The sequence below is a fragment of the Eleutherodactylus coqui genome, chromosome 4 (genome assembly GCF_035609145.1).
Source record: "Eleutherodactylus coqui strain aEleCoq1 chromosome 4, aEleCoq1.hap1, whole genome shotgun sequence".
Lineage (NCBI taxonomy): Eukaryota > Metazoa > Chordata > Amphibia > Anura > Eleutherodactylidae > Eleutherodactylus > Eleutherodactylus coqui.
This window is the reverse complement of record NC_089840.1, coordinates 174,911,477-174,983,565: the sequence shown is the minus strand read 5'-3', so window position 1 is coordinate 174,983,565 and position 72,089 is coordinate 174,911,477. Positions and strand designations below refer to the sequence as shown.

The window sequence follows — 72,089 nt, the reverse complement described above, 5'->3', positions numbered from 1 at the left end:
CGCAGTCTTAGTTCCATTTCAGTAATAGTAGCACTCAAGACAGGCCCCAGTAACAATTCCGAAGCAGCAGTATAGGAGGAGCGCAGTCTTAGTTCCATTTCAGTAATAGTAGCACTCAAGACAAGCCCCAGTAACAATTCCGAAGCAGCAGTTTAGGGAGATAACAGTCTCTTTCACATTTCAGTAGCTGCAGTATAGACAATGCCCCAGTTACATTTATGTAGCAAAAGTGTAGGCCAACCCCACACACCTTTCTGCACCATGAGTGCAGGCGAAGAACATAGAAATTACAATGATTACACTGTAGGTGAGGGCCCCAAAAAATTGGTGTAGCAACAGTACTAATGTACCTCATAAAAAATTGGCCATGCCCAACCAAGATGGCAGGTGAAACCCATTAATCGCTTTGGTTAATGTGGCTTAAGTGGTAACTAGGCCTGGAGGCAGCCCAGTTTAACGAAAAATTGGTTCAAGTTAAAGTTTCATCGCTTGTAAGAGCATTGAAACGTATAAAAAATTTTTGGAAAAATTATATGAGTGAGCCTTGTGGCCCAAAGAAAAATTGCCCGTTCGGCGTGATTACGTGAGGTTTCAGGAGGAGGAGCAGGAGGAGGAGGAGGAGGAATATTATACACAGATTGCTGAAGCAGAAATGTCACCGTTTGGATGGTGATACAGAACGATGCTTCCATCCGCGGGTGCAGCCTACGTATTGCTTAAGTATCGCTGCTGTCCGCTGGTGGAGAAGAGAAGTCTGGGGAAATCCAGGCTTTGTTCATCTTGATGAGTGTAAGCCTGTCGGCACTGTCAGTTGACAGGCGGGTACGCTTATCCGTGATGATTCCCCCAGCTGCACTAAACACCCTCTCTGACAAGACGCTAGCCGCAGGACAAGCAAGCACCTCCAGGGCATACAGCGCGAGTTCAGGCCACATGTCCAGCTTCGACACCCAGTAGTTGTAGGGGGCAGAGGCGTCACGGAGGACGGTCGTGCGATCGGCTATGTACTCCCTCACCATCCTTTTACAGTGCTCCCGCCGACTCAGCCTTGACTGGGGAGCGGTGACACAGTCTTGGTGGGGAGCCATAAAGCTGTCCAGGGCCTTAAAGAGTGTTGCACTGCCTGTGCTGAACATGCTGCTCGATCTCCGCACCTCCCCTGCTACCTGGCCCTCGGAACTGCGCCTTCTGCCACTAGCGCTGTCGGAGGGGAATTTTACCATCAGCTTGTCCGCCAGGGTCCTGTGGTATAGCAACACTCTCGAACCCCTTTCCTCTTCGGGTATGAGAGTCGAAAGGTTCTCCTTATACCGTGGGTCGAGCAGTGTGTACACCCAGTAATCCGTAGTGGCCAGAATGCGTGCAACACGAGGGTCACGAGAAAGGCATCCTAACATGAAGTCAGCCAAGTATGCCAGGGTACCTGTTCGCAACACATGGCTGTCTTCACTAGGAAGATCACTTTCAGGATCCTCCTCCTCCTCCGCCTCCTCCTCCTCAGGCCATACACGCTGAAACGATGACAGACAAGCAGCATGGGTACCGTCAGCAGTGGGCCAAGCTGTCTCTTCCCCCTCCTCCTCATCCTCCTCATGCTCCTCCTCCTCAACGCGCTGAGATATAGACAGGAGGGTGCTCTGACTATCCAGCGACATACTGTCTTCCCCCGCCTCCGTTTCCGAGCGCAAAGCATTTGCCTTTATGCTTTGCAGGGAACTTCTCAAGAGGCATAGCAGAGGAATGGTGACGCTAATGATTGCAGCATCCCCGCTCACCACCTGGGTAGACTCCTCAAACTTTCCAAGGACCTGGCAGATGTCTGCCAACCAGGCCCACTCTTCTGAAAATAATTGAGGAGGCTGACTCCCACTGCGCCGCCCATGTTGGAGTTGGTATTCCACTATAGCTCTACGCTGCTCATAGAGCCTGGACAACATGTGGAGCGTAGAGTTCCACCGTGTGGGCACGTCGCACAGCAGTCGGTGCACTGGCAGATTAAACCGATGTTGCAGGGTGCGCAGGGTGGCAGCGTCCGTGTGGGACTTGCGGAAATGTGCGCAGAGCCGGCGCACCTTTACGAGCAGGTCTGACAAGCGTGGGTAGCTTTTCAGAAAGCGCTGAACCACCAAATTAAAGACGTGGGCCAGGCATGGCACGTGCGTGAGGCTGCCGAGCTGCAGAGCCGCCACCAGGTTACGGCCGTTGTCACACACGACCATGCCCGGTTGGAGGCTCAGCGGCGCAAGCCAACGGTCGGTCTGCTCTGTTAGACCCCGCAGCAGTTCGTGGGCCATGTGCCTCTTCTCTCCTAAGCTGAGTAGTTTCAGCACGGCCTGCTGACGCTTGCCCACCGCTGTGCTACCACGCCGCGCGACACTGACTGCTGGCGACGTCCTGCTGCTGCTGACACATCTAGATTGCGAGACAGAGGTTGAGGAGGAGGAGGAGGAGGGTGCTTTAGTGGAGGAAGCATACACCGCCGAACATACCACCACCGAGCTGGGGCCCGCAATTCTGGGGGTGGGTAGGACGTGAGCGGTCCCAGGCTCTGACTCTGTCCCAGCCTCCACTAAATTCACCCAATGTGCCGTCAGGGAGATGTAGTGGCCCTGCCCGCCTGTGCTTGTCCACGTGTCCGTTGTTAAGTGGACCTTGCCACTAACCGCATTGGTGAGGGCGCGTACAATGTTGCAGGAGACGTGGTCGTGCAGGGCTGGGATGGCACATCGGGAAAAGTAGTGGCGACTGGGAACTGAGTAGCGCGGGGCCGCCGCCGCCATCATACTTTTGAAGGACTCCGTTTCCACAACCCTATACGGCAGCATCTCAAGGCTGATAAATTTCGCTATGTGGACGGTTAACGCTTGAGCGTGCGGGTGCGTGGCGGCGTACTTGCGCTTCCGCTCAAAGACTTACGCTAGCGACGGCTGGACGGTGCGGTGCGAGACATTGCTGGATGGGGCCGAGGACACCGGAGGTGAGGGTGTGGGTGCAGGCCAGGAGACGGTAGTGCCTGTGTCCTCAGAGGGGGGTTGGATCTCAGTGGCAGGTTGGGGCACAGGGGGAGAGGCAGCGGTGCAAACCGGAGGTGGTGAATGGCCTTCGTCCCACCTTGTGGGGTGCTTGGCCATCATATGTCTGCGCATGCTGGTGGTGGTGAGGCTGCTGGTGGTGGCTCCCCGGCTGATCTTGGCGCAACAAAGGTTGCACACCACTGTTCGTCGGTCGTCAGGCGTCTCTGTGAAAAACTGCCAGACCTTAGAGCACCTCAGCCTCTACAGGGTGGCATGGCGCGAGGGTGCGCTTTGGGAAACAGTTGGTGGATTATTCGGTCTGGCCCTGCCTCTACCCCTGGACACCGCACTGCCTCTTGCAACCTGCCCTGCTGCTGCCCTTGCCTCCCCCTCTGAAGACCTGTCCTCAGTAGGCGTTGCACACCAGGTGGGGTCAGTCACCTCATCGTCCTCCTGTTGCTCTTTCTCCGAATCCTCTGTGCGCTCCTCCATCGCACTTACTGCCCTTACTACTACCTCACTGCAAGACAACTGTGTCTCATCGTCATCGTCCTCCTCACCCACTGAAAGGTCTTGAGACAGTTGCTGGAAGTCCCCAGCCTCATCCCCCGGGCCCCGGGAACTTTCCAATGGTTGGGCATCAGTGACGATAAACTCCTCTGGTGGGTGAGGAACCACTGCTGCCCAATCTGAGCAGGGGCCCGAGAACAGTTCCTGGGAGTCTTCCCGCTCCTGAGCATGTGTCATTGTAGTGGAATGAGGAGGCTGGGAGGAAGGAGGAGCAGCAGCCAGAGGATTCGGATTTGCAGCACTGGACGGTGCAGAACTGTGGGTGGATGATAGCTTGCTCGAAGCACTTTCTGCTATCCACGACAGCACCTGCTCACACTGCTCATTTTCTAATAAAGGTCTCCCGCGTGGACCCATTAATTGGGCGATGAATGTGGGGACGCCAGAAACGTGCCTCTCTCCTAATCGCGCAGCAGTCGGCTGCGATACACCTGGATCAGGAGCTCGGCCTGTGCCCACACCCTCACTTGGGCCTACGCGTCCTCGGCCGCGTCCACGTCCTCTAGGCCTACCCCTACCCCTCAGCATGCTGTATTACCAGTGATTTCCCAGGCAGGAAATAAATTGGCGCAAGCCTGCAGGCCAAATAGAATTTTTCCCTTTTTTTTAAAAGGAAAGGCCCACTGACTATATTCAATCAAATAACAAATGTGTTCTGTGGCCCTGCTGTGTGTCACAGAACTGCAGTGTTATATGAAGTGCAGCAGAGCGGTGATTTTTCCCAGGCAGGAAATAAATTGGCGCAAGCCTGCAGGACAAATAGAATTTTTCCCTTTTTTTTTAAAGGGAAGGCCCACTGACTATATTCAATCAGATAAGAAATGTGTTCCACAGAAATGCAGTGTTATATGAAGTGCAGCAGAGCGGTGATTTTTCCCAGGCAGGAAATAAATTGGCGCAAGCCTGCAGGACAAATAGAATTTTTCCCTTTTTTTTTAAAGGGAAGCCCCACTGACTATATTCAATCAGATAAGAAATGTGTTCCACAGAACTGCAGTGTTATATGAAGTGCAGCAGAGCGGTGATTTTTCCCAGGCAGGAAATAAATTGGCGCAAGCCTGCAGGACAAATAGAATTTTTCCCTTTTTTTTTAAAGGGAAGGCCCACTGACTATATTCAATCAGATAAGAAATGTGTTCCACAGAACTGCAGTGTTATATGAAGTGCAGCAGAGCGGTGATTTTTCCCAGGCAGGAAATAAATTGGCGCAAGCCTGCTGTTAAACGTAGCTGGCTGCGTATGATTTCTTTACGTTCTCCACCCACCACGCACGTACCCAGAACGCTGAGGACTGTCAGAGGCAGGCCAAATAGAATTTTTCCCTTTTTTTTTTTAAAGGGAAGGCCCACTGACTATATTCAATCAATAATATATGTCTTCTGGCCCTGCCTACACAATTCTGTCCCTGTAGTATTACTGCAGGGCGCAATGCTCTGCACAGCCGATTTTGAAAAAAAAAAAAATGCAACACTGCTAACAGCAGCCTCCACAGTACAGCACACGGATAGATGTGGCCCTGAGAAGGACCGTTGGGGTTCTTGAAGCCTACACTCACTCCTAACACTCTCCCTACAGCAGCTCCAACGCAACAGCACTTTCCCTCAGCTAACTCACAAGGCATCTGAGGCGAGCCGCGGGAGGGGCCGATTTTTATACTCAGGTGACATCTGATCTCGCCAGCCACTCACAGCAGGGGGGTGGTATAGGGCTTGAACATCACAGGGGGAAGTTGTAATGCCTTCCCTGTCTTTCAATTGGCCAGAAAAGCGCGCTAACGTCTCAGAGAGGAAAGTGAAAGTAACCCGAACACCGCGTGGTGCTCGTTAAGAGTAACGAGCATCCCGAACACCCAAATATTCGCCCGAGCATCAAGCTCGGACGAGTACGTTCGCTCATCTCTAATAATTAAACATACAGGATGAAAACAACCGTCTGCAGCTTCGACTCGACTACCCCTTTCTTTGAGTGGCCCCTCAATGTTGTGGAAATGGGTGGAGGACATTGTCTTCATTAGAAAGGGTCCCCCTGGGATGCTGAGGCAGTTTAGTGTGCACTCCTTGACTTCCACTCCTTTAGACGGAGTGACGGCGCTTTCCCTTACCCGGAGTGCCACTGTGCATTAGCACCTCATGGGCGAACTGTGTTTAGTTAAGTTTTACCTGAGCGAACCATGCCTCAAAAATGGTAGTCGGGTAACTTAGATGTTTTAGCGATATTGATAATTTAATGTAGGAGGGTAGTAAAAGAGCTTGTACCAGGATCAAAAGTTATCTCAAATCCACAGGATAGGGGTTCGGTTGCTGATCGGTAGGGTCTTACCATTGACTTTCCCAGTGCTAGTGGTCTGGCTTGACTGCCGCTTTCCTGTGAAGCAGGAAGGTGGTATGTTGTGCATCTGTTGTTTTGTGGAGCTACGTTTTTAGAGATCGATTGACCGTATTTGCATGCCGTATTGTGAAATTTTCTGGACCTTCAGGTGTTTTAAGAATTTTTACCCAGATGCTGGGTATTACTGGTGTGAGAACCACACTAATTTTGGAGATGGAATGGCCGGCTGCAGGGGTTGGAGGTAGGCCGGATTCATTTTTTTTTAACACAATGTGTGCGCATCCACTGGAGGACGGCATACTTGTTAAATTTATTTTCTTCATCCTGAGGATCCAGAATATTTACACGCCTGGCTCCCTTAGCTTTGGCCCCCCTGAGATGCTGATACTGTTTGGACTCCACTCCTTGAAGGCTTACAGTGTTGGGTGTTTTCCTTGGAACATAGTGGAGTTTGTGCATTAGCACCCCAGGGGCAAAGTATATTTATGTTCTTAAGTCTAAGGATAGAAAGACATACCAGAAAAATCGTTAACAGGTTTCCTAAATGTTCCAGCAAGATAGGTACGTTTCTATTAGAGGCTAATTACTTTGTTAGGCGACATTGTAATGAAAGGAAAATTCTCTAAGGAATAATTAAACGTACAGGATGAAGACAACCGTCTGCAGCTTCGACTCGACTACCCCTTTCTTTGAGTGGCCCCTCAATGTTGTGGAAATGGGTGGAGGACATTGTCTTCATTAGAAAGTGCCCCCCTGGAGTGCTGAGGCAGTTTAGTGTGCACTCCTTGACTTCCACTCCTTTAGACGGAGTGACGATGCTTTCCCTGACCCAGAGTGCCTCTGTGCATTAGCACCTCATGGGCGAACTGTGTTTAGTTAAGTTTTACCTGAGCGAACCATGCCTCAAAAATGGTAGTCGGGTAACTTACATGTTTTAGCGATATTGATAATTTAATGTAGGAGGGTAGTAAAAGAGCTTGTACCAGGATCAAAAGTTATCTCAAATCCACAGGATAGGGGTTCGGTTGCTGATCGGTAGGGTCTTACCATTGACTTTCCCAGTGCTAGTGGTCTGGCTTGACTGCCGATTTCCTGTGAAGCAGGAAGGTGGTATGTTGTGCACCTGTTGTTTGGTGGAGCTACGTTTCTAGAGATCGATTGACCATATTTGCATGCCGTATTGTGAAATTTTCTGGACCTTCAGGTGTTTTGAGAATTTTTACCCAGATGCTGGGTATTACTGGTGTGAGAACCACACTAATTTTGGAGATGGAATGGCCGGCTGCAGGGGTTGGAGGTAGGCCGGATTCATTTTTTTTAACACAATTTGTGCGCATCCACTGGAGGACGGCATACTTGTTAAATTTATTTTCTTCATCCTGAGGATCCAGAATTTTTACACGCCTGGCTCCCTTAGCTTTGGCCCCCCTGAGATGCTGATACCGTTTGGACTCCACTCCTTGAAGGCTTACAGTGTTGGGTGTTTTCCTTAGAACATAGTGGAGTTTGTGCATTAGCACCCCAGGGGCAAAGTATATTTATGTTCTTAAGTCTAAGGATAGAAAGACATACCAGAAAAATCGTTAACAGGTTTTCTAAATGTTCCAGCAAGATAGGTACGTTTCTATTAGAGGGTAATTACTTTGTTAGGCGACATTGTAATGAAAGGAAAATTCTCTAAGGAATAATTAAACGTACAGGATGAAGACAACCGTCTGCAGCTTCGACTCGACTACCCCTTTCTTTGAGTGGCCCCTCAATGTTGTGGAAATGGGTGGAGGACATTGTCTTCATTAGAAAGGGTCCCCCTGGGATGCTGAGGCAGTTAAGTGTGCACTCCTTGACTTCCACTCCTTTAGACGGAGTGACGACGCTTTCCCTGACCCGGAGTGCCTCTGTGCATTAGCACCTCATGGGCGAACTGTGTTTAGTTAAGTTTTACCTGAGCGAACCATGCCTCAAAAATGGTAGTCGGGTAACTTAGATGTTTTAGCGATATTGATAATTTAATGTAGGAGGGTAGTAAAAGAGCTTGTACCAGGATCAAAAGTTATCTCAAATCCACAGGATAGGGGTTCGGTTGCTGATCGGTCGAGTCTTACCATTGACTTTCTCAGTGCTAGTGGTCTGGCTTGACTGCCGCTTTCCTGTGAAGCAGGAAGGTGGTATGTTGTGCACCTGTTGTTTTGTGTGGCTACGTTTTTAGAGATCGATTGACCGTATTTGCATGCCGTATTGTGAAATTTTCTGGACCTTCAGGTGTTTTGAGAATTTTTACCCAGATGCTGGGTATTACTGGTGTGAGAACCACACTAATTTTGGAGATGGAATGGCCGGCTGCAGGGGTTGGAGGTAGGCCGGATTCATTTTTTTTAACACAATGCGTGCGCATCCACTGGAGGACGGCATACTTGTTAAATTTATTTTCCTTATCCTGAGGATTCAGAATATTTACACGCCTGGCTCTCTTAGTTTTGGCCCCCCCTGAGATGCTGATACCGTTTGGACTCCACTCCTTGAAGGCTTACAGTGTTGGGTGTTTTCCTTAGAACATAGTGGAGTTTGTGCATTAGCACCCCAGGGGCAAAGTATATTTATGTTCTTAAGTCTAAGGATAGAAAGACATACCAGAAAAATCGTTAGAAGTTTTATTAAATGTTCCAGCAAGATAGGTACGTTTCTATTAGAGGCTAATTACTTTGTTAGGCGACATTGTAATGAAAGGAAAATTCTCTAAGAAATAATTAAACGTACAGGATGAAGACAACCGTCTGCAGCTTCGACTCGACTACCCCTTTCTTTGAGTGGCCCCTCAATGTTTTGATAATGGGTGGAGGACATTGTTTTTATTAGAAAGGGTCCCCCTGGGATCCTAAGGCAGTTTAGTGTGCACTCCTTGACTTCCACTCTTTTAGACGGAGTGACGAAGCTTTCCCTGACCCGGAGTGCCTCAGTGCATTAGCACCTCATGGGGGAACTGTGTTTAGTTAAGTTTTACCTGAGCGAACCATGCCTCAAAAATGGTAGTCGGGTAACTTAGATGTTTTAGCGATATTGATAATTTAATGTAGGAGGGTAGTAAAAGAGCTTGTACCAGGATCAAAAGTTATCTCAAATCCACAGGATAGGGGTTCGGTTGCTGATCGGTAGGGTCTTACCATTGACTTTTCCAGTGCTAGTGGTCTGGCTTGACTGCCGCTTTCCTGTGAAGCAGGAAGGTGGTATGTTGTGCATCTGTTGTTTTGTGGAGCTACGTTTTTAGAAATCGATTGACCGTATTTGCATGCCGTATTGTGAAATTTTCTGGACCTTCAGGTGTTTTGAGAATTTTTACCCAGATGCTGGGTATTACTGGTCTGAGAACCACACTAATTTTGGAGATGGAATGGCCGGCTGCAGGGGTTGGAGGTAGGCCGGATAAAAAATTTTAACACAATATGTGCGCATCCACTGGAGGACGGCATACTTGTTAAATTTATTTTCTTCATCCTGAGGATCCAAAATATTTACACGCCTGGCTCCCTTAGCTTTGGCCCCCCTGAGATGCTGATACCGTTTGGACTCCACTCCTTGAAGGCTTACAGTGTTGGGTGTTTTCCTTAGAACATAGTGGAGTTTGTGCATTAGCACCCCAGGGGCAAAGTATATTTATGTTCTTATTATTATCTGAAATAGTTGTGCATTCATCTGTCTCATTTGGTCACAATCGTGTGGGTCCCGTTCTTAGTTTGCCCACACGATCGTAACACTCCTTGCTCTACGTTTCTGCAATACCAGAATCACATAGAATATAAAAAAAAAACTAATAGCCCAATGTGGCGCAGAGCACGAGAGCAGCAAAAATGCAGTCCTAAGCTCTCACTCACAACCTAAAGTTTGCAAGTTCAATCCCCGCATGGTTTCAGTAGCCGACTCAAGGTTGACCCAGCCTTCCATCCCTCCCCGAGGCGGGTAAAATGAGTACCCAGCTTGCTGGAGTAAAAAAAATTACTTGAAAGTGCTGTGGAACAAGTTGGAGCTATGCAAATAATGAAATTTCTTTTTATTTTATTTATTTATTTAATACTAACCTAATTTCCTATGAACACAGCCTCTTATTCTCTATGCACGGAGCCGGCCAGGTGCAGCAGGCACCATGTAGTGATGTATTTGCACCTTCTACAGCGGGTCAGTCACAATTCAAGAAAGAAACAAAATGCTTTTGCGATTGGGGATTATGTTTTGTTTTTTTTCCCTCTGGGACACTTAGTGAGGCATTATTACTAGAGATGAGCGAACGTACTCGTCCGAGCTTGATATTCGTGCGAATATTAGGGTGTTCGGGATGCTCGTTACTCGTAACGAGTACCACGCGGTGTTCCGGTTACTTTCAGTTTCCTCTCTGAGACGTTAGCGCGCTTTTCTGGCCAATTGAAAGACAGGGAAGGCATTACAACTTCCCCCTGTGACGTTCAAGCCCTATACCACCCCCCTGCTGTGAGTGGCTGGAAAGATCAGATGTCACCCGAGTATAAAAATCGGCCCCTCCCGCGGCTCGCCACACATGCCTTGTGACTTAGCTGAGGGAAAGTACTATCGTGCTGGAGCTGCTGTAGGGAGAGCGTTAGGAGTTAGTATAGGCTTCAAGAACCACAACGGCCCTTCTTAGGGCTACATCTACTAGTGTGCAGTACTGTGTTAGCACAGTATTTTTTATTTTTTTTTCCAAAATTGGATCTGCAGAGCATTGCGCCCTGCAATAGGGACAGAAGTGGGGGTTAGGCAGGGAGAGTGTTAGGAGTTAGTGTAGGCTTCAAGAACCCCAACGGTCCTTTCTAGGGCCACTTCTATCCGTGTGCAGTACTGTCCAGGCTGCTGTTAGCAGTGATGCATATTTTTTTTTCTTTCTCAAAACCGGCTGTGCAGACCATTGCACCCGGCATTAATACTACAGGGATAGAATTGTGTAGGCAGGGCCAGAAGACATACATTATTCATTGAATAGACGCAGTGTGGGTGTTCCTTGTAAAAAGCAGGGAAAAAATTCTATTTGGCCTGCCTCTGACAGTTCTCAGGGCTCTGTGTACGTGTGTGCTGTGCGCTGAACGTTCAGAAAAAATCAGACGCAACCAGCTACGGTTGAGTGCAGCCTTGCGCCAATTTCTTTCCTGCCTGGGAAATACCTGCTCTGCCACAGTTAGTAACTCTGCAACAGTAAAGTTCTGTGACACTTTTGCAGGGCCGCAGCACAGTTATTAAAATTATTATTCAGTGAATAGACACAGTGGGCCTATCCTTTTAAACAAAAGGGAAGAAAGTATATTTGCCCTGCCTGTGTCAGTCCTAAGGGCTCTGGGTACGTGTGTGCTGCGTGGAGAACATAAAAAAATCAGACGCAACCAGCTACGGTTGAGTGCAGCCTTGCGCCAATTTCTTTCCTGCCTGGGAAATACCTGCTCTGCCACAGTTAGTAACTCTGCAACAGTAAAGTTCTGTGACACTTTTGCAGGGCCGCAGCACAGTTATTAAAATTATTATTCAGTGAATAGACACAGTGGGCCTATCCTTTTAAACAAAAGGGAAGAAAGTATATTTGCCCTGCCTGTGTCAGTCCTAAGGGCTCTGGGTACGTGTGTGCTGCGTGGAGAACATAAAAAAATCAGACGCAACCAGCTACGGTTGAGTGCAGCCTTGCGCCAATTTCTTTCCTGCCTGGGAAATACCTGCTCTGCCACAGTTAATAACTCTGCAACAGTAAAGTTCTGTGACACTTTTGCAGGGCCGCAACACAGTGTCAGTTATTAAACTTATTATTCAGTGAATAGACGCAGTGGGTCTATCCTTTTAAACAAAAGGGAAGAAAGTATATTTGCCCTGCCTGTGTCAGTCCTAAGGGCTCTGGGTACGTGTGTGCTGCGTGGACAACGTAAAAAAATCAGACGCAACCAGCTACGGTTGAGTGCAGCCTTGCGCCAATTTCTTTCCTGCCTGGGAAATCAAATCACTGGTAATACAGCATGCTGAGGGGTAGGGGTAGGCCTAGAGGATGTGGACGCGGCCGAGGCCGCGGAGGGCCAAGTGAGGGTGTGGGCACAGGCCGAGCCAGTGCGGTGTCCAGGGGTAGAGGCAGGGCCAGACCGAATAATCCACCAACTGTTTCCCAAAGCGCCCCCTCGCGCCATGCCACCCTGCACAGGTCAAGGTGCTCTACGGTGTGGCAGTTTTTCACAGAGACGCCTGACGACCGACGAACAGTGGTGTGCAACCTTTGTCGCGCCAAGATCAGCTGGGGAGGCACCACCAACAGCATGCGCAGGCATATGATGGCCAAGCACCCCACAAGGTGGGACGATGCCCGTTCACCGCCTCCGGTTTGCACCACTGCCTCTCCCCCTGTGCCCCAACCTGCCACTGAGATCCAACCCCCCTCTGAGGACACAGGCACTACCGTCTCCTGGCCTGCACCCACACCCTCACCTCCGCTGTCCTCGGCCCCATCCAGCAATGTCTCTCAGCGCAGCGTCCAGCCGTCGCTAGCGCAAGTGCTGGAGCGCAAGTACGCCGCCACGCACCCGCACGCTCAAGCGTTAAACGTGCACATAGCCAAATTTATCAGCCTGGAGATGCTGCCGTATAGGGTTGTGGAAACGGAGGCTTTCAAAAGTATGATGGCGGCGCGCTACTCAGTTCCCAGTCGCCACTACTTTTCCCGATGTGCCGTCCCAGCCCTGCACAACCACGTCTCCCGCAACATTGTACGCGCCCTCACCAACGCGGTTACTGTCAAGGTCCACTTAACAACGGACACGTGGACAAGCACAGGCGAGCAGGGCCACTATATCTCCCTGACGGCACATTGGGTGAATTTAGTGGAGGCTGGGACAGAGTCAGAGCCTGGGACCACTCACGTCCTACCCACCCCCAGAATTGCGGGCCACAGCTCGGTGGTGGTATCTGCGGCGGTGTATGCTTCCTCCACTAAACCACACTCCTCCTCCTCCTCCTCCAACGCAACCTCTGTCTCGCAATCAAGATGTGTCAGCAGCACGTCGCCAGCAGTCGGTGTCACGCGGCGTGGCAGCACAGCGGTGGGCAAGCGTCAGCAGGCCGTGCTGAAACTACTCAGCTTAGGAGAGAAGAGGCACACGGCCCACGAACTGCTGCAGGGTCTGACAGAGCAGACCGACCACTGGCTTGCGCCGCTGAGCCTCCAACCGGGCATGGTCGTGTGTGACAACGGCCGTAAGCTGGTGGCGGCTCTGCAGCTCGGCAGCCTCACGCACGTGCCATGCCTGGCCCATGTCTTTAATTTGGTGGTTCAGCGCTTTCTGAAAAGCTACCCCCACTTGTCATACCTGCTCGGAAAGATGCGCCAGCTCTGCGCACATTTCCGCAAATCCCACACACACGCTGCCACCCTGCGGACACTGCAACATAGGTTTAATCTGCCAGTGCACCGACTGCTGTGCGACGTGCCCACACAGTGGAACTCTACGCTCCACATGTTGGCCAGACTCTATGAGCAGCGTAGAGCTATAGTGGAATACCAACTCCAACTTGCGCAGCGCAGTGGGAGTCAGCCTCCTCAATTCTTTACAGAAGAGTGTGCCTGGTTGGCAGCCATCTGCCAGTTCCTTGGAAAATTTGAGGAGTCTACCCAGGTGGTGAGCGGCGATGCTGCAATCATTAGCGTCACCATTCCTCTGCTATGCATCTTGAGAAGTTCCCTGCAAAGCATAAAGGCAGACGCTTTGCGCTCGGAAACAGAGCCGGGGGAAGACAGTATGTCGCTGGATAGTCAGAGCACCCTCCTGTCTATATCTCAGCGCGTTGAGGAGGAGGAGGAGGAGCATGAGGAGGATGAGGAGGAGGGGGAAGAGACAGCTTGGCCCACTGGTGAGGGTACACATGCTGCTGGGCTGTCATCCTTTCAGCGTGTATGGCCTGAGGAGGAGGAAGAGGAGGAGGAGGAGGATCCTGAAAGTGATCTTCCTAGTGAAGACAGCCATGTGTTGCGTACAGGTACCCTGGCACACATGGCTGACTTCATGTTAGGATGCCTTTCTCGTGACCCTCGCGTTACACGCATTCTGGCCACTACGGATTACTGGGTGTACACACTGCTCGATCCACGGTATAAGGAGAGCCTTTGCACTCTCATTCCCGAAGAGGAAAGGGGTTCGAGAATGATGCTATACCACAGGGCGCTGGTGGACAAACTGATGGTAAACTTCCCATCCGACAGCGCTAGTGGCAGAAGGCGCAGTTCCGAGGGCCAGGTAGCAGGGGAGGCGCAGAGATCAGGCAGCATGTACAGCGCAGACAGGGGAACACTCTCTAATGCCTTTGACAGCTTTATGGCTCCCCAGCAAGACTGTGTCACCGCTCCCCAGTCAAGGCTGAGTCGGCGGGAGCACTGTAAAAGGATGGTGAGGGAGTACGTAGCCGATCGCACGACCGTCCTCCGTGACGCCTCTGCCCCCTACAACTACTGGGTGTCGAAGCTGGACACGTGGCCTGAACTCGCGCTGTATGCCCTGGAGGTGCTTGATGTCCTGCGGCTAGCGTCTTGTCAGAGAGTGTGTTTAGTGTGGCTGGGGGAATCATCACGGATAAGCGTACCCACCTGTCAACCGACAGTGCCGACAGGCTTACACTCATCAAGATGAACAAAGCCTGGATTTCCCCAGACTTCTCTTCTCCACCAGCGGACAGCAGCGATACGTAAGCAATACGTAGGCTGCACCCGCGGATGGAAGCTACGTTCTCTCTCACCATCCAAAACGGGGACATTTCTGCTTCATCAATCTGTGTCTAATATTCCTCCTCCTCCTCCTGCTCCTCCTCCTGAAACCTCACGTAATCACGCTGAACGGGCAATTTTTCTTAGGGCCACAAGGCTCACTCATATAATTTTTCTAAACAATTTTTATATGTTTCAATGCTCTTAAAAGCGTTGAAACTTTAACTTGAACCAATTTTTCGTTAAACTGGGCTGCCTCCAGGCCTAGTTACCACTTAAGCCACATTAACCAAAGCGATTAATGGGTTTCACCTGCCCTCTTGGTTGGCCATGGCCAATTTTTTGGATGTACATTAGTACTGTTGATACAGCAATTTTTGTGGGCCCTCGCCTACAGTGTAATCAAATGAATTTTTAGCCCACCTGCATTACAGCTGACGTTACATCCGCTGTGTTGGGCAATGCAATGGGATATTTTTGTGTATCGCCGGTGGGTTCCAGGGAGCCACCCATGCTGTAGGTGCACACGGAGTTTAACCTACATCTGTCCACTTGTAAAGAACCCCAGTCTGACTGGGGCATGCAGTGTGGGCTGAAGCCCACCTGTATTAAGCACGACATTACTACCTCAGCTGTGTTGAGCAATGCAATGGCATATATTTATGTACCGCCGGTGGCTTCCTGGCACCCACCCATGCTGTGGGTCCACAGCGACTTGTTACTACATCTGTCCACTTGTAAAGAACCCCAGTCTGACTGGGGCATGCAGTGTGGGCCGAAGCCCACCTGTATTAAGCACAACATTACTACCTCAGCTGTGTTGGGCAATGCAATGGGACATTTCTATGTACCGCCGGTGGCTTCCTGGCACCCACCCATGCTGTCGGTCCACAGGGAATTATAAATGCATCTGTTTCCATTTCTAAAGAACCCCAGTCAGACTGGGGCATGCAGTGTGGGCCGAAGCCCACCTGCATTAAGCACGACATTACTACCTCAGCTGTGTTGGGCAATGCAATGGGATATTTTTATGTACCGCCGGTGGCTTCCTGGCACCCACCCATGCTGTGGGTCCACAGGGAGTTGTAACTACATGTGTCCACTTCTAAAGAACCCCAGTCTGACTGGGGCATGCAGTGTGGGCCGAAGCCCACCTGCATTAACCATGACATTACTACCTCAGCTGTGTTGGGCAATGCAATGGGATATTTTTATGTACCGCCGGTGGGTTCCAGGGAGCCACCCATGCTGTCGGTCCACAGGGACTTCACAATAGGTAGTTGTACCTGCCTGTGTCTATGAATTAAAAAGCCCGGTCTGACTGAGGCATGCAGACACCTTGACAGAATGAATAGTGTGTGGCACATAGGTTCCCCATTGCTGTGCCCACGTGTGCAGCTCCTGATGGCGGTGGCACAGGATTATATTTCTCATTGCTTCTGTACAGCATTGTGGGCTATCGCCCCGCCCCTTTTAAAGAGGGTCGCTGCCTAGCCGTGCCAACCCTCTGCAGTGTGTGCCTGCGGTTCCTCCTCATGGCAGACGCACTTATAAATAGACATGAGTGTGGCGTGGCATGAGGGCAGCTGAAGGCTGCGCAGGGACAATTTGGTGTGCGCTGTGGACACTGGGTCGTGCGGGGGGGTTGGGCCGCATGTAACCCAGGAGAAGTGGCAGCGGAGTGTCATGCAGGCAGTGATTGTGCTTTGTTGGAGGTAGTGTGGTGCTTAGCTAAGGTATGCATTGCTAATGAGGGCTTTTCAGAAGTAAAAGTTGTTGGGAGGGGGGGGGGCACTCTTGCCGGTATTGTGGCTTAATAGTGGGACCTGTGAACTTGAGATGCAGCCCAACATGTAGCCCCTCGCCTGCCCTATCCGTTGCTGTGTCGTTCCCATCACTTTCTTGAATTGCCCAGATTTTCACACATGAAAACCTCAGCGAGCATCGGCGAAATACAAAAATGCTCGGGTCGCCCATTGACTTCAATGGGGTTCGTTACTCGAAACGAACCCTCGAGCATCGCGATAATTTCGTCCCGAGTAACGAGCACCCGAGCATTTTGGTGCTCGCTCATCTCTATTTACTACTTTTGCACAATAAAACCCCTTTTTTTTCAAAGAAACTATTTCAGAAAGCGCTGAACCACCAAATTAAAGACGTGGGCCAGGCATGGCACGTGCGTGAGGCTGCCGAGCTGCAGAGCCGCCACCAGGTACGGCCATTGTCACACACGACCATGCCCGGTTGGAGGCTCAGCGGCGCAAGCCAGCGGTCGGTCTGCTCTGTCAGACCCTGCAGCAGTTCGTGGGCCGTGTGCCTCCTATCTCCTAAGCTGAGTAGTTTCAGCACGGCCTGCTGACGATTGCCCACCGCTGTGCTGCCACGACGCGTGACACCGACTGCTGCCGACGTGCTGCTGCTGCTGACACATCTTGATTGCAAGACAGAGGTTGCGTTGGAGGAGGAGGAGGAGGAGTGTGGTTTAGTGGAGGAAGCATACACCGCCGCAGATACCACCACCGAGCTGTGGCCCGCAATTCTGGGGGTGGGTAGGACGTGAGTGGTCCCAGGCTCTGACTCTGTCCCAGCCTCCACTAAATTCACCCAATGTGCCGTCAGGGAGATATAGTGGCCCTGCTCGCCTGTGCTTGTCCACGTGTCCGTTGTTAAGTGGACCTTGACAGTAACCGCGTTGGTGAGGGCGCGTACAATGTTGCGGGAGACGTGGTTGTGCAGGGCTGGGACGGCACATCGGGAAAAGTAGTGGCGACTGGGAACTGAGTAGCGCGCCGCCATCATACTTTTGAAAGCCTCCGTTTCCACAACCCTATACGGCAGCATCTCCAGGCCGATAAATTTGGCTATGTGCACGTTTAACGCTTGAGCGTGCGGGTGCGTGGCGGCGTACTTGCGCTCCAACACTTGCGCTAGCGACGGCTGGACGGTGCGCTGACAGACATTGGTGGATGGGGCCGAGGACAGCGGAGGTGAGGGTGTGGGTGCAGGCCAGGAGACGGTAGTGCCTGTGTCCTCAGAGGGGGGTTGGATCTCAGTGGCAGGTTGGGGCACAGGGGGAGAGGCAGCGGTGCAAACCGGAGGCGGTGAACGGCCTTCTTCCCACCTTGTGGGGTGCTTGGCCATCATATGCCTGCGCATGCTGGTGGTGGTGAGGCTGCTGGTGGTGGCTCCCCGGCTGATCTTGGCGCGACAAAGGTTGCACACCACTGTTCGTCGGTCGTCTGCACTCTCAGTGAAAAACTGCCAGACCTTTGAGCACCTCGGCCTCTGCAGGGTGGCATGGCGCGAGGGGGCGCTTTGGGAAACAGTTGGTGGATTATTCGGTCTGGCCCTGCCTCTACCCCTGGCCACCGCACTGCCTCTTGCAACTTGCCCTGCTGCTGCCCTTGCCTCCCCCTCTGAAGACCTGTCCTCAGTAGGCGTAGCAAACCAGGTGGGGTCAGTCACCTCATCGTCCTCCTGCTGCTCTTCCTCAGAATCCTCGGTGCGCTCCTCCCTCGGACTTAATGCCCTTACTACTACTTCACTGATAGACAACTGTGTCTCATCGTCATCGGCCTCCTCACCCACTGAAAGGTCTTGGGACAGTTGCCGGAAGTCCCCATCCTCATCCCCCGGACCCCGGGAACTTTCCAATGGTTGGGCATCAGTGACGATGACCTCTGGTGGGAGAGGAACCACTGCTGCCCAATCTGAGCAGGGGCCTGAGAACAGTTCCTGGGAGTCTGCCCGCTCCTCAGAATGTCTCATTTTCATGGAGTGAGGAGGCTGGTAGGAAGGAGGAGCAGCAGCCAGAGGATTCTGAGTTGCAGCAGTGGACAGCGCAGAACTCTGGGTGGACGATAGGTTGCTGGAAGCACTTTCTGCCATCCACGACAGGACCTGCTCACACTGCTCATTTTCTAATAAAGGTCTCCCGCGTGGACCCATTAAATGTGCTATGAATGTGGGGACGCCAGAAACGTGCCTCTCTCCTAATCCCGCAGCAGTCGGCTGCGATACACCTGCATCAGAAGCTCGGCCTGTGCCCACACCCGGACTAGGGCCTCCGCGTCCTCGGCCGCGCCCACGTCTTCTAGGCCTACCCCTACCCCTACCCCTCAGCATGCTGTATTACCAGGAATGCAGAAACACAACACTGTAATTAAATGTGCCGCTTATTGGCCTGTGGTGTGAGGCTGAGTTCGCTTACGGAACGCCAGGAAATAATTTGGCGCAAGCCTGCTGTAACACTTAGCAGGCATGCGTATTTATTTGGAGCAATTTTACCCCCAGCAGACACGGACCCACAACACTGAGCAGAGTGACAGGCAGGCCAAATAGATTTTTTTCAAATCTTTTTTTGCAAAAGGAAGGACCACTGCGTATATTCAATCTATAAGATGTCTTCTGGCCCTGCCTACACAATTCTGTCCCTGATGTGTGTGACGGAACTGCAGTGTTGCACTGTTATTAAGTGCAACAGAGCGGTGATTTCAGAGCCAGGAAATAATTTGGCGCAAGCCTGCTGTAACACTTAGCTGGCTGCGTATTTATTTGGAGCAATTTTACCCCCAGCAGACACGGACCCACAACACTGAGCAGAGTGACAGGCAGGCCAAATAGATTTTTTTCAAATCTTTTTTTGCAAAAGAAAGGACCACTGCGTATATTCAATCTATAAGATGTCTTCTGGCCCTGCCTACACAATTCTGTCCCTGTAGTATTACTGCAGGGCGCAATGCTCTACACGGCCGATATACCAAAAAAAAAAAAAAGTGCAACACTGCTAACAGCAGCCTCCACAGTACTGCACACGGTTAGATGTGGCCCTAAGAAGGACCGTTGGGGTTCTTGAAGCCTACACTAACTCCTAACACTCTCCCTGCCTAACCACCACTTCTGTCCCTGTAGTATTACTGCAGGGCGCAATGCTCTGCACGGCCGATATACCAAAAAAAAAAAAATATGCAACACTGCTAACAGCAGCCTCCACACTACTGAACACTGTTAGATGTGGCCCTAAGAAGGACCGTTGGGGTTCTTGAAGCCTACACTAACTCCTAACACTTTCCCTACAGCAGCTCCAGCACGATAGCACTTTCCCTCAGCTAAGTCACAACCCATCTGAGGCGAGCCGCGGGAGGGGCCGATTTTTATACTCGGGTGACACCTGATCTCCCCAGCCACTCACTGCAGGGGGGTGGTATAGGGCTTAAACGTCGCAGGGGGAAGTTGTAATGCCTTCCCTGTCTTTCAATTGGCCAGAAAAGCGCGCTAACGTCTCAGAGAGGAAAGTGAAAGTAACTCGAACATCGCGTGGTACTCGTTACGAGTAATGAGCATCTCGAACACGCTAATACTCGAACGAGTATCAAGCTCGGACGAGTATGTTCGCTCATCTCTAGTAGTAGAACATTTTTAAAAATTGCATACATTTGGTGTTGCCCTAATCATATCGACTCTATAATAAATGTATCACATTATTTATACCACATGGTGAGTGCCGTAAAAAAGGATAAAACATCAAAGGCCAAATTGTATTTTTTTCTATCCTTTCCAAAAAATAATAAAAGTTATGCAGTATATCCTATGTACCTCAAGATAATGCGCTTACAAAATACAGCAGGACTCGCAAACAACAAGCCGCCAAACAGCTAGGTGATGAGAAAATAAAAAAGTTATGGCTCTTGGACTGCGACAATGAAAAAAATGAAAAAAAAAAGATTAATGTCCAAAATAGGTAAGATACAGTTAGGGCCAGAAATATTTGGACAGTGACACAAGTTTTGTTATTTTAGCTGTTTACAAAAACATGTTCAGAAATACAATTTTATATATAATATGGGCTGAAAGTGCACACTCCCAGCTGCAATATGAGAGTTTCCACATCCAAATCGGAGAAAGGGTTTAGGAATCATACCTCTGTAATGCATAGCCTCCTCTTTTTCAAGGGACCAAAAGTAATTGGACAATGGAATCTAAGGGCTGCAATTAACTCAGAAGGCGTCTCCCTCGTTAACCTGTAATCAATTAAGTAGTTAAAAGGTCTGGGGTTGATTCCAGGTGTGTGGGTTTGCATTTGGAAGCTGTTGCTGTGACCAGACAACATGCGGTCAAAGGAACTCTCAATTGAGGTGAAGCAGAACATCCTGAGGCTGAAAAAAAAGAAAAAATCCATCAGAGAGATAGCAGACATGCTTGGAGTAGCAAAATCAACAGTCGGGTACATTCTGAGAAAAAAGGAATTCACTGGTGAGCTTGGGAACTCAAAAACGCCTGGGCGTCCACGGAAGACAACGGTGGTGGATGATCGCCGCATACTTTCTTTGGTGAAGAAGAACCCGTTCACAACATCAACTGAAGTCCAGAACACTCTCAGGGAAGTAGGTGTATCTGTCTCTAAGTCAACAGTAAAGAGAAGACTCCATGAAAGTAAATACAAAGGGTTCACATCTAGATGCAAACCATTCATCAATTCCAAAAATAGACAGGCCAGAGTTAAATTTGCCGAACAACACCTCAAGAAGCCAGCCCAGTTCTGGAAAAGTATTCTATGGACAGATGAGACAAAGATCAACCTGTACCAGAATGATGGGAAGAAAAAAGTTTGGAGAAGAAAGGGAACGGCACATGATCCAAGGCACACCACATCCTCTGTAAAACATGGTGGAGGCAACGTGATGGCATGGGCATGCATGGCTTTCAATGGCACTGGGTCACTTGTGTTTATTGATGACATAACAGCAGACAAGAGTAGCCGGATGAATTCTGAAGTGTACCGGGATATACTTTCAGCCCAGATTCAGCCAAATGCTGCAAAGTTGATCGGACGGCGCTTCACAGTACAGATGGACAATGACCCCAAGCATACAGCCAAAGCTACCCAGGAGTTCATGAGTGCAAAAAAGTGGAACATTCTGCAATGGCCAAGTCAATCACCAGATCTTAACCCAATTGAGCATGCATTTCACTTGCTCAAATCCAGACTTCAGACGGAAAGACCCACAAACAAGCAAGACCTGAAGGCTGCGGCTGTAAAGGCCTGGCAAAGCATTAAGAAGGAGGAAACCCAGCGTTTGGTGATGTCCATGGGTTCCAGACTTAAGGCAGTGATTGCCTCCAAAGGATTCGCAACAAAATATTGAACCAAAAAATATTTTGTTTGGGTTATGTTTATTTGTCCAATTACTTTTGAGCTCCTTAAATGTGGAGTGTTTGTAAAGAAATGTGTACAATTCCTACATTTTCTATCAAATATTTTTGCTCAACCCTTTAAATTAAACGTTACAATCTGCACTTGAATTCTGTTGTAGAGGTTTCATTTCAAATCCAATGCGGTGGCATGCAGAGCCCAACTCGTGAAAATTGTGTTACTGTCCAAATATTTCTGGCCCTAACTATATTAAGGTGTTAAAAATGCCTATTTATGGCAGCTACCAGAGAGGATTGGTCTTCCTGCTTAACCTCCATGTCACATGTTTAAAACAGAACAAAAAAAAAGTACACAAAACAAGCCAGAGATTGTATTGCAGATTTACGGTTTGGGTAAGCAGTGATGGTTCCCGGGTCAAGCCATCCTTTGTAGGCCTGAGTTCCCAGCCCTTCATAAGGATCATCTAACACTTGCCAGGAACCTTCGCAACATATTATTAACTTTGCAAGGGAAAAGATATACATTTTACGTCAGTATCTAGAAGGCGATGTATAAGGTGGTAACCATACAAACCAAGATCTGTGCACAGGCATTACTTGCCCTTTCTGCTCATTCAAGTTTCACAGAGAATGTTGAAGAGGATTTAAAGGAGCTGTCCGCTCCCCTAAAAAGTTATTTCAAAGTCTCCAATGCAGGATTACAGCCCATCATCCATATGAAATAGATTTAAATGTAGGTAGGAATGCTAATCTGACCATGATCACATGACCAGTAACATCCAACACAGCTGCAACGGCATGATGCTCCAACCAATCACACAGCCTACTCTCCAAGTAGCCTTATTTCCCTTAGGCAGAACAAATTGGCCAAAGGTTTCAGTCTAAGTCTATTCCTCACTTATGTGAGCTTGTTCCATCTAAAGAGGCAAGTCGCCCATTGATGAAGCAAGGCACTGATATTGAATGAGATGATGCGGCTTGCAATCAGTATTTCAATTAATTCCAAAGGTGTTCAATGAGTTTGTGGACCGTTGTTTAAGCCACTGGAGATCCTCAACACCAAACCACGTCTTTATAGAGCTCACTTTGTACACAGGGGTACAGTCATACTAGAACAAGAAAAGACCTTCCCGAAATGAAGGAGAAAGCATATTATAGTCTAAAATGTCTTTGTATGCTGCAGCACTAACATGACGTTTTACTGAAAGTAAGGGGCCCAGGCTAAAACTGGACCCATATTAATATCCCTCTTCCACATTTTACAGTGGGCACTACACATTTCAGTGCGTTGCATTTCCTGGGCATCTGCCATGCCCAGATTCATCCATCAGTCAGTGAAATGTGATTCATCGCTTTAGTCAACATTCCCAAAGCTCCTCTCTCAGTGTGCTTTACATAACGTTCCAGGTGATGGCTGGCATTGTGCATGCCTATTTCAGGCTTGTATGCAGCTGCTTAAAGGGGTTGTCCCGCGATAGCAAGTGGGGTTATACACTTCTGTATGGCCATATTAATGCACTTTGTAATATACATCGTGCATTAAATATTGGCCATACAGAAGTTATTCACTTACCTGCTCCGTTGCTGGCGTCCCCGTTGCCATGGTGCCATCTAACTTCAGCGTCTAATCGCCCGATTAGACGCACTTGCGCAGATGGGTCTTTTCCCTTCGGCTTGGCTCGGCAGCAGGTGCGTTCTGGCCCCGCCCCTTGTACGCGTCATCGTGTAGCTCCGCCCCCGTCACATGTGCCGATTCCAGCCAATCAGGAGGCTGGAATTGGCACGTGTGACGGGGGCGGAGCTACGCGATGACGCGTACAAGGGGGCGGAGCCAGAACGCACCTGCTGCCGAGCCAAGCCGAAGGGAAAAGACCCATCTGCGCAAGCGCGTCTAGTCGGGCGATTAGACGCTGAAGTTAGACGGCACCATGGCAACGGGGACGCCAGCAACGGAGCAGGTAAGTGAATAACTTCTGTATGGCTCATATTTAATGCACAATGTATATTACAAAGTGCATTAATATGGCCATACAGAAGTGTATAACCCCACTTGCTATCGCGGGACAACCCCTTTAACTATGGAAATGCAGCGCCCGAGAACCATGCCTTCACTCGGGGAGACAGCGGGGTTCAAGATGGTAGAGGTTCACGGTGGCTCTGTGGCTCTACCGTCTCCTTTCCCAAAGGCTGAAGTATAACCCAGCTCAGTCACTAGGAAGGGAGATCAGATTTTAGCAGACTTGATTACCACTGATCAGTCGTAGATTATTGTCATGACGCCAGTGTCACTAGACAAGCAACAAGTCACTGGGGATGAATAAATCAATCCACAAACACAATGCTTTTGAAAACCAGGGACTCACGGTTTCCTTTTACTCACGATCCAACTTTGATGAAGGGACCCTAACTCTCGGTCACTACAGAAACCTACTTTAGGAAACTTTCTATGCACAGTTCTTCTGCTGATGTCACTTCTAGAGGTAGCTTGGGACCATCTAGTGAGTGATGCAACAGAGGTTAGGTGAATTTTAGGTGACACACACTTCAGCATTTAGCAGTCATGTTCTAGAAGTCTATATACCATGTTTCCTCGTAAATAAAAACCTGTCTTATATTAATTTTTGCTCCAAAATAGGCACAGAGTCGTATTTTCGAGTGATGTCTTATAATACTTACCTAGCAGGCACCATTCAGATCCCTCCTGCTGGTCTCTGCAGTTCCGGCAGGCTTCCTTGCAATTCTCAGCACCGAGAGAAAATCGCTTGCTGGTAACAGGGTTTGTAAACCCCGCCTCCAGTAAGCCATTGCTCTAATTGGTTCTCGAGTGCAGCGGCTCAGCCAATCACTGCGGCGCTCAATGAACCAATCACAGCCATTCAATGACTTTTTTTCATGAGTGAAAACATCACAAATGGTAATGAAACCATTGAAAATCATTGGTTTTATAACCCTGTGTTTTCAGTCACTCACACATCGCATGAAAAGGGTGAAGGCCCCAAGGGTAGTTTCACATGGGAGATTGCGATATTGCCACCAGAAAATTGCAGCAAAATTGCGTCTTTGTTTATAAGATTTTTGAGCATCACTGCTGTTTTTTTTCTCGCAAAAACATCACTGCTGCTTACACATGACACAAAAATTACAAGTTTGTGCGTTGCAATGCGATAAAATGAAGGCTCCATAGGGAGACATGGGTGATAAAAAAGACGAAAACACAGAAAGATAGGACATGCCACAATTTTTTTTCACGCAACACCGCAGGAGTCAAAAATCGCAAATGTGAAGGAAAGCATTGAAAAGAAAGGGTTTCATAATTCTGCGTTTTCACACACTCTCGCACTGCACGATTTTATCATCCGTGTGAAACCTACCTGAGAGTACATTCACATGGAGCAGTTAGGGTGAGGTAAAAACTGCACCAAAAACCGCAGTGGAAAACGTGTTTTTGCAGTAAAAAAAAAAATTGCATATGCGGCAAAATACACACAATTTTTCCAGTACAGCTATTATTGTAGCCAAACCACCTTGTGTGAATACTCCCTAAAACTGCCCGCATCCCAAAGAGCTCAAAAGGAAGCCACAGACACTTTGCAGTTCCTGATGCCCCTGCTGTATTTTTATCCTTCCTGCTGTTAATTTGTCTAATTATTTTTTAAGGGTTTATTCCATCTTAAGAAGTTCTAAAATACAGGATTATTCAAAAAGGACCAGATTTGGGGAGTTAATTACAAGCGAACTACAAAAGACAGGTCTACAATCCACGCATTACTGAAAGGAGGAAGGTTCAAAATGTTTTATGACATACCAGTAAGTTCCATTTTCTGGCACACCATGGCACTGTTTATTGTTCTTTACAGTTTATAGGAAATAGATGACACCACAGGAGAAATTGTTCTATATACTTTAGTTTGCTAAGGGCTCTTTCACACAGGCGTTGAGATTTTCGGCCGTCTGCATCGCAACCGAAAATCGCATGAATGAGAGAAAGCCGCAGGTAAATCTCCTATTTTCTTGCCCATTCAGACGGCCGAGCTGTGGAATTCCCTCAGCCGTGGGGAGAGACTTTAGTGCTGCTAAAATCTCTCCCCCTCACTTTCCCGGCTGATCGTGGCAATAAGAGCCTATGGGAGCTGCCGGCAAAGGGAGGAGGAGGGACTTTAGCAGCGCTTACCATGCTAATTTCCCTCTCTCCCTAGCCTATGGGAGCTGCCGGCATGGAAAGGGGGAGGGACTTTAGCAACATGAGCCACTTCTAAACTTCCTCCCCCTTCCCCTATCTGATAGCTCTCATATGCGTCTATGGGAACCGGCTACATATTCTGGCAAAAAGATAGAACAAGACCTATTTCTTCCAGATGCGTGTAAAAGCCAGAAAATCGCCCATCTGCATGGATGCATTGGAATCTAATGCTTCAGATGGTTGTGATTTTCACCCGCAGTTTTATCGTGGCAAAGTAGCCACAATAAAATGCTTGTGTGAAAGAGGCCGCAGTGTGAATCCATTGTTCAAGTGCAACGTGAATTCCAGCCTTGATTCCAAAAACAGCCGCCTCATCACAAGCAAATTTAAGAGTGGCCCAGAAGATTTGTTGAACTAGGTTGAACAAGACACCCAGTACTGTGATATAGTAGAACATGGAATTTTCTTTATGTCATAAAGAACTTTGATGGTTCTCCTTTTCAGTGATGTGTAGATTGTGTAACTGTCTTTTTTTGAAATTTTTCTGTAAATAAGCCCCCAATTCTGCTCCTTCTTTTTGAATAACCTGGTACTTTTAGGTTGTGCCATCACTTCATGATCGGAGAATTTCTGAGCTCTGGGACCCCAACCAATCCCAAGGCTTTTTGCACATGGACGATTTTAAAGTTGTGCCCGATATTCTCAGGCCAAGCTCGCATCAGATAGGACAGACATCACGTAGGCTGTCCAATGTATGGGACCCCACACATTTATCTGTGTTATTTTCATCCAAGAATCAGGCGAAAATAGGACATGCTGCAATTTTTTTTCAGACTTTATATCTGAGTAAATAAGAGCCCATGTGCATACAGCCATTAGCCCCTTAGTGACCAAGCCTGTTTGCGCCTTAATGACCAGACCAAATTTTGGAAATCTGACGTGTCACTTTGACATAGCATAACTCCGTAAAGGTTTTCCTTATCCAAGTGATTGTGACATTTTTTTTTCACCACATGTTGTACTTCATTTAGGTGGTGAAAATAGTCTGATAGAATTTGTGTATATTTATTAAATGCACCAAAATTGGGAAAATGTTGAAAAAATTTTCATTTTTTCACATTTTCAACTGCGATATCTCAAATATGTGCAAACAAACTGTACAAACTCTTGATAAGATATACATTTCCATCTGTTTACTTTATTCTGGGTGCACATTAGAAAAAGTTCCGTTTTTTTTAACCATTTAAGAGACGTGCAAATTTAACATTGATTTTCAGCATTTTGAGGAACACTTTATTTTCTGGCACCAAGCCAAGATTACAAAGGCTCATAGGTGTCAGAATGACCCCATTTTAAAAACTACACCCCTTAATGTATTCACTGAGGGGGGTCGTGAGTATTTTTACCCCACAGACTTTTTTCAGGAATTAATGCAATTTAGAGGAGAAAAAATAAAATTTAATGTTTTTGCAAATATGCTATTTAAAAGATGGGATTTTTTTTCTATAATGCACATGAAAATGCGTATTTGCACCCAAAATGGATACCCCCGTTTGTCCTGTGTTCAGAAACATACCCATTGTTGCCCTAATCTGGTGTCCGTATGCACAACAGGGTCCAAACCGAAAAGACCAGGACGGTGACTTTCAGAACAGCCATTTTGCTTGAAGGCGATTTCAGCCCCATTGCCCACTTGTAGAGCCCTTGATGGACCAAAACGATATAGAACCCCCACAAATGACCCCATTTTGAAAACTAGATCTCTCAATGAATTTATCTAGGGGTGTGCTGCGCATTTTAACCCCACGGTTTTTGAATGAATCTAAGCAAAGCAGAAGGAAAAAATTACGATTTTCATTTTTTTGGCAATCATGTCACCTTTAAACTCGTTTTTTTTGTACAGCACACATATGAATGAAGACTTGTACCACAAAACAGATACCCCTGTTTGTCCCGTGTTCAGAAACATACCCATTGTGGCCCTAAAATTATGTCCGTATTCACAACGGGGCCCAAAACGAAAGGAGCAGCCGGTGGCTTTTAGAACAGACATTTTGCGTGAAGGCGTTTTAGGCCCCATTGCCCACTTGTAGAACCCTTGAGCGGCCAAAACGACAGAGGACTCCCACAAATGACCCCATTTTGAAAACTAGACCACTTAACGCATACACCTAGGGGTGTACTGTATATTTTAACCCCACAGTTTTTGAATGATTCTGAGCAAAGCAGATGGAAAAAAATTACGATTTAAATTTTTTTGGCAATTGTGTAATTTTAAAAACATTTTTTTTGTATAGCGTACATAAGAATGAAAAAGTTCACCCCAAAATGGATACCCCCGTTTGTTTCGTTTTCAGAGATATACCCATTGTGGCCTTAATATTATGTCTGTATGCACAACGGGACTCAAAAGGAAAGGTGCATCAAATTTCAACTGTGTCTTAAATTTTACGTAATCGCCATTATCTATTGGATAACGGCGATCACGTGACCGGAAACCACTCACTGCGGCCCTCGGTCACTGCTCCAGGCTCTTGGCTACATTTAGTAGCCAGGAGCAAGGAGACTTTGAATTTCCAGGGCCCTCAACAGCTTTTGCACTTGTGTCCGCCATTTTGCTAATGGGCACATGCGCCAAAGTTGGGGAAAGGTCCGTGGATAAAGATCCCATCGGGGGACATCGCCGGAGGCCTTAGGTAAGTAATTTCACCTCCCCTCACGAATCTGATCTGTGATTGGAGGTGAAATTTTCACATCTTTTACTTTTACGTGATCGCCGTTTTCAATTGGAAAACGGCGATCACGTGACCAGGAACCGCGTTTTGCGGGCACTGGTGAAATCTCCAGGCTCTTGGCTACGTTTGGTAGCCAGGAGCAGGGAGATTTTAAATTACCCTGGCAATCTGTGCCTTTTGCACATGTGTCCGCCATCTTGGCCGCGAGCGCGTGCGCAGAAGCCATGGGGAAGTCCACGGATAAATGCGGTGCCTTAGGTACGTTATTTCATCTCCCCTCACGGATATGATCTGTGAGGGGAGATGAAACTTAAAACTTTTTTTTCTTTTTTTTTTACTTTTTAAAAGCGTTTACTTTACATGATCGCTGCTATCCAATGGATACATACAGCGGCTCCCGGTGACATCCCTCTGCTCTCGGCTACACATGGGAGCTGGGAGCAGAAGAATTTTTAAATTTCCCGGGCCGCGCGCGCCCGACGCATGACGTCTGTCACGCATGCGCAGAAGGCGCCGACACGACCTGGAGGCTGGGACACCGCCGGTCATCGCGGCGAAGGTGGGTGAGTACTTTCAGCTGCCTTGATGGATCCGATCCACCGGGGCAGCTGAATCTTTCACTTTTTTTTTACTTTTTATTAACTTTTATATGATCGCCGGCATTCAGTAAATGCCGGCGATCATGTGACCGGGGGAGGGGACCCGCGGCCCGGAATGGCAGCTCCAGGTTGCCGGCTACCTCCCGGAGCCGGCAGCATGGAGCTGCCACGTACTCAGCTTGCAGCGCCTTAATCCCTGCAGGAAACATATTTCTACGTCCCCAGGGAATAAGGCCCAGCAAGTGAGGACGTAAAAAGTCTATGGGCTGGTCGTTAAGGGGTTAAAGTGAATGGGTGCTATTTCTGTCCAATTTTCGTCTATGTACAAGTAGCCTAAGAATGAAGGGAAAGAAGCCCCTTTAGTAGTTCTTCTGCACCATGCAGGTCCCAGCCCAGCAATGTGCCATCACATTATGATGAGAAACCATTTCCAGCAACTTCCTAATGTCTTCTGTAAGGTCCCTCCGGAGGCGGGGGTGTACATATATAAGTGTTAACAGATGCTGAGCATGTCATTATTTGTGTAGCTAATAAGCCTTTCTTTTTATAGCACATTCTAATTTCAGATCCATTTCATCTGGATCCCCTCAGCCAAGGTTTTATTTACATTATGTGGGTCATTCTTCTTATTGTTCCTTTGAATGTCAATACATATATAAAAATTATCTGTAAACTGGAAAATGACTTTCTGTGCCAGCAAAAAGACAAGTCTGGAACCTTGAGAAGAGTAATTAATTGTAGCGAACTATTCTTTACATCTGCCTCAGGTTACTTTATTTCTTTCCAAGACTATATGATCACAAAAGGAAAAAGATGAACCGTACCGGTTACGCCAAGATAAATATTCAAGCGAAGATCTGATGAAACGGTTTGTCGCCTGGGCATGTCGGGTCTACTCAGCATAGCAAACAGCCCAAAGCACAGTGTGGAACAGAAATTTTCCAATTAAGTCTGTAAGTAGTATCGGTGGAGTTTTTCTATTAAATGGAAGTTACACAAACATATAACAAATGGGTTACGTCTGTATTTTTTCCCTTTAGGCCGGTTTCACACATCACGTAGTACTTGTGGAATTTTTCCACACCAAAATTCCACAACTATGTACAGAACTATGTTAGTGAATGAGGTTTTAACAAACTCTATTTACTAACAGAGGAAAAATTCTACTGCAGATTTGAGTCATGTTGCAGATTTTCATATCTGCAGCGTTCTCTATTTGTTGCAGGAAATTCAATGCGGATTTCATTAATCTAAGCCATGAAACCCCACAGCTATATATACACCAAGATCATGTGCACTTTTCATAGTGGATTTGGTGCAGAAATACAGTGGATTTTTCCCACTTTCTTTAAAAGTAGCCTAAGGGTATGTTTACATGTAGCAGAAATGCTGCGGATTCTTCGCAGCAGAAAATTCTGCAGCAAAATCCACAGCGTTTCAGCAAAAGACTTGGAACACATTTTGACCCAAAATCAGCTGTGCTTCCTCAGCTGATTTCAAAGGACATTGTACTCCTTCTCACCTGCAAAGTCTTTACACTCTTAGCGTTTCCTTCAATGGGCTACCCGCAGCCTCAAGTGAGCATAGTACCACTGGTCTGGTGATGAGGAATTGGCCAGCAGCACTGCGCACGCTAGAGGCCGCCGGGTGCCTAGTGAAGGAGGCGTCGAGAGTGCAAAGACTTCGGAGGCGAGTGTGGTATCTTTTGAAATCAGTTGATTTCGAGTCAAAATCTGCACCGATCATCTCTTTTGCGGTAATGCTGCAGATTTTGCCACAGAAAATCCGCAGCATTTCTGCTACATGTAAATATACCCTTAAAGAGGGAAGTTGTCTTCTTTGAACAACTGCTATTTATATACTTTTATGGAGTATATTATTATAAAAATTAGGGCTTCTCACTCGTAAAAGGGAACCTGTCATCACCTTTGAGCCTTATAAACTGTTATATACTACTTGTGCCATGTATGCAGTCCTTTGCAAGCCTGTAGAGGGTGCATACTGCTGTACGAGATGTGAGCACGTTGTGCATTTGGAAGCTGAGAGCTTGGATCTAAATGTGCAGCTTACAACACTGAAATCCATTAATAATATGGAAAGGAGTTTGCTGCTCACTGAGCAGGCACTGGCTGGAGTAGATGTGGTGGTGAATGGTAGTTTGGAAGTGCAGGATGATGAGGAAGCTAGTTGGGTGACAGTTAAAAGGAGCAGAGGGAAAGATCCAGGGAGGCTAGTTCTCAACTGGCACACCCCAACAAGTTTGCAAAGTTGGCGGATAAGGGGGATGCCATTACAGGGTTAGCATTGCTGCAGTACAACATGGCCTGTAACCGCCAGGGGGAAGTCTGCTCCAGTAAGAAGGTGAATAGGAGCACAGGACAGGCTAGGCAGGTCCTGGTAGAGGGGGACTCAATTATTAGGGTGACAGGCAGGGCAATCTGCCATGAAGATCTGGATCATCGAATGGTGTGTTGTCTTCCTGGTGCTCAAGTTTGATACATCGCGGATCGGTTTGACAGATTACTGGGAGGGGCTGGTGAGGATCCAGCAGTCATGGTGCACATTGGCACCAATAACAAAGTCAGAGGTCGATGTAGGAGCCTTAAAAGTATTTCAGGGACCTAGGATTTAAACTAAGGGCAAGGTCCTCTAAGGTAATTTTATCGGAAATACTACCTGTACTACGAGCCACACCAGAAAGGCAGCAGGAGATTACGGAGGTAAACAAGTGGCCCCAGAATTGGTGCAGGAAGGAGGGGTTTGGGTTCCTGTAGAACTGGGTTGGCTTTGCTGTTGGCTAAAGGCTCTAACTTAGGGATGGGCTGCATCTCAATGGGGAGGGTGCAGCTGTGCGGGGAAGAAGATGGCTAGAAGGTTGGAGGAGTGTTTAAACTAGGGACTGGGGGGAGGGTAACAAGAGAAATAGGGGGGAAGACAGTGTAGACAGAGTTCTGGGATTAAGGAACGGAAATGGGGGTCCAGCGGAGGGAGTGGGGTTCATACAGTTAGAAATGACAGAGCAGCTAATAGGACCATATGTAGCATAATGAATACAAATAATAACAACCACGACTATATAGACTGTATGGTAACGAATGCAAGAAGTCTGATCACTAAAGTGGGTGATCTTGAAGCGAGTGTTACATTCTTCACACTCACAAACTGGCGAACTCCGGTGCAACTTGGAAACAGTGGGCGGAACTCAGAAACAGACATGAATCAAGATAGACAAATACCCACAGATAGGACATGCTGTGATTTTTCCACTGCTGAGATAAGGGGGAAAAAACAAACAGGTCATGTGTACGATGCCATTCCAAAGAATGGGGTACTTATTCGCGCAAGATTTGTGCATCTCACAACACACAAATCTCACGTGATTTTCTTGGCTGTGTGAAAACAGCCTAAGATCTGTGCCAAGTGTGTGCATTAGGCTAGAGCTACACAGTAGCTTGATTTTCGCTGTATAGCACTGCAAACCTGCACTGCCATTAAACTCAATAGAGACACAGTACGACTTGCAGTGACATTGTGATAGCAAAAAAAACCCTCCAAAATATCAAAGGTAGAACTTTTTGCAACCACGATGTCATGGTCATGGTGACCTGCAACTTCTTTGAGTTCAATGGCAGTGCTCCACAGCAATCTTTTGTTGTGCAGCCAAAGTCACTGTGTAGCCTCAGCCTTATATAGAAGGCTTCTTGCATGGTAAATGATTAGTAAATGCTACCATATGCAATATCAGCTAATTGCTGTGTCTCACCAGCAGAATGCTTTATCACCAGCTAGTCATAGCGATGGCCACTGAACAGTATTGTCAAAGGCAATCCTATAAATCCTGTAATTTGAGAAGGGGAACCTTGTTTCCTAAAATGCATTGCTTTCATTAACTATGCACATTGTGTATTAAATTGTTTCACTTTCATACAAAGCCTGTGCCCAGTGCTAGGTTTTTTTTACATTTTGACTTACGCTAATCTTTAGTGTGGAGGCTGCATATATACTAACAAGAGTCATGTAAACAAGAGCGGTCGTCCCCACAAATGTAAAGCCACCTCACTGATCTAAGATTACTAGCCCTGAATTCAAGACCTGAGGAAGAGTGCTTTTACAGCAAAGAACCCACGCCATGTACTGTGCCAGGTGCGGGACTCTACATATTACATGCCCCATTAGCTTATGATACTTGAACGAATATAGGGTTTGCTGAGATTTTTTTCAATCTCAGAGCGTGGATCAGAGTGAAGAAAAAAACTAAACAAAAAAACACTCATTTATATGAGCACCTTCAAATTAATTGAGTTTATTTTCTATCCGCGTTCTGTCCATGTCGGGCAGGACATAACTTGCACGAGTTTAACAGATGTGTAAATATTTTTTTTTTTATTTAAAAAAATTTTTGCGCAAGCATTTATGACTTTTTGGATTGTCCACCCTGTTCTAACAAGCTGATAAGTGTTCTTCAAACCAGATAAGTAACTACAAAAACCTATCTTAAAATAATCTGCTTTCAGGCTTCTAACTATTGCATCACAAGTCTCAGGAATTATGGCACTGAAGGAAGGACCTGATATGGCAGCTGAGAACTTCAGATCTTCCAGGGTCTGCTGGTAGCCGAGAAGCATAAAGTCACCACCAACCGCTGCTTTGCTGAGAGAGCTTTACGTATAACTGTGGTTTGCATCTCAACAAATGGTTTTCACATATGCCAACAAAGCAGAAAAGGTCTCCACAGACATGCGCAAGTAATTCCTGAATCTTCTGGGTTGTTCTCCCATATTGCTGTCTATAGCCCCATGTGTGACAAGCTGTCTCGTTGCTGCAGCCACTGTTTAGACAGAACTCTCCACTGACATTTGCAGGGGCGTTCTTTCTCTTTCTCCACAATGTGCGCCATGATTTCTGCTGCCAGATGGCATTTGACCCAGTTGATCATCGTAGCTCTGAAAGTAGCGGTCATCCTCCTGTCCAACAGCTGTAAAACAAACAGAGCAGGTACATTAGATGAGAATCGAGTACACAGAGAGAGCGCCATAATACTACAAACCTACAAGCCCGCCTTTGCAATGAAAGCATTGGCTCTAGCGAATATTTCCTCAAGAAAACAGAACTTCTAAGCAACTGAGTGAAGTATTTACATGTCCAAGTATCCATCGAAGTAGCGAACAAGATGTCTTACAGCCTTGATAGAGCCAAGGAGCGTTCCTTCTTGTGAGACATTTTGATCACTATTCCAAGGGGTGCTACAACATAAGATAACAGTGTACAGGACACTACTGGAGGCTACATGGGGATCGAGTAACAGAACATGCAAGTGAGCAAACTCACCTTTATGGTTAGAAGTTTTTACTCCTGCGAATATGCTCTCAAAGAAGTGGCTGGTACTTGCAGGTGACCGAATCAAGTAATGCTTGTTGCAACATGGCACTCTACAGGAGAAGGATCCCCCAGAGGGTTTTATGTAGTTCCTGTAGCTTACGTCATGATTTACTTCAGATCATTCAATGCTTTAACAGCCAATAGTAGAACACTTTGTGGGCGTGTTAAAACCCTGCCTTTGTTCTACCGGCAGCCCATCACTGAGCATTTTGTGGCGCACAAAACTACGCCCTGACAATCACACCCAACTCTGCATAGAACTGGACGATGGCTGTTTAGACTGAGTGAAATTCACACAATGAATGATAATTTTTATACCTGCAGAAAACGAAAGCCGAACAATGAACGAGTGAAGGATTGTTCATCGCTTGGTCATTAGCCATGTTTATACTGAGCAATTATCATTTGTTTTCGCTAATTTTAACGATTTTTCTGAAAGATAATTGTTCAGTGTAAAAGGGCCTCGGGGTGTATTCACGAGTGCGATATCGGTCAGAGAAACTCGGACAGATAACGCGCTTGTAAATTTGCGAGCACTATACAGTTTTGCTTACATCCATGTACGTGAGTGAAAACATCGCAAGTGCTTTCCACAGATTTCAGTGGTAAATCTTATGTCATGTGATTTTTTTAAAGAAATTCGATAGGAAATATTGGTCAATTCTTTACAAGGAAATTATCCAAAAATAGCACATGCAACTTGACTTGCACTGTGTTGAGGAAAGAGAAGTTGCCTCCACGCCAGGAAATACCCAGCCCGAGTTTTCTTTACTTTTAGTAAACCATAGTGAAATCAAAACTCGAGTCCAAGAATGGGGCTGGAGTGAAGGGACTGTGGAGCCCCTTTAACCCCTTAATGACACTGCCCCTTTTTCTTTTTCCATTTTCGTTTTTTCCTCCCCCCTTCAAAAAAATCGTAACTCCTTTATTTATCCATCTACATCGCTGTATGAGGGCTTGTTTTTTGCGGGACAAGTTGTATTTTTTAATGGTGCTATTTAAAGTCCCATATAATGTACTGAAAAACTTTTTAAAAATTCTAAGTGGAGTAAAATGAAAAAAAAAACGACATTTCGCCATCTTTTAGTGCGTCTTGTTTCTACGGCGCACAAACAGCAACGAAAGCAACATGATAACTTTATTCTATGGGTCAGTACGATTACTACGATACCAAACTTGTATAGTTTTTTTTTTTTTACTATACTATTTTTTTTTTCAAAGACATTTCATTTTTGTTATGATTTTCTGCGGTCATTTTGTGCGCGCAATAACTTTTTTATTTTTCTGTCGACGTAGTTGAGCAAGGGCTCATTTTTTGCGGGATGTTCTGTAGTTTTTGATAGTACCAATTTGGAAAACATGCGACTTTTCGATCACTTTTTATTGCGTTTTTTCTGGGAGACAGGGTAACTAAAAAAGTGCATTTCTGGCGTTCTTTATTTTATTTTCCGGACGACGTTCACCGTGCGGGAAAAAAATTGTGCTACTTTGATAGTTCGGACTTTTACGGATGCGGCGATACCAAATACATATTTTTATTGTATGATTTAGATTTTTTAATAATAGATATGGCAAAAGGGGGGTGATTTAAACTTAAAAAACTTTATTGATTTTTTTTTACATTACTTTGAAGTCCCCCTGGGGGATTTTAACATGCGATGCTTTGATCGCTCCTGCAGTAGGACGGGGATGGCTTGATAGGCAGTCTGGTAAGGCAGCCCTGGGGCCTTTCATTAGGCCCCCGGCTGCCATGACACCTGCACGGCTCCCCCAATCTCACCGCAGGGGATGCCGTGCGGGACCCCCGAACATTGTTCGGGCGATTTAAATGCCGCTGTCAGAATTGACAGTGGCATTTAAATGGTTAATAGCTGCGATCGATGCCCGCGGGTGTCAGCTGCCACTCAACCTCTCTTCATACATACCCCGCCGCTCCATGACGTACCGGTACGTCATGGAGCAGGAAGGGGTTAAGAGGAGACCTGCATGATGAGGGGGGCTGGGGTAGCTGGGAGTAGTAAGTAAAGGGAGTCGGTTACCTAGGATAGTTCTGGAAGGTGGGAGTGGGAGAGCTGGGATTGGTAGAAAAAAGAAGTAGGCGGAGGGGATATAAAAGGAGAGGGGGAAGGAGTTTGGGCAATCCTGAGGGAAGAAGTGAGAGTGTGAAGAGTGTAGGGAGTATCACTACTGTAATTACATTATGGATGTGGAGCAGCTTCTACGAGACCTTCAGGCAGCAGCCAGCGTGAGAGACGCTGCCTGGCTCCAGGATCAGGTGGCTGGAGTATTGGAAGCTGCGGCAGGAACATCTGGAGGTGCAGGTCAGCGTGTGCTGGGGCCGGAGGCGGCGCCGGGCCAGGCCACCAACGTGGCTTATTGCGGAAGAGGCGGCACTTGCATCCCGCCAGCGGCTCCCGAGTCCCTCTGGGGACCTTCGGGGCAGCGTCCCCCTCTCTCAGTGTCAGGACGGGGGAGGGCGAGGCCTCGGAGTAATCTGATACAGCATCTGGCGGAGACTGCACGCAGGTCAGCCCGTTGCGGTCAGGGGGGCGGAGCCTGCAGTGTCGGTCGTCAGGGAACAAAGGGGAATTAAGGAGGTCTTCCCTGGTGATGCACCGGCTGGTGGAGCCTCTTTGATGCGGCAGACTAGAGAAAGAATGGCCGATTGGGCTAGCGGCGGCAGAGAGCAAAATGGGAGAGGTGACATGGTGGCCCATTTTGGGTGGTCAGGCGTGGTTGCGCTACGACGAGCAATTTCATCAGCGCAAAGCAGTGAGGCCCTGGTATTTGCTGTGATCGCAAAGATATTGGGCTCTGGTTGAAGGTAATGGCGCCATTGCGGTACATGCAGTCCTTTCCAGGGTGTGCCAGATCTTCCGGGACCAGCGGTGGGAGTAGTTCTGGTAGAGGCGGCAGGGCGGCAGTGGTCAGAAAGGCAGGGCATTGCTGGCAGTTCCATGGAGGCCAGTGTAAATTTGGAGGAAGTTGTCGATTTAAACACAATTGCTCTATCTGTAGTGGAGAGGGCCACGGGGAGTCCAAGTGTTTCAGAAGAGGAAAGGGGGCGGGTTCTGGCGGAAAAGGGACGATGCCAGTGAGGGTCCACGAGATGTAACCTTTCTAAATAGGCACCCTGATAGGGAGAAAGCGCATTTGTTATTTTTGGGTTTTTTGAAGGGTTTTTATATCCCGTCACCGGCGCATAAGGTTCCGTTTTCTGTTAGAAATTTGCGGTTGGCTCTGCTTCACCCTAAGGTGGTGCAAGAAAAGTTGAGAAAGGAGGGTTTGCTGGGACATATGGTGGACCCTTGGGTGTGGTTGCCAAGAAGGAGCCAGGAAAGTTTTGTTTGATACACTAGCTGTCCTATCCGAAAGGAGTGTCAGTAAAGGATGGTATTGCGCCCGAACTGTGTTCGGCAGTGTACACGTCATTTGGGATAGTTCATTGTGTGCAGCGGTGTGGCAGAGGGGCATTGCTGGCAAAAACAGTCATTGAGTCTGCTTTTCACGTGTTGCTGGTCCACTCGGATAGTGTTTATTTGTTGGGGTGTATTTGGGAAGAGAAATATTTCGTTGATAGGTGTTTGCCAATGGGATGTTCTATTTCGTGTGCTTACTTTGAGGCATTAAGTTCTTTTTTGGAATGGGTGGTTTGGGAGGAGTCTGGAGTGCAGTTGGTTTTGTACTACCTGGACGATTTTTTGTGTGTCGCCCATCAGGTTCCAAAGTTTGCGCAGCACTGTTAGCCACGGTGCAATGGGTTGCCAAAACATTTGGTGTCCCGTTGGCCCCAGAAAAACGGAGGGTCTTGTAACGTCTTCATTTTTTGGTATCACGCTTTCTACCAAAAAAAATTGGTATAAGAGGATAAGTTGGAGGCTCTGCGTTTTGATTGGCGGAGGGCGCTGGGGTTCAGGAAGATTACCTTGTGTGACTTGCAGTCATTACAGGATAAGCTAAACTTCGCGTGCTGGATTATGCCAATGGGGCGTGTGTTTTGTAGGAGTTTGGAGGGGACGACAGCAGGGGTTAGGGCGGCTCATCACTTTTTCAGAGTGTCGGCGGACATCAGGGCGGATTTAGTAGTGTGGTCCAGTTTTCTGGACAAGTATAATGGCCGTTCGTTGTTTATCGAGCTGGCTGTTGACAACTTTGACTCTGAATTGTTTACTGATGCAACGGGGGCAATTCACTTTGGAGCGTTTTTTAGAGGTCAATGGTGCACTGGTTCTTAGCCTGAGGAATGGAGGTCGTCGGGTGCAGTGAAGAATTTGGCGTTGTTAGAACTGTTTCCGATAGTTGTATCGGTATCACTACGGTGGGTGGGGTGGGGAGTGGTTCAGAAACAAAAAAGTTCAGTTTCATTGTGATAATTTGGGGGTGGTTCAAGCGATTAATGGTCTGATAGCTTGCTTGCCCCCCAGTGGTAGATTTGTTTTGATATTTGGTGTGTTTATCATTAAATGCTTGGGAGGTTGCGGTGCATGTTCCAGGTGTGGACAATGGTATAGCTCTTTCTTGTTTCCAGTCGGATCGTTTACACCAGGGGTCCCCAACCGCCGGGCCGCGGACCGGGGCCGGGCCGTTGGGTGTTTAGCGCCGGTCCGCGGCACCGCCGGGAACTTTTGCTCTAAACACAAGGCCCGTGGGCCGAATCCGGCCCGCTGTCTTGTGTTTTGTGGCCCACGGCGTGCGGACGCCGCTCACCACTGAAGCGATTACCAGCGGGGGCGCCGCAGCTCCCCGCTGGTAATCGCGCTGATCCCGTTGCACACACTGACATCTGTGCAGCCAGGATTCTCCTCCTCGAGTCCCCTCTTCATTAGTTCCGCAGGAGAGGACTCGGGGAGGAAGCGTTCCGGGCTGACGTCAGGGCAAGCAGACAGAGAGCGACAGCAGGGAGGAGGTAAGCATATGGCTTGGGGGGGGCTGCCTATTATGGAGGGGGGGGGGAGTGGGCTACCTATTACTGGGGGGGTCTGGTTATTACATTGGGGGGGAGTGGGCTACCTATTACAGGGGAAGGGGCTGCCTATTACTGGGGGGGCTGGTTATTACTGGGGGGGGGCTACCTATTACTGGGGGAGGACCTGCTTATTACTGGGGGGGTGGGGGCTACTTATTACAGGGTAAGGGGCTGCTTATTACTGGGGGGGCTGGTTATTACTGGGGGGGGGCTACTTATTACAGGGGAAGGGGCTGCCTATTACTGGGGGGGGGCTGCCTATTACTGGGAGGCGGGTTATTACTGGGGGAGGGGTGGGAGCTACTTATTACAGGGGAAGGGGCTGCCTATTACTGGGGGGGTGGGGGCTACTTACTACTAGGGGGGCTGCCTATTACTGGAGGGGGGGACTTATTACTGGGGGGGACCTGCTTATTGCTGGGGGGGTTGCTTACTGTGGGGGCTACTTATTACAGGGGAAGGGGCTGCTTATTACTGGGGGGGCTCTGCTTATTGCTGGGGGGGTTGCTTACTGTGGGGGCTGCTTATTGCAGGGGAAGGGGCTGCTTATTACTGGGGGGACCTGCTTATTACGGGGGAGGGGGGAATGGTTATTACTGGGGGGGAACTACTTATTACAGGGGGAGGGGCTGCTAATTACTGAGGAGTGGGGGGAGATAAATTATATGCTGCCCTATGTGTGTGCTGGGGGGGGGGGGGGGGGGATAGACTATATACTGCCCTATGTGTGTACTGCCAGGACATTCTAAATGTCATAATTAAATAAGAATGGACTAAACTCCAACCCCCTTCATAACCCCGCCCTATATAACCAAAGCCCCGCCCATGTCCCGCCCAACCCTGCCAGGCCTTGTAAAAATGGTCTTGCTGGAAGCCGGTCCCTGGTGCCAAAAAGGTTGGGGACCACTGGTTTACACACTCTGGTGCCGGAGGCGGAGAAATATGGCCTTGCCTGTCTGACGGAACTATGGACTGTGGTCAACATGCGGCGAAACAGTTGATTGAGGCTTCGCTGGCACAGAGTACGCGGGTGGCATGGAGTCAGTGTTTGAGGGAAACAGACGGGGAGCTGTCTGATGGTGACAAGGTAGTGGCCTTGCTTGGTTTTTTGGGAACGGCTGCATTGCAGGGCGGGTCAGTGGCGAAGGTTAACCAAGTTGTGGCAGGACTGGCTTTCGGTGTGTGTGTGTTCGGGGGGGGGGGGGGGGGGACAAGCTTTAAGGGGTTTTCGGAGGGACAGGGTGGTAAAAGATAGGAGGCGACCCATCACATTTGCGGTATTGGAAGAGATGGGTCCAGCTTTGAGGTTGGTATGTAGAAATCGGTTTGAAGAATGCATGTTTTGCTGTTTTTTCTTTGGCCTTTTTGGGGGCATTTAGATTGGGGGAGATGATTTCTCCCAGTAGGAGTGTATGTGGGGGTTTAGAGATGGAGGACGTGGTGATTGGTGTGGAGAGATTTGTAATTTGGTTGAGACGGTCTAAAGGGTGGACACCCACTTGCAATTTTTTTTTCTCTGCGATGCGACAGCGATGAATATGAAACCAATGATTTTCAATGGTTTCATACTCATTTGCAATGTTTCAGCAGAGCTGCGCATTGCAGAGAAGAAATCTGCAATATCGCTCAGTGTTTTCAATGGGGCCAGTGGCAGCAGCACTAGCCCCATTGAAAACATAGGGTGAATGTCAAGGACTTCTGCCGCAGCTGTCACAGCTGTGGCAGGAGTTTCCTTCATCCCCCGGGGGGACCGTGGGGATAAATGAAACCTGTGAGAGCTGGGGAAGAAGTCTACCATGCTGTCCCATTGCCTTCAATGGATTCGGCGCTGCTGCCGGCCCCATTGAAAGCAGTGATTTGTGGCAACCCTGCAGTATGATTTTCAGGACAGGGCTTGAAATATAAGCCCTTCCCTGAAAATCATCATGAACTCGTTAAAAAAAATATTACTCACCTCTCCGCCGCGTCCTCCGGCTGGCTCCCCAGCACTGCTGTCCAGCACTTTCAGCAGGCGGGAATTTGGCCTCGGATACAGTGTAAAAAAAAAAAGGCAGGTGGGAGTTGAGACTGTATTTGTTGTATGTACATCCAGGGTAGTAGGGTTTCAAGCCTAACACCTGCGATTGGCTTAGCGGGTTAGTAGGGGGTTAAACCCATGGTTTAGTCTGTATTGTAAGTCTTTATATTAATAATATAAAATGATTATGTTCAATGGTTAAATGAGGTTTTTTTTTTTGGGGGGGGGGGGGCAGAATGTAAGTCCTGCTTGTTTTTTCCTGTCCCTTACATGTATATGTGATATTTTCATGATGTTCAACGTTAGTCTATTTTAATAAATTGGCCGCTGTGGCCACTTTTAGCCAAGAAGTTGTATGTGTCATTGGGTTGAAAGTGGTTACAGCGGATGGTACTCCGCCTTCCCGCATCATGTAACAAACCCTTTTGATCATCAGTGATGCGCTCTACCCCTACTTGTAGGTGGAAGTAGTTAGGCCTGTTTACACAAGCAACAATTATTCATAGGGACGTCGTTCCAGAATGTCCTCAACAATTAGTTAACAAAACTAGAAAATACTTGTTTGTTGGTGATTTTTTTTTTTTATTATGCGAGCATAAAACTCGTGGCACTAGCAGATCCCATGATTGAAAATTGTATATGGGGAATCCCATTAATAATCATTTATCCCAATAAGGTTTGTGTACAACAATCATTGTGAGCGCAGAAACACAAGTTTAAATCAATGCTGATTGGCATGATATACCGTTAAGGGCAGATTTGCCCGTGTAAGCGGGCCCTTAACGTCTTACTATACATGGAGGTATAAAGTATTCAGCACCAATTTTCAGCCATAATACCCACACGTCATATAAACTTTCAGTGTATTTATGCAGCATGAGCCGACCACTTTATCTTCTCTGCAAGCCTCGAAACACTGAAAAACAGCCAACTATTTATTCCAACGAGCAAGAGTGATCAATAATCGTTTAGTCTAAACCGTGAGCCAACGACAAATGAGAATAGTCACTTTAGCCATTCATTTTATGTAGCCTAAAAACCAACATTGGCTCACGCGCATAAGGCCCATTTACCCCAACAGGAGCTTTAAAGTATTTCTGCGGCTGGACGAACTGTAGGGCTCCCAAGGAGTCTCATGCACGGTCCTTTTATAAGCAACAGGGCCCATTAACAAGACTGTATAGCCATTGAATAATTGCCTCAATCATACCGCGCAGTGTGCCCTCTGTTCAGGAGGGAAAGTAAGTTATAGGAACACTTTAAAACACAGGAAAGCACTTTAGTGTCTATTCAAGAACAAAATTATGCTAGTAAGGCATGTCATCAAGGCAGAAGATGCGTAGGGACTGGCCCAGGCAGCTAAAGGAATAGCAGACATCATGGGGATTTCTCATGAACGTGTTTGTGTCATTATCCATGAACATTTGAACATGAAGAAGCTATCTGCAAGGTGGGTCCCCATATGTTTGACAACAGATCAGAAAAGCATGCGAGTGAAAACTTCCCGGTCCATTTGTCAGCGTTTCCGGACTAATAAGAACTTCCTGGATCGACTGGTCACTATAGATGAGGCCTGGGATTTATTTGTATGACCCTGAAACCAAGCAGTCAAAAGAATGGAGGCACAGTGGTTCTCCTCGCCCAAAAGGTGCAAAAAAAAATCAGCCACCAAAGGTGATGGCGTCTGTGTTCTGGGATGAGGAGGGCGTGCTGCTAGTGGACTACCTTCAAAAATGGTTCCACCATCAATGCAAGGTATTACATTGAACTTTTGGACCAATTGAAGGCAGCTCTGAAGGCCAAAAGGCACGGCAAGCTGTCCAAAGGAATCTTGTTCCTGCAAGACAACGCCTCCGCTCACACTACACAACTGGCAAAACTGGTGGAGCTAGGCTTCCAGCTGGTTGACCACCCACCTTATTCACCAGATCTAGCTTCCTCCGACTATCATCTGTTTCCAAACCTAAAGAAACACCCCAAGGGTACCAAATTTCACACCATTTCTGATGCCATGGCTGCTATGGATGACTATTTTGGGGCACAACCAAAATCCGTCTTTTTGCAAAGCTTATAGAACTTGGAATACCGATGTAAGAAGTGTGTTGACATCCGTGAAGAGTATGTGGAATAAATGTAAAGTTTCATCTTCCTATCTCGTTTCTTTCTGGGTAAAGCCAAGGACTTATCAGCACCCCCTCGTATATTACAGTACAGTCAGTGAAGAGGATTACCTAACCAAGTAGTAGAGGCACTATACTGCAATACACAACACTGCAATAGCTAAAGAGGTCAAGAAACTGTTAGGGCCCTTTTAACAAGAAAACTTGGCAGACACAGATGCCCAACAGGTCGTCCCAGTGCTGATCATGCCTCTGCTTTTACACAGGAACGATAATCGCTCAAAGAATGGAGGCGGAGCCGGCCGAGGATCACAATGATCAAGAAGCAAATTAATTCTCATCCATTGTTCAGTTGGGGCAGGATTTACACTGAGCGATATTAAAATTCCCGCTGGATAATTTACCAGTCCGTGTAAAAAGGGCCTTTAGGCCATAGTCCGAGATCCCATTTTGCTGGCTGCCATTAAAGATAATTATATGTTGAAAAGAAAAAAAACATTGTCTCAGATTATGCAGCATCTTGGGATCCGTGAGGTATGCAACTACGCCACGTTAATGGATAGTGTCAAGTTTCTCCCACCTGGCCCATCTAACAAACCTCTGTAGTTACTTTCACTAATCTACAAGATTACTTGGTTCTCAGTGAGCAAAACGGTCACATTTTTCACATGATCCATACTGTGTATTAAGTGCTCTTCAGTCTATATAGAGGGTCACATGACTCGAACTGCTGCGCCTGGTCAATCACAGTTTCTCTGCACTTAGTGTGGGACTTTAATATGTCAGAATGGAAGGAGCTACATTCACTGAAAAGAGAAAATGTATCTTTATTGTAGGTGAACTGATGGAGACATAATTGCATAGAAATGTCAATCAAATTGTTCAAAATTATGTAGAAAATAAAACGAACAAAACAAACCAGATAGTGTTTAAAACAGAGACTGCGATGGTTGTGGCAAGGAAAAGGAGAATAGAAGCATTTTGACACACAAGGTATTTTGGGAGATTTATTACAACTGGTACAAGGGAGAAGTGGGGCGGTTGCTGACAACCAGCAAATCAAATTCCAACTTCAGGGGTTTGGTTGTAAATAAAAGAGCCAATCACTTTGGTTGTTATAGGCAACTCCTCTACTTTTCCTTTGCTCTAGTTCTGATAGATCTCCGTCAACACATCTTATGTACATTAATGACAAAAGCAACAACAATGCTCCCATAACCAGTATAATAAATTATGTGTTTAACAGCTACAAATTAACATCCTTGGTAGATCCTCGGGTTATTTGAAGTTTGATGTCAGACTGTGTAAACTATTCACAAGTTTAATGGACTTCAGTCTTCCTGTTTATCTTCTTAGCAGCTTCAAGGACAGACGTCAAGTTTGCTTTATCTCCAAATTCCTTCTCACGATGTTCAAGGAGAATTCCCTAGAAATTGTAAAATGCAAGAAGTTATGAAACCAAGGCTGTGGCATTTGCACTTGTTCTGAATAGCCTTAGGCCGTTTTCACATGGCAGTATTTCTCAATACTTTTCATCAGCATTTGTAACCTAAAAAGTAGTGAGCTGGAAACACGGAAGTACAGGGCAAGACAAAAATCAGGACACAATCATTTAACTTAGGCTGCCTGTCCACGGGCGTTGCAGTATCCCGCAACGGATCTCCGTCGCGGGAGCCGCCGCCCGGGAGCAGGAGCCGGAAGATGGATCTCCGCCGTCAGCCCATCTGACAGATAAGCTGACCGCGGAGAATCGCAGCATGCTGCGATTTGCCAGCCGCGAGCGGAGAATCGCAATTATTCTCCGCTCGTGGACGGGGCGGGGAAAAGCGCTCTGCGATCCCCACGGCCGAATTATCACCGCGGGGAACGCAATGAAAACCCGCCCGTGGACAGGCAGCCTAAATGCAATAAACGAGATTAACTTCCAATGTGTGAAAGTATTAATTGGGAGGGAGGCTGCATTTTTTTGTCGAAAGAGAAGTTCTCAGTGGCCATTTTGAATTTGGCTCAGAAGACTAAAACATTTAACCATGTGCATCCGGCAGAATGGTGGACACAAACACATCATATAGAGCTCTTTTAGAGTTATGTGAGGGAAAAGGTTCACAAACAAGTAAAGACATGACAAAACTGACACTTCCAGTGTGGTTTTGAGTAAACTCTAGCCACGATAGAAATATCACATGACCACCTCCCCATCAGAAAAAGCTTGAGCCAATTTTTATATATCAGAGTTCAAAATGGCTGTCAAAAACATATCCACATCCCCCCCCCAAAAAAAAAAAAAAAACCCAAAACACTATGTATACAGCCCCTCTCCTAATTTCCCATTAGAAGTCAATCTTTAATAAAGCCTGTCCTTTCTGCCATAAACTGCATAAGGTGGCATTGTGCTTGAATCCCAAACAGGATTCACTGAAATCATGGTGCTTCCTGGAATCTGCACTCCAGAATACAAGATTCACCCAACCCTACAGTAGTCTTTACTTGAGGCAGAAATAGAAGTAAGGGGTTTGCTGGGGAGTGGAAACAATTTAGGGGTTCTTCACAGATCAGGAGCGGTAACATAGGTGACAGCAAAAAGTAGAAAGGGGTTTGCTAGGACGTCCAAAATGGAGATTGGCAAAGGCCACCCGGGAATTTGTAGCACCTACGTATTCTTGCAGCCTCTGCTTTCTTGGAGTTAAGCACCATTGGGAAAGATTCCCCCATATCAAGCAAGTAAGTAGACTGACAGGCAGATGAGCTACTAAATTCTAAATATAAACTTATCTTGACCCGAGTCTCACATTAACTATAATATACATACATTATAATATATCTATGATCTACCCTGTTCCCCAAAAATAAGACAGTGTCATATTAATTTTTGCAGCAATAAATTTTACTTTTTTACATGTATAGCTGCCTGGCCACTATTTATATTGTCTTTTTTATTAACTGTAACTAGGGCTCAATTTTGGAGTAGGGCTTATACTTCAAGCATCCTCAAAAATCCTGAAAAAGCATTCTGCATCCTCAAAAATCGTGACACTGACACACTGACACACACACACACACACACACACACACACACACACACCTCATTTTGTTCCAGTTCACTTTTAGACGAGAGTATGGCTACACGGCCAGAATATGGGTGTGTTACAAAGGACTCTGCAACCATAGGGCATCAGTATTTGCGGGTCATTGTTTTTATTTTCAGCAGGGCAAATACAGATTCATATTAGTATAGTAAAAGATACTTATGAATGCATATGAAAAGGCAAAAGGGGGCGAAAACAGGTCACGCTACAGAATCGAAAAATACAGCCATGTACATAGATTTACATCACTCCATATTATGGTGTGCAAAACATGGACCAGATACAGAATAGAAAAAAAAAAAAAAAAAAAAAAGCAGCTGGTCTGAGAGCAGACTAATCTGCAATCAAAACTTGGGTCTTAAAGCACCATTTGAACACAGATTATCGCTTGAAATTCATTGTAACGATAAGTGAGCGATGGTTTTACTTTTAAAGACGGACATTTTTCTCCAAACGAAAATGTTGAGCCTTTCAGTCGCTGTGTAAGGTCTGCATTGAAAATCCCCCCCCCCCCCCCCCCCCAACCAAAGGAAAAAAAAAAAAAGATCCCACAAACTACACAAAAAAAAAAAAAAAGCTGGACAACGTCATTTTGACCAAACAAAAGCAAAAGGCTGAACAATGGATTTTAGGCAGAATGAATGAACATAGAGGAGTGAATCTTTAACGAAAGCTGCACGACGGGCACAAGACAGACGATTATCGCTTAAACAATGGCTTTTGAGCGAATTTCGAGCGAACGTTGTAGCCAAGTCTTAAGGTTTCACCCCTTAGCTAAGACCAACCCATTGTCTGTAAGCCAGCTCAAAATTGAAGATATTAAGACTTCTGAAAATTGCATAAACAGAAACTTGTCAGATGTTTCACTCCATCATCCATGTCTGTTTAGGATTCAGTTGTTGCTCTAACACTTTTAGTCAACCCAGAAAAACTGGTTGTCAGCTGTCCCGGTAAGGAGAAGGAGGCTTGTTGGTTCTCCCAAGTGTTTGAGTTTACAAGGACATTTTTTTTTTACTTGGAGGGTTTGTTGGTGGAAAGCGCTACACAAACCAACAGCAACCGCAGATGTTGTGTATCATCTTATCATAAAGACGCACCGAGACACTAAAACAGTTTAAAGAAAGTTATTTTCCATTTATTTTTTCAAAGAATCACTTCTAGTTACCTGGTTCCCAGAGCCAATCACAAACACACCGCCAAGAATGAGGCCTTCTCCTTCCAGGTTTCCCTCAAAGCCCGCTTTCCAGGCCCGTCGGAAATTTTGCCATACTCCCAACCGTATGAGTCCCATAAGCATCATTTTCCTCTTCTGCGGTCCATAAAAGCGTTTCTGAGGAGAGTAATGAACAAAAGTGGATACACGCAAGTAATCTAAGGAATGGAGTGGGAACCCAATAACCAGGTTCGACTCTCATGACCAGCGGCAGCATGTTATCAGTCAGTAGGATAGCTTACTAAACGTATACATTATGTCCCGTCAGCACATTGTACTTATGCAGTAAAACTTTACTGGTTTGCAATATCACAACACAGCGTTCCCTTATATAAGCAGAAAATTCTAGCTATTCTCTTAACACAAAACCCATTGTAAAGCAATGCAAAGTAAATAAACCACCCTGATAGCAGGTCACATTAATGATCCTATTACATGGGATGATTATCGTTCGGATAGTTCACATCCCTGCACTTCTGTGGTAAATTGAACAATTTTTGGCCCATGTAAACCCATGTAGCAACTGGACAAGAATTGTTCAGCCGTTCAGTTTCTACAAGCAGAAAATGGAGTGATGAGCCGTACAGTGTACACAGTGGCCGGTCACTTTTGAACGACTGTCTGCAAGCCGACAAGCGGTGAACACTCCCTGGCCACTCCACCTCCATGCCGGCAGCATTGAGCGATGCCAACGATACTCTTGTGTAACAGTGCAGCAGCAAGTATCACTGGGATGAGTATCGGGCACAGTTTGCCGACAGCTCGTCCCGTGTACATGGATCTTAAGAGTCGAGCTAAAGAAAAATTTACATCTGTAGCTTTTAAAAATGAAACTTTTAAAAAATGTCTCAGGCTGTATGTTAATTAGGTTACAAAGCTCCAATGGTGTCCCCAGACCACAAGAGCCACAGGGTGTTGAGTGCAATACAGCCCTCCCGTTTTTGAGGGATGTCGATGGTGTCACCTACAGGCTGGTCTAGACACAGATGTCCCAGAAGTCAGAGTGGGAGCAGCGCATGCATAAAGGAGCCAGATGAGTGCCCACAGCTCTGCACATGTGCCAATCCCACACCAATGTCCAGGACATCAGGCTCTACACTGAGCAATGCACGATGTGGGCGACATCAGCCAGGAGACTACACTTTCCTATACAAAAAAAAAAAATACACACTGAGATTGCAAAAAAAATAAGCAGCACACATGTGGCCCCATACATACAAAATCATTCAGTGTATGCTCCAGATGCTTACCCAGTTTATATGCTGAGCATTTGCGCAAAATGACAAAAACCCCTAAAGGCATATTCATATCCACAATGAGGTTCCATTTGGAGCCTCCAGCACAGATATAGTATAAAATGCCAGATGAAATAATGCAGCATATGGTGCGGCTTCATCCAGTAAAATGTCGAAAGAACCTAGTCAGTCAACAGATGCAGTTTGGCTAAGGCAAGTGCCGTTTCCAGTATTTTTCCTTCTTCAGCCCCAAGGATGTAGTCAAACCGAAATCACCTGGAGCCCCGGTGCAGATGTGAACTGGGCCTAATAGAAGCCGCCAATGAGTGGCTTTCCATATAATACATCGCTTGTTCAAGTCTTCCAGAGTGAGAGCAGTTATTTACTGTCTACTTTGGCTCATGGAGTACAGGGACCTGGATGGTCTGTAAGACAATCTTTTGTTTGACTGCAAATGTGAGGCCCCTCACGATAAAGAGCACACAAGAGTAGGAAAACAGCAGGAACAGCAGTACCTTCTCATCAAGAAAAAGATCTCCTTTGAAGTAAGGCTGGAAGTCCTCAATTTCAGTTCCAATCTTCTCCTTCACCACACCGTAGAGCGGGACTCCCAGCTGGTCCAGCTCTGGCTTCAGTTGGGATATCTCCGAGGCCTCCTGCAATAGAGTGACCTACGTTACCCGAAGCTGGCCTACATGCACATACTGCATAGAACCACTAGTAACACATCTAATACCGCTCTTGGTTAGGTGCTAAAGTTCATGCCAACATTTTACTCTAATTACATTGCTTCACTTCTCAACATGAAAAGTCCTCCAACATGCTTTACTGTCTACCTAGTCTCAGGAATTGAAAGAAAACACTTCAGATCTTTGCAACTTATACAACCATAGAATGGTAGAGTTGGAAGGGACCTCCAGGGTCATCGGGTCCAACCTCCTGCTCAGTGCACAATTTACTTAATCATCCTAGACAGATTTGTCCAGCCTTTGTTTGAACACTTCCATTGAAGGAGAACTCACCACCTCCCGTGGTAACCTGTTCCACTCATTGATCACCCTCACTGTCAGAAAGTTTTTTCTAATATCTAATTTGTGTCTTCTCCCTTTCAGTTTCATCCCATTGCTTCTAGTCTTTCCTTGTGCAAATGAGAATAGGGCTGATCCCTCTGCAGTGTGACAGCCCTTCAGATATTTGTATACCCAATCATCCAAGTTAAACTAAGAAAAAAAAAAAAAAAAAAACACTAAAGAGAAAGACCTGTCACACACAGAAGTTCAGTTAATTGAGGTACGAGAGAGTTTTGTCAGGTTACTTAGGACTACACAGGAATAAGCGTATAGCATACTTAATAAAAAATGTGTTCCATTTACATACCAGACTTCCCAAAACAGCTGTCTGTATGGATTCTGGCTTGATTTTTAATTCCCAATCATGGTTGTAGAGACTTTTATAAAAAGGGTAGGACATTGATTTGCAGGAATGCTGGAAGGCTGCCATCCAATAGGTAGATAAAGGAAAATTCTTTTCAGCAGCACTCACCATAACCCATAAGGGGGGTGTTTCTTCCACATGTAGTGTCCTGCACGCCTAACTGGGATTGAATCCTAATCCCATAGATTCAGACAGAGTAAAAAAGAAAAATAGGCAGCAGAGTCCAGATCTTCAGGTGCAATAAAGACTTATATTTCCATCAGAACATCACATCATGAAATACAGCGACGTTTCAACCGTTACATAGATGGTCTTTGTCAAGCTTGACAAAGACCATCTATGTAACGGTCGAAACGTCGCTGTATTTCATGATGATGTGATGTTCTGATGGAAATATAAGTCTTTATTGCACCTGAAGATCTGGACTCTGCTGCCTATTTTTCTTTTTTACGCCATCCAATAGCTGGCGCTGCAGAGATATTGTTCCATCTTCCTTATTTGCATATATTTCCCAGAGGCGCATGCATGGCCTTATAAGTCTCCTCACTCACCTCCTAGGTGCTCTCCTTAAGGAGTGATGACTCACTCCCATTTATTCACTTCAGGGACATTGCTGTAGGGGATGCTAAGGCAGCAGTTGTATCTAGACCTTGGTGCCTTACATCCTGTGAATAACACAGCCTCAGAAGTGAGCAAAGCCATGATGCTGTGGGAGCCGGCTGTGACAGCTAGCTGGCCTTCTTATGCAACACCAGGGATTGAGGAGAACAGCGATTCCCGCTCTTATCCCCCTTACATACTGCAATCAATGTACATCGCCGCATGTAAAGCGTTCAGAGGCAGTGCACTCCCTCTGATGGCATCAGCACTCTGCGCTGCAATGGTGGAAGGCTGTTGGTTTGTATGGCAACCAGACACTGCTGTCCAAGCCTGCCGTGGCCTGTGATCTCCATTGTGAGCGATAATGCATTACAGTAGAAAGGTACTGCCTTTCATTAGCATAGTGATCATAGCCTGTTTCAAGTTCCCTACAGGGAGATTATAAAAAAAAAAAATAAAAAAAAAGTGTAATAATTCCCCATTTGTAGAAAAACGACCTGTACAATAAGTTGAACACAATGCTTATCCTGCATTAAAAAAAAAAAAAAAAGTTAATTTTTTTCATTCCCCCTCCTTCCCAAACAATATAGTAAAAGCAATCAGAAAAGCCATATGTACTGCAAAATGATGCCAATAAAACTGATGGCTTGGGTTTTTCTGTGGCAAAATATCAGTTTTATTGGCATCATCTTTTTTTCTTCCCTTTCAGTTGATGGATGAGGAGAGGGATCATCTTCTCTTGTAGTTTCTATTGCATTTTTTTATCCAACTCAATATCTAGACCCCTAGAGACATGACAGACAATATAGTTGGGGGGTTACCTCTCTGCATAGGAAACATCCAGGCCTACGCACGGCCATGATCACGGCTCCGCTCTCCTCCCAGAGGGCTTTTGCTTTAATCGTCCTGGATTCTGTTACAAAAAGGTAGTAAGAGTTTATTTATCATAGTTAACTCAGTGTGTGCTCTCTCTATACAATAGTGCCCTCCCCTCTGGTGAGAACAATACTATACAAGCAGCTGTGCCCCCACTTTATAAGTTACATCTGACGTCCCACAATAGCAACTTAAATGGCTGGGATCTGCATTAACCCGGTAGAGGTTTCTGTCAGCATGGACTGCAGCATTCAAGTTGTTTTACCGAGGGAGGGGGCTCTCTATCACAAAGTGCTACTGGATTGCTACCGTATGGCAGCCTGCGGTTTAACAGTGGGAGTGAAATCGTCCATTACACATCTGGCCCTGACAAGCGACGCAAACGTCCAGCACTGATGCACTGCCAGAGGGTTGGGCAATCAGTAGATTGGCGGGGTATCCCAACCAGTTTGCCATTGATGATCTTTCCCGATGGTAGGTCATCAATCGTAAAAAAGTGGCAAAACACCTTTAAGTACCAAGTAAGCCGTTTTATTAACCCTGTCCTGTTGTAGACACTTTTGGTTCCTGCGTTTTTCGTTCCCGACTTCTAAGAGCTTAACTCATCTTTCAGTCACTGTATCTGTAGCAGGGCTTGTGTTTGAGGAAGAGCTGCATTTTTGTTTTAACTGCACCATTTATTGCACCACGTAATGCATTAGAATTAAGTGGCCCATTGCTTTTTGGGCTGCAATTTTACTGAGCTCACTGTGCAGTAAAAATTACATGTTAATCATGTTGCAAGTCAGTAGAATTACAGCAATACCACGTTTTAGGTCATTAAAGAAAAAAAAAAAAGGAAAAGGAAGAAGCCCACTGGGTTATAAAATGAAGCAACAAGCTATTTTTTTAATTTATTCCATAACTGGAGCTGTTTCGTGGGCTTGTATTTTATGGGCAACCTGTAGTTTTTATCAGGACCATTTTGGGGTATAAAGGGCTCTTTATTCCATTTTTGGGAAGATAGGCAAAAAAAAAAAAAAAAAAAAAGGGGTGTATCACTGACACATGAAAGCTCACACAATTTATAATATCATGTTTTTCCTACACAGTGAATGCCATAGAAAAAAAAAAACCCTTCCCACCCCATTTTTTTGAACGTTATATTTTAGCTCTACAAATGACTTTAACATGCCATTGTTATGATACAATGCAGTACTTTTATATTGCTATGTATTATGCCTGTAATTTTTGTTTATGAAGGACCATTTACACACAACGATAATGATCACTCAAAATTCATTCAAGCAACCGAATTTGAGCGATAATAGTTACATGTAAACGTGAGCACCGTGCACTTTTCGTTTGACCAATGATTTTAGGTGAACTTAAAATCTATTGTTCAGCTACTTGAGATACAGCAGACACAGTTATCCATCAGTAGACCTCAGGCTGTTATCTCCGTGGGGAGATTACATTGTAATCTGCCAGGAGCAGCGTGAACAATGCAGCTGTGCACAAAGCTGGGCATGAGGTTGCAGACCCCAGCCTGTGATTAAAACAGCTTGTGGAGGCCTTTTTATATGCAAACGAAGATGATAGTGTTAACGGCCATTAACACTCTATGCAAAAAGAGCGCTAAAACTTTCAACAGTTTGAAAGAGCCTGGCGTGTAAATGGGCCGCCAGGCCCTGCCTCTGGCAGTACCCAATAGCTTTCTGTGGGTGGCAGTGTAGAGGACATTGTGAAGTCCGGGGCTACCAGGACAACTATTCAGAAATCTCATGGTGGCCAAGCCTGTACCAGAGGGAGCACCTTCCCTTTGTCTCTTCACCAAGATGCTACAGTCACTACTGAGGGATTAGACAGCCAGGATTGGAATTAAGTACGAGGCAGGCTCAAATCCTCAGCCTGTGCCATACATCTACACCATGTATCAGGAAGGGGATTTAAAGGTCTTTTGAGATCTTGCTACTGATAACTGGCATGCTGAGTTCTACCATTGCAGTTACTGGAATTACCGAATCTACAGTGCAGGATCATACTTCCTAGAGAATGAGAATACATTTTCTGGAGAAAGAGGAAAGACAAAGCAAATTTTTAAGAAAATTTCCTCTACAGAAGTTATTTGTTGGGCATCAAAGGATTTACTAAAACAAAACATTAAGAGTTGCTGACAGATTTTACAACTAGACTGACTAACAATCTCATTATTGGTATTAGTACATAACACGTTTACCATCTGATATTGGCCGCAGTTCTGTGTCTTCTAAATATTCCAAGGTAGCCTTGTCCGTTGTAGGGAGGAAGTAGTCCGTGTTGGCCAGAAGAATCGCAGCTACTGTCGCGCCAAAAGCTCCGACGCTAATCGACCACAATCCCATGGTGAAAATCTCAGACTCTGACGCAACACACATTTCTAAAAAACACAAAAGATTTGCAAGAAAAATGTAAAATTTATAGTGTAAAGGTGAAATGTCTATCATTCATGTTTTCCTGTTGCATTTCAGGCGGGTCTTCACAAACGTTATACCAGAAATAGTCTACTTTTCAGCTTGCCAAACCCCCCCCCCCCCCCCAAGAATAAAAACACGACATCAAGTCAAACCCGTCAATATTGACATCATTTGGCTTAACATTCATGTGTATGGAGGGTGGCTTACCATTCTACGATGGCAGAAGACTGTGGAAAGAAAGACTAGGCATGATTGATTGCAGCATGCTGGACCCCTTGTTCTAATGGAAGGGCAGTCTGGCAGCTTATTCACGAACGTTCAGTCTTTGATAGATCATCATCTCAAGCATACAATGGGCTTTGGGCCGGTTACTAGTTGCCGATGGAGAGGCTTGAATATAGTTCAATGGAAGCTGCGCCTGCACTACCAAACTAGGCTGCTGCAATGATGGCACTATTGGATTTTAGCAGTGTCTACACTGACACGAGCCCAAAGTTAAGCTGATTTGTAGGAGGAGGGGGGGGGGGGGGGGGAGTTCAAGAACAGTCGACTCCCAGTTGATCAATTACTGGAACCCATCCTGAGAACAGGTCATCAATAGTAAATGTCCTGGAAAACCCCTTTAACTATGCTTGTATTCAAGATAATTCACTGGAATACTAGACCGAAATGCAAAATACACCCCTGAGTTCCACCAAGAGCCAGAGAACAAAAGCTAAAAAACATTTAGCTAACCAAACAGTGTTATCAGTCTTTAGATAAGGAGACCATCCACAGCTACTGTAGCTGGAAGGTGTCCTGAATCTGCTAATAGACATTTGATTCAGGATCCGTTTAGAGGAACCAATTTCTTGCTTGAACGAGCATACAAGCAAAAGGAGGTCAGAGTTCGCTAGTGCAGCCCATTTCTACAGATACATCATTGGCTCCCTCGGTCGTTCACATTCGCCAATTTAAACAATTGCCATTTAAACTGAATTATTAGGGAACGAGCGAACAATGATTTTTAGGTTTGCACAAAGTGGTCAAATAAGTGAACAGTATTGTAATAGTAAGTATTGTTCGTTAGTTCAGTGTCAATATGGCTATTATTGTTCAAATTCACACAAGCCAAGTTTTTTGAATGCTAAAAATCGTAGAGTGTAAAGGCCCATTTACACGGGCAGATAACCGCTCAAAACGACAGTGAGCGATTATTCTGCTTAAAAAAATAATTGGTATTTAAGTAGCTTCTCTACTTAAATGCCAATTATGTATGGGCCCCCCTTGTTCTCCAGGGGGAAACAATGCTATCAGCCCCCTCACCCCGCCCCCCCCCTCCCCAGTGGAGAACGTCTGATAAAACTGATAGCTAAAATCAAGCTCACTTGATTTTAACGATCAGCGAAAAGAGCCCGAAATGCAGGTGCTCTGCGCCCATTTACATGCACTGATTATCGATAAAACAATCACCGATGAGCGAAGTTTTAGCGATAATCGTCCAGTGTAAATGGGCCCTAAGAGCCCCAAGGAAGAGTTCAACAGTTATTACATGCACTATTAGTGAAATCTAAGTTAACAGAGGTGATCCTTTGTTTAGGACCTCCAAAAGGCCTGAAACATGTTGGGCATTAGACAGACCCTTAAAAGGACCCCCCCCCCCCCGCCCAGTTTTAGGGGGGAAAAAAGGCTCTGTCCCTGACCTGGAGGGGCAGGAGATAGATTGTCTGAGGTACTACTACGTCTCCTCTACGATCCACTGTTTCTAGATGCCTTTTTTTGGCCCTTCAATATTCAGGATACCCAATTTCCTACAGTGCACTGATAGCGTTAGACAGCTCATGCACCATAACACAGCTCCAATTCACTACTCAAAATTGCTGCAGCCATCTTGGTCAGGTCAAAAATAGGGCCTGGAACTGGTGAGGCAACTGAAGAACAAGCGTTCCAGGTGCACACACTGCTGTCAGTGTGCACCAGAGATCAGCAGCACTGAGCAGTAGAAGAGTGACGGCAAGGACCTGGTAAGTATATAGGTTGGGGTGAATATTAATGTGGCTACTGTGGTGTCACTATTCCTACTGGGGCCACCAATATTGGGAGTCAACATTACTACATGGGGCGGATTTGCTGTGGAGTTCACAGTAGCTGTAGCAGCAAAGTGGATGAGATTTTGGAATTTTCATCCACACGGAAAAAATGTGCACAAAACCCATGCGGATATTAACATATGGTGCGGGATTTAATTCCATAGTATGGTAATTTAAATATAATGTACATCAATAGCCCATCCAGCATTACTCCCAGACATTTTTTAATGGCCCTGTCCTCTTTAGAACGACAGAGGTAAAAATTACATGTCGTGATAAGCCATGCCTCAACCCCTCTCCTGACCACACCTTGCGGCTCCACGAAAAGCTTTCTTCAAAAGAGTTCCATGGCTGAGAAAGTTTGGGAACCACTGCTCTAGACTATTTACCCTTATCAAGTTACAAGAAGTCTCTGTGAAAGTTTGTCCCATTTTCTGAGAATTTTTCGAGCCATATAACAGATCAACGCCATGGAATAAACAATTTTCACATTAGCCTAATTTACTTTGGCTGCCTGTCCATGGGCGAGTTGTCATTGCGTTACCCGCGGCGGTAACAGGATTCACATCGCGGCATGCTGCGATTTGCTACGGTGAGCCTATTAGATAGGCTCACCAGGGAGACCTGTCAGTTCTCTCCCCTGATGCAGAATATTACTAGCGATATTCTGCCTAGGCCGTGGATAGGCAGTCTAAAGATTTCCACTTATTTAGTGGTGATTAGTCTCTGGTTGACTGCCCAAATTTGAGGCGAAAGTACACATATAGTAAGAGTGCAACAGTCATTACACCAGTTCTCATTTAGATGCTTGTTCCTCGCCCAAGTATTGTCTAAAACCAGTTCAAAATCCTAATTAACTCTGCAATTGTTCTTGCTCAGTTAATCATAAAAACTCAACTGCAAAACATGTGAAACTCCTCCAACCAGTTTGTTCCTCCTTAAACCAGGTGAAAAACTGAAGCAGAGGCGCAGCCTGTCCTAACACCTTATGGATGCAGGTAGCTAATGCCACCCAAACAAGCACCTCTGTAATCTTACAGCATTAGATGAAAACAATACAGTTAATATTGAATTTCCCAGCAGGGGAACAAACCGAACATCCAAGTGTACAAGAACACCAATCAGAAGAAGTGAAATACAACAGCAGGAAAACATGTAACGCAATCCCCGTAAAGGTGCGCTCACACGGCGGATTGTCACCACGAAATCCAACTCCCAACTTGAACATTTATACAAATAATAAAAAAAGCCCGAATGCAAGTATCCACCTTGTGTTAGGTGAAGGGGCACAGGGCAAGGGTGCAGCATGGTCAGGGGTTAGCAGGGTTTGGTGGAATGGGGTTACAGTAAGTGGATGGGTAGCCAGAGCAGGTTATTTGATTTAATGTTCCACAAGGGTTGAAGCGTTCCTTTTGACCCAGATCAGTTAGCGGCACGTTGCCACAAGCGCAGAGAGAATGAGGACTTTAACAACTTTAGTGATACTTTTAGATGCGCCGAATCTCGTTTGAACGAGTGAATGACATAGCTGCTAACTTGTTTGAACTCGTGCTCAGCCACTGCATGTGCTCAGAGGGACTGAATGATTGTGGTTTAAAGCGGACAGGCCAACCATGATTTTCATACCTGCATAAAATGCACGAGTAAAGAAAAACACAGCAAAAAAGGGCATTGTTTGTTGTTCAGTCTTGCGCTTAGACCAGGTGATTATCGTTGACTCTTGCTTGTTTGCCCAATTTTTTTGAATAATCGACACATCTGAAAGAATCTTATTTAGTCACTTCAAAAGGGTAGGGGGGCGCTTAGCTGGATGAGCAGCTGGTGTGTCTGGAGATCCTACGGCTGAAGCTCTTGGTACCTCGGAACAGCCTTACATGTGCTTGTTGGGCAAGGCTGCCCAAGTCTTGGAAATTTCACCCTTCAAATCTGTGTTAGGAGTCCTTCTAGGAACCCCCTAGTTCCTGCTGTGGATCTTCCAGGGGACATGCCTGGAGGAGCCATCACATGCAGTGGAGTTCAGCTGAGGCGGAGTGACCCTGTAACGCAGCCTCCTCTGCTCCCACTCTCTCCTCAGCAGCACTGACCTCCCTCAGCAGTGAAGTGCTCAGTGTAGTGCTGAGGAAGCTCAGGGTGATGTTCTGCGTGGCACCAGGGGCAGGAAGTCCAGGTCTGAACTTGCATCTCCTCCTGAAAGGCCCGCTCAGCATGTAGAAGATTGTATGCGGAGGACCAGCACCACTCCCTGGTCTATGGGTGTACGGGTGTAGTGGCCTGAAGTACATATATCTGGCCCCTCCATAATGGTCTATAACTGCTGTAAATGTCATGTCTATAGTGTGGATGCTCTGTGCAAATAGTCTGGTCACTAGTTTTGTGTACTCAGCTAGGTTTTGTCGTAGCTGTTCCAGGGTCTACCTAGAGTCGGCCCGATTTGTCACATCTGCCTCCCCATATACTGTCCTCCCTCTTTTCAATGGTCTCCTCCTCTACTAATAATCCTGTTATGGGTAATTTGATGACAAGAGTTTATCAATTACAACCACAATATATAGGAAAGATTACTTAGTCAGGTTAGCCTGAGTGCTTGGGTGGGTCAGGGATCCCAAACTGCTAATGCCATTAGGGTTAATGCTACCTCGTCAGCTAAAGCTTATGTGCCATCTGCGGCAGTTTTGCTGGCTGTGCTGGGAACACACGACTAGTGGAACTCAAAGTAGTTTTCAGCCCATTTATTAGATGACTCAGCTCTTGGAGAGGTATAGATCAGCTTTGATGGCCCTCTTGGAGCTCACGTTAAACAGAAAGTGCATGAAGAGATGAATACATTGATATTTTTACTTTGCTTCCTCTTCCAATTTTATTTGCATTGGGTAAGGCTTTTTTTTAAACCCTAAAAAGGATATTTACCTATTCCGAATAGGTTTCCAAAATTGGCTTTAAGCCTTTGCAATTTTGGTTAGTATGGTGGTGAGGGAGGGAATCGTCCAGCACTTTGTTTCTAGAAGTAAGGCATATAGTTTACGGTGGAACAGCATGGCCCTACTACAATGAACGATTTCGGCAGCATAAGGCTGCCAGCCCATCTATATGCTGAGACCACAAGTAAGAAGTAGTGGTGGATTTTATTTAGCAGTTTTCCTTTGAGCCAAAAAAAAGGAACACACACACACACCACACCTGTCAACACCTTAGGAAATGCCATTAATGCCCCAATAAAATCCTGCCTCTCCTTACTTCTATATAGTTCACCAGTTGAGCTAAGAGGGCAACTAAATTTTAATGAGGTTTCAGAAGTTTATTTTATATAGAAAGTTCACAATATATTTAATATGCACTTACTGTAATAGTCAAACAAGGTTTGCCAGAACCAAAATAAATAAATTAAAAAAATGTACAGGATCTTGGCAGGGTACCCTGCATATATTATAACTAATGCAATATCCCCAGGCGATTTGCTACAGGAATTTAGGTCAACAAAGACTTACAAGTCATCAGCGTCTTTGTTGGCATATTAAGGTACTTGTAATAGTTTTACCTCTCTTGGCTTCTCCAGTTGTATTGAGCTAGTACTGGCCCCGATGGACGAGTGTCTCAAAACTATGCTTACCTTCAATTTTTTTTTAGGATTGATACATAGAATTTTTTTCTCCAAAAAAATGTTGTGAACTGTGTAAATACATTACATATCTTTAAGGTCCCCTGTTCACAGGCGAGTTGTTATTGCAAGACTCGCCGCGATAAATTGCCCGCAGACCTCGCATGATATGCTCTCTGTAGACTTAACTATGGAAAGCGCAGCCAGACGTCCACGAGCGGAGAAGCATAGCGATTCTCTGCTCATAAGATTTAAATTGTGGCATGCTGCGATTCTCCACGGTGAGCCTATGTATTAGATAGGTCTCTGATGAGCCTGTCAGTGCTCCCCCTCGTCCTCCACAGCGGAATGTCACTAGCGATATTCCACCTCGGCCGTGGACAGGGGGCCTTACTGTTTAACCTGTAACACAATAGTATACATTTCTAAGACAAACACCCATCCAGTTCAGCCCATTATTCTACAATATTTATCTGGAGGATGGCAAAATTTTCCTCATTTCAGGATCTGGGGGAATACCTTCCAGACTCCAGATATGTCTAAGCCTCCTGTCCACAGGCAATATCTCATTACGTTATCTGCAGCGATAATCCGCCTATGGGTAATGCATAAAATGCTTTACATATAACAATGAAAAGCGCAGCCCAATGAACATGAGCGGAAATCCGCCGCAATTGTCCACTCGCGTATAAGGAAAACAAAATTGCGGCATGCCGCGATGAACATATAATTGCGGAAAATCACAGTGTCTTTAGGCCCCCTGTCCACGGCAGTGATTTTGCAGGCGATAAGTCGCCGGCTGAAGCTTTCCATAGCGTTGCTATGGAAACCACCACCCCCCGTGTCCACGAGCAGAGAATCATTGCGATTCTCCACTCGCGGATAGACTGACCTGCGGAGAACCTTCTGCCGGCTCCTGCTCCCGGGCGGCGGCTCCTGCGGCTGAGATTCGCTGCGAGATACCGCAACGCCTGTGACAGGGGGCGGTGGAAATCCTGTGCTGTAAAATGCAATACTCGTGGACAGGCAGTCTAATAGTCCAGAGCTACATTCTCATTCATACAGGCTTCTGAGCTGAAGTGTAACAGCACTCCTTGTTAGTCCACTACCTGCACAAAGTCTTCCAGTATGAGAGTACCCCGTTTCCCTGAAAATAAGACATAGCATGATTTACCAGAATTTTTGAGGATGCAAAATGATTTTTCAGGATTTTTGAGGATGCTTGAAATATAAGCCCTACTCCAAAATTAAGCCCTGCTAACAGTTAATTAAAAAAGTCAATTTAAATAGTGTCCAGGCAGCTATACATGTAAAAAAGTTATATTAATTTTTGTTCAAAAAGGTTTAAGACACTGTCTTATTTTCGGAGAAACAGTTGTTACTTCAGGCCAGGCCTAGGTATTCAGTTAAGATAATCTGATCCCCATTTTGCTGAGACACTATTGGGACTTTTGATAGAACCCTGTCGGCTGGGCTAACATTAGGCCCAAGGAGAGGTGGGGTGTGCAGGCTTGATTCCTGCACTGGCTCCACAGCATATAGATATTAGGACTGCGGAGAAGTTATATGGGGGGCTGTGATGACTGGGGGAGGAGCAACAGCATGTGTGGGGGTGGGGGGGTGATTAATTCTAAATCAGTATATATTAAGGAATTACCATGCAGGTTATTCCATTACGTAAAACAAAATGTATTTATAGTTTATTTAGCTAATAGAAAAATCGAGGTAGGTGGAGAAAAAAAAAGAAAGCAAAAAAAACCACCAACTTTTATTTTAGGTCAAGTCACCCGAACATAAGCACAGATATCAAAAGTCTAAGCTGTCATGAATCTGTCTAACGAGCTTTTCCACCGTTTCCATTGACAACCAGCAGAATTGTGAATACAGCTCCAGCTGTAATTTAGCAGCTGTATAATGCTAACTGTGAAAAGACATGCGCATTTAACCCTTCTATCCATACTCTTCTGATTTTCTAGAGACTTCAAAGCAATTCTGTAAGGTTCTAAAGGCAGGATTAAAAGATCTAGTTGGGATGCAACATCACTGGATCTCCTACAATCAGAGAAATCATTAACATTAGGTTACAATAAAAGTAAACCGTAACCATTGTGAGATTTACTAGTTAGTGCCTTAGTATACATCTAACAAGTTATGAAACACCATTGCATTATTGAATAAGAATTTGGTCACATAATTCTTGGGATTGAACTAGAGGCGTAGCTTGAAGCTTCTGGGCGCCAATGCAAAACCTGTAACAGGGCCCCCAACTATAATGCTTTATTCATAGTTCTGGGCCCCCTAAGGCTCCTAGGTCCGGGTGCAACCGCATCCCCTATAGTTACACTCCTGGATTCAACCCATTAGTAGCGCCCATTGCTGTCATTTGAGAATGGTTTCTTAATTTAAAAAAAAGTCAGTTCTCCATATGCCCATAGTTGTCAAATGCAAACAAGGAGTTTTGGCAAGCCAGGAAAAAGAAAAGTTTTAAGAAAACAAACTTTTTGAATACAAAAACCATATGGCTATCCATTTAGTGCATACATTTTTTAAAAATTACAGGTATTCTTACAATGGCTGTAACATCTATATATATTTCTTTGTGTACATTTAACATATGAGAATCATAGTGTGAACAGCCCCTCAGTCACACCAGAGAACTCTGTGGCTCCTCAGCGTTGGTCCCCAGGACCAGTACTGAAGCGCACCCGGTGATGTCGAGTAACTCAGGTGCAGCAGCACTAGTTACCCCTAGAAGGTCAAGACGTTCAGATGCAACACCCAAATGCACAGAAAACCCACCACAACATTTACTGCTCAGCTTTTGTAAACATGCAAATAATTTTCATGGTCTTTCGATTTACCAGCCATTTCTACCGATACCCTGATGCACACCTGGCTGGAAACACATGGCGTAATGATCACATCAGCCAAACCGATGACATCTATCAGACACTCCCTATCCTGTTTGGGGTACAGCTCAGGGGAATTAAGCAATGCTCCTTTTTTGACAGGAATACCTCATACTAGAACACAACATACCAAAATCAGCTCCAGCAGATCTGGTGCAACACAAAAAAAAACTGTTTTGAGTCAATGAGCACTTCTTCATTCTACACTAGTTATTGGCAACCCCAGCACAGGGTTATTAACACTAGCTACTGTTTCATTTTGCATTATCAAACCCATTGTATGTTTTGCATCTACTTCCAGTTTTTCACAAATAAAGAAATTATTGGAAAATGTAGTTGACTCAACAGGCCACTTCCTACAAACCTGTCCTTTCCAGAACGGTGCACCAAGCACTCATTGAATTTCTGTCAGAGCGGTCAACAGCCTCTGTGCATTAAAGACAGTCTGGCTCAATGGACTCTTACTAATATAGACTGTGTCAATAGAGAAAAAAAAAACAAGAACATCTAGGCTGTTCTGGCCAGACCATTAGGAGGTGACCAGGCTCAGGATGCCCAACAGACCACCAGTAGAGAGGATTGTCCAAGCAGCGCCAACTGTTTAGTTGTCCACCATCTAGAGACAGCAAGCGCTATCGTTACACCCCTGTGTCTGTCTGAACCATTTCCAGGCACTTGGCTGAAGAATATTTGGTTGCACAGCGCCACTACATGTACGGCCTTTGATACCCACATTACCTCTCTTTGCAACGGTGTCATGAATGATTGAACTGATATGGAGTGGAACCGAATGGTCTTCAGTGACAAATCCTGGTTTAGTTTTGGCACTATGGGAAAAACGATAAACTATGGGAAATTCAGGAGAAGCACCTTAAAAAGGCATAACAATGAACCCGACAGGTTCATAGGGAACAACTAGAGGGTACCAATAGTAGTAATGGGGACAAGACGACCACAAGGTGCACTGACATCTATGATGCATAAGCCTAGGAACATTGTAAATAGATAGTGGCCCATCCTGGAAGACCCCGATATGGTGCAGTTATTTGCCACTTAACCTAGTAATACATATAGAAAGACCTAAATTTAAGACATTTTGCTACATAGCTACTCTGACGTTCCAGAACATAACCAGCTCACTTTGGCAAGCATCAGTAGTTTTCCCCTGTGCCAACTGTACCTTTGGTTTGTTTCTTACCGAGTGAAAGTATTTTTATGAACCCCATCAATGGAAAGAAATAAAAGATTGACAGGACAAAAAGGCTGGACAGACATCTGTCTGGGATGATTTAGTGAATCCTGCACTGAGCAGGGGGTTGGTCCCGATGACCCTGGAGGTCCTTTCCTACTTTAACATTCTAGGATTTTATGATTCTATGATTGGACAATTTATTAATTGCAAACGCTCTGCTGTAGTCTATGTAGTGCAATGTGCAAACCCTAAAAATGTACAGGGAGGGGGGGGGGGGGGGGGGGGGACAGTTTCACAGATGCATCTCCAAACAGCTCAGTTGTATTAGGACCAGAATGGACGTTGCACTTTCAAGACCCTTCAAATGGTAAGTACCAAGGGGACATCGTTTTTTTCTAAATTAGCTTGGGACACAGAAGGGCTGATCTTGATAAAAAAAACTATTGCATGAGGAGCTGAAGTGGATATTTTGCCTCAATAGTTTGAGCCACGTAGGCCTCCTGCAAATGGCCGAGTCAGTAAGCCGTGCCCCTGCAGTGACCACCGTGGCTCACCTGCTCCGCCGTCTCATCTGCTATGTGTCGGCTGACGCCCAACTGGCACATGTGCAGAGCGGAGCCGGCACGTAAGCTGTGACGTTTCTATGCGGGCCTCTGTGAGGCTTACACAGAAATAGGACCTGCCGCAATTTGTTTACCGCACGAAATTTCATATGTTCAAATTGCGGCTGTCTGCATAGGATTGCATTATCTAATGCTATCCTATGGCAGCGTGCATGGGCGGAAATTCTGCAGGAAATCCCACAGTGGAATTCTCGCCTGTGTGTAGGAGGCGGTAGGCTTAAGAAGAAAGCCATTTCAATATTACTCATTTTGCAAAGAATGTTGGTATACAGGCATATGAAGATGGCAACGGGGTGATAAGTTGGACATTATTCAGGTGTTTGAACAAGGCATCAATATAAACCCGTGGGAATGAACTAGAATTCCATAGAGGGGGTCTTCATTTACCTCTTTAAAGCTTATTTCTGCTATTTTTTGGGAACTATTGAATTACTCGCCTATTTATTTATATATTATGAATCTCCAACAGATGTACAAGTTCTACATTTTGAGGAGCCTGTAGCTGATTGGACCCAGGTCCAGCACTGTATGGCTAGCTCTCCTCCGCAAGCAATAGATTTTCACTAGTAATTGACTAGCAGCCAATGTGGATAGAGACTTAAATGGCCCAGTACTTTTCACCCGTTTCTTTTGTCGCCCTTCTCCCCTGAATACAGCAGGTTGCTGACAGAACATGTAGGGATGGCAGTCTATGATTTTTAATGTTTAGTGTACTTCCACTTTTCCACCCTATATGAAAGAAGCCAAATTGGCCTTTTCTATTGAATAATAAGTCGTTCAGATTTATGTGATCCAGCGAGAATCTGAATTGTTCAGTGTAAATACCCACAGCGACTGAACTGTGGATTTGTTCACTTTCTGCAGGCATAAAAAGCAAACAACTATTGGACTTATGACCGGCGGCCTGTTTACTGTAACTTGAGTTGGGTGGCCGGAGCAATCTCCATTCGCCCTCTACTCACTGAGCGATCAGTACTACTATGGAAGCACAGGAGTCATTATTACTGGGCGACTATTAGACAGCCATCCCATGTAAAAGGACTAGAGATGAGCGAGTATACTCGTTTCGAGTAATTACTCGATCGAGCACCGCGATTTTCAAGTACTTCTGTACTCGGGTGAAAAGATTCCGGGGGTGCCGGGGGGGCGGGAGGAGGCGTGGCGGAGCGGGGAACAGGTGGGAGCCCTCTCTCTCTCCCCCCACTGCAACCCCCCGCTCACCCACGGCGCCCCCCAAATCTTTTCACCCGAGTACGGAAGTACTCGAAAATCGCGGCGTAAAAGGGGGCGTGGCCGAGTAGGTTCGCTCATCTCTAAAAAGGACCCTACCAGTAAGCCGATTTTGAGGATTCTGCCTCTCAAAAAAACTGAATTAAAGCAAAAATCATATGCACTCCAGAATGGAACCAGTGAAAAAGTCATCCTGTAAAATAACATGCCCTTACACAACTCCAAACAAAGAAAACAAAGATCTAGCTATACCTCCCTGAATTTTAGGAAATTAAAAAAAAAAAAAAAAAAAAAAAAGGTCCTCTATGGAAAATGGTAAAGTACGGACATATTAAAAACAGTAAGAAAAACCAAGATCACTGTACACCTCAGCTTTCAAAGCACACAATCAAGAACATTCAAAAGTCCACTGACCGTACCCCAAAAATGTGCCTCACTGTTCTGCAAACTGAAAAACAAAGAAGGTTATGGCTCCCAAATATAGGAGAAACTTACGGTTCTCTGAAAACACAAATCAAAGGTTACCTCTATTGAACAAAGATAGTAAGACATTACAACTACATACATTTGTATCACTGTAATAGTGCCGACCGCAGAAGAAGGCTGACCTGTCATTTATAACGCATGGGGAATGTTGTAGATATGAAATACACACAATATGGACGAAACTGCAGGGTTTTTTTCTAAGCCTTTTTTACAGTGAAAATCTCATTCTATGCCTATGAGAGAGGAGGCTCACACCGGAGCAGGGAGAGAAGGGGATGTGTCAGAGAAGACAGGGGCTACCTGAAGAACATGCAACTTCATGAACTGCAGACAAAAAAAAAACAACATACTGTACTAGTTGGAATAGATTTTTTTTTTTTTATGGGGGGGGGGGGGGGGGTGTTCTGCAGCCCCATGTAACCCCCAGGGTCACCGAGCCGTCTGCAGCCCCATGTAACGCCCCGGGTCACCGAGCCGCCTGCAGCCCCACGTAACATTAGATGACAAGCCGATACTCACATAAGCGATGGCTCAGCGCTGCATACTCTTCGGAAGCCCCGATGACACTGCAGGCATGCAGCGCAGACGGAGAGCTGTCACGGCGCGACTAATAGAGCCTATTCAGGGGGCGTGGCTACGATCCAGAGCGAGGCTCCCCGGTCGCATATTAACACATTCTGCCGCAGTTCTCCAGCGCGGCCGATTCACCCAATCAGCTGGCTGGAATCGGCACATGTGACTACACAGCGTGCACGCGGATTGCCTGCAGCAGCCGTGTGCACTACACAGTACAGTTAAGCAGCCGTGTACTACACACTCCACTTAAGCAGCACGGGGTTAGGTTTAGGGTTAGGTTTAGGGTTAGGGTTAACTAAACCTAACCCTAACCCCAACCCTAAACCTAACCCTAAACACTAATCCTAAACCTTAACCCTAAAGCTTAACCCTAACCCCAACCCTAACCCTAAACACTAACCCTAAACCTAACCGTAAACCTAACCCTAAACCTAACCCTAAACCCTAACCCCGTGCTGCTTAAGTGGAGTGTGTAGTACACGGCTGCTTAACTGTACTGTGTAGTGCACACGGCTGCTGCAGGCAATCCGCGTGCACGCTGTGTAGTCACATGTGCCGATTCCAGCCAGCTGATTGGGTGAATCGGCCGCGCTGGAGAACTGCGGCAGAATGTGTTAATATGCTCCCCGGTCAGAGTCCGACGGCGGCTGCTGCTGGTGTCACAGGTTGTTGCATCGGGTCGCTCCTCTGTTCTTCTACGTCATTACATATATAGTACGAAGTGGCGAGATTTTCCTATTATTTGTAAACTGCAAATATTTGTGTACATCGCAATAAACCCGTCGGGCTCCGTTCACACAGCGCACTTCTGGCATCGATTCTGCGAGGAAATCCCCATGAAAGTCCACAATAATTTAACATTCTACTGAATGTTCTGGAAATCCGCAATGTAGTTCAAACGCCACAGATTTTTCTGCATGTGGATTTGGAACTCAGGGAAAAAGAGAATCAGTCCATTCACATGGCAGAATCCCACTGCGAATTCTGCTTGGGAAAAACCGCGTAAAAATCCACTGCTTTGTGCTGTGGTGTGGCGCTGATCCGCACATAGAATTTGCCCTGTCAATGGGCAAAATTCACAAGTGGAATTTTCTTGAAGCAGAAACACAATTTCCCATGTCAGAATTCAGCAGATTTTGCCCATTGACATGGATCCGCAAAAAACGCCCTAGAAAGCCGTGGACTTTGACACTTCTTTTGTGGCGGAATTTGCCATAGAAGATTCTGCAGCTCTTCTGCCGTGTGAACATAGCCTCGACATGCCAATTATTGATGCGGCTTTAGTGTGGAGACTGTTTCAGGTAACCGAGCGTGGACTAACACATTGACTGGAGTTCAGTGCGCTGCTGCTTCCACGTGAAAATCCGTGGTAGGATTCAGAGGCTCAGCCTCACGGGCTGTGGTGTCACATGACCACTGGAAACATCCAACACAAATGTGACACTCACTGAGGTGTGAATGCGCCCCGCGGCCTCCTTCTGCTTCCTGGCAATTCTATATATAAAAACAACGGATGATTTTTTGGTGTAGTTTTTTTGTCACTCAGGTTTTTCTTTAGTGCTTTTTCTTCCTATAGAGAAGCCTCCTAGAATATGCTAAAAAAGGCAAAAACCCACAGTTTGCTGGGATTTTGAAAATATACCATGAGCCAAAAAGTTCCAAATCTTTGCTCCATTATAGGTCCATGCTGAGGGGCCGTAATACAGAGCTGATGTAAATCTATAGGGTTAATCACACGGCCATATTTTTTAACAGACGTTTTTTTTAAAATACAGCATAATCTATTTTTGCGTATTTGCCTCTATATTTATATTTTTTTCTATTAGGCAAAAATAGATCAGTTTTTGCCCAATGTGAAATAATAAAAAGACAAAGGCAAATACGGATGAAAAACTGGTGACGTACAGATGTAATGCCTTTTGAAACACATCCGTAATACAGATCCATATTACGTACGTGTTTTTATATGTTCATAGCCTCACACTAGCATAAGCACATATACGCTCGCTATCACAGGCCGTATATGCGCTATGCATGGCGCACGATCGCAGGGTTTTGCACCTATATCGGCGCATTTTGCTTTACTTTATTGCGCTGCCAAGACCGTTCATATCAGCGCGGTCCTGGCAGCCCACTTGTACGCAGGTCAGCTGACTCACTAGGCCCAGGTGTTTTTGATTAAGCCTGTGGAATCACAGTTCACTGTGCAATTTCGGGAAGATGGCAGCCTTCCATGTGCAATTGCGCAGACAAATAGAGCATGTGAAGTGAATGGATTCTATATATTGCGCATTGTGGGCACAGATTTTGCGGCCACAAATGTGCTCGTGCGAGGCCGCCCTAAAGAAAAAAAAAAGGAGTCACAAAGGCGTTTTGTTTGTAATGTATTTCAGATTTTACTATTGACCAACAATAAACATTTGAAAAATGGGCCTGTAAGCCGTCCGTGAAATACACAGAGCGCACGGATGGGAGGTAGCCCATGTGACTGGGCCCTTAGTGACATTAACCCCTCTACTTTTTTCAATCACTAGTGAAGTTTTATTTAAATTAGTATGAAACATTTATTTTCCTATTTTCTATTCCGCTTATCCGCGGCCATGGACATTTCCTTACCTGTCCGGATACGGTGCAGGTCTTCTCTGTATCAGCCCGACCTTCTTTCTTCTGCGCAAGAGGTGCGTGCCGGTGCGCCATGTGAATGCACAGTACACTTTCCGCAGGAGTGCCGCGAATCGTACGGCTTCCGTTGACTTCAATAAAAGCCGTCAGTGCGGGATTCGCAGAAAAATGGAGCATGCAGCAATTTGTTTTGCGGACCAAAAAGTCCTCAAATTAAATCGGTATGCTTTGATTAATTTGCGGATGCCCATGCATCCCTATGGGCGGCTTGATTCCGCAAATCAAATCCGCCCGTGGACATGAGGCCTAAGGGTTTTTTATACAGGACGTAAATGCTGCAGATTTTTTGTAAGGAAAGCAGAAGGGGTTTACCACACACACGGAGCCACTGAGAGCCTTTTATAGGCCAATGGGGGAAACACTTTTATGTCTTAGGGGACAAGACTGTTCATCTAATCACACCACAACTCTCATCATATCTGCCTGAGATGGAACTGCATGCCAAGTTTGGCAGCAAAACAACAGCTTCTTTTAGATTGTTTTTGACAGTATATATATATATATATATATATATATATATATATATATATATATATATATATATATATATATATATATATACTAGCTGATATACCCGGCTTCGCCCGAGTTAATTTGGTACTGGTGTTTATCTGGTGTTCACACAGAAAATCTTATGAAGTCGTGGTTACTTTAGAGATACTGAGGAAAAACATATGTTCACCATTTTGCATAGTTCTCTGCGTTTCCCAGGAAACACCATGTGGAGGTAACCATGCAACGTTTCCTTCATATAAAATGACATCAGGAAGTGAGAGAATTAGATTACGTACATAAAATTTGGACACTAATTCTTTTGCGCTTAGAATTGAATAATCGAGTTGGGACCCATTAACTTTTCATATTTATGACACAATCAATGCTTGTGCCAAATTTCATGTTTCTATGACATTGGGAAGTGAGAGATTTAGATTATGTACGTAAAATTTGGACGCTAATTCTTTTGCGCATAGAATTGAATAATGGAGTTGGGACCCATTAGCTTTCCCTATTTATGACATAATCAATGCTCGTGCCAAATTTCCCGTTTCTATGACACCGGAAAGTGAGAAAATTACATTCTGCACGTAAAATTTGGACGCTAATTCTTTTGCGCATAGAATTGAATAATCGAATTGGGACCCATTAGCTTTTCCTATTTATGACATAATCAATGCTCGTGCCAAATTTCCCGTTTCTATGACACCGGAAAGTGAGAAAATTACATTCCGCACGTAAAATTTCGACGCCAATTCTTTTGCGCTAGAATTAAAAAATGGAGTTGTGACCCATTCGCTTTTCCTATTTATGACATAATCAATACTCGTGCCAAATTTCACGTTTCTATGACACCGGAAAGTGAGAAAATTACATTCCGCACGTAAAATTTCGACGCCAATTCTTTTGCGCATAGAATTGAATAATCGAGTTGGGACCCATTCGCTTTTCCTATTTATGACATAATCAATGCTCGTGCCAAATTTCACGTTTCTATGACACCGGAAAGTGAGAAAATTACATTCCGCACGTAAAATTTTGACGCCAACTCTTTTACGCATAGAATTGAACAATCGAGTTGGGACCCATTAACTTTTCCTATTTATGACATAATCAATGCTCGTGCCAAATTTCCCGTTTCTATGACATTGGGAAGTGAGTGATTTAGATTATGTACGTTAAATTTTGACGCCAATTCTTTTGCGCTAGAATTGAATAATCGAGTTGGGACCCAATTTCTTTTCCTATTTTGGAGATAATCTATGCTTGTGCCAAATTTCATGTTTCTACGACATTGGGAAGTTGGAGAACTTTTGGCGAGTCAGCCAGTCAGTGAGTCAGTCAGTGAGTCAGTCAGTGAGTCAGTGAGGGCTTTCAGCTTTATACATATATATATATATATATATATATATATATATATACAGTGGTACCTCGGGATCTGAGCGCCTCAGCTTGCGAGTTTTTTGACTTGTGAGCAGGCTCTCTCCCGAATTTTTGCTCTGATTTACGAGCAAAAACTCGGGTACAAGCCTGCTTGCAAGTCTAAAAACTCGCAAGCTGAGGCTCAGGGG

At 46.0% G+C, this 72,089-nt stretch overlaps 1 protein-coding gene across 1 annotated transcript; it reads right to left on the bottom strand.

Annotated features, from left to right (window-relative positions):
* Nucleotides 1–44,589: 44,589 nt before the first annotated feature.
* Nucleotides 44,590–67,438, bottom strand: PRXL2A (peroxiredoxin like 2A). Its single transcript, XM_066600410.1, has 6 exons — nt 67,285–67,438; nt 54,445–54,624; nt 52,172–52,263; nt 49,832–49,972; nt 48,034–48,198; nt 44,590–45,208 (listed from the first exon to the last, which is right to left on the bottom strand). The coding sequence occupies exons 2-6, from the start codon at nt 54,620–54,622 to the stop codon at nt 45,104–45,106; spliced, it is 681 nt and encodes a 226-aa protein (XP_066456507.1). The 5' UTR covers nt 54,623–54,624; nt 67,285–67,438; the 3' UTR covers nt 44,590–45,103.
* Nucleotides 67,439–72,089: the final 4,651 nt, after the last annotated feature.

Coding starts and splice junctions, on each gene's coding strand:
- PRXL2A (XM_066600410.1), bottom strand. CDS start 54,622: ATGTGTGTTGCGTCAGAGTCTGAGATTTTCACCATGGGATTGTGGTCG. Junction 48,199..49,831: donor ATCTTTTTCTTGATGAGAAG/GTACTGCTGTTC, acceptor TACTCTCCTCAG/AAACGCTTTTATGGACCGCA. Junction 45,209..48,033: donor TGATTGGCTCTGGGAACCAG/GTAACTAGAAGT, acceptor TACAATTTCTAG/GGAATTCTCCTTGAACATCG.